Source organism: Mustela erminea, chromosome 1, assembly GCF_009829155.1.
Source record: "Mustela erminea isolate mMusErm1 chromosome 1, mMusErm1.Pri, whole genome shotgun sequence".
Lineage (NCBI taxonomy): Eukaryota > Metazoa > Chordata > Mammalia > Carnivora > Mustelidae > Mustela > Mustela erminea.
In genome coordinates this window covers 105,484,561-105,556,649 of record NC_045614.1, presented here as the reverse complement: position 1 = coordinate 105,556,649, position 72,089 = coordinate 105,484,561, and the positions used below count along the sequence as shown (strand labels likewise).

At 46.2% G+C, this 72,089-nt stretch overlaps 1 long non-coding RNA gene across 1 annotated transcript; it reads left to right on the top strand.

The window, feature by feature from the left end:
- The first annotated feature begins 12,394 nt into the window (after nt 1-12,394).
- Nucleotides 12,395-43,913, top strand: LOC116586990. Its single transcript, XR_004284254.1, has 5 exons — nt 12,395-12,489; nt 25,102-25,323; nt 35,022-35,207; nt 41,546-41,669; nt 42,547-43,913. It is a non-coding gene; the product is annotated as an uncharacterized LOC116586990 (long non-coding RNA).
- The last annotated feature ends 28,176 nt before the right edge of the window (nt 43,914-72,089 follow it).

The following is a 72,089-nucleotide window of genomic DNA, read 5'->3' as shown; positions in this document are numbered from 1 at the left end:
AACCCATGCACAATGGGACTTCACTTTGCCGGTGACTTTCCATGTCTGTGCTACCCATTTCCAGAGATTTCCACTTGCTGACATCCCTTAGCTCTCCTGTCTGTTCCATGTGCAGCTTTCTTCATGAGGCTGAAACCCAGAGAGAAAAGGTTGCATTCCCCAGGCCATTTAGTGAAAGTAGGAGTGCATCCATGCATTGATTCTTTCAGCACCAAACCCTTACTGGGTCTGGCAGTTCATTGTGCAAGGTGCTGGGGTGGGGGTGGGGGATGGGGGAACAGCACAATGGAGAACTTGGTCTTGAGCAATTCACACCATGGTAAAGGGTGATAGAACATGGCCCTAACGAGCTTTACTAAAAAAAACACAGACCCAATAAGAGAAGGACAGATGAAGTGAATTCAGAGGAGAGGAAACTCCTTCTGTTGGGAGAGGGTAGAACAGTCAGGGAAGCGTCCCTGAAGGTGGTGGCATTACAATCACGCCTAGAAGGATGGCTTCTGTTGTGCAGAGACTGCGGAGGTGGAGGAGGTGGGGTAGGGCACTCTCCGTGGGAAGAGGCAGGCAAGGAGGAAAGCGACGGTTTGCCAGTTTGTTGGGCAACGGGACAGGGTGAATATGGTTGGTGAGGTTGGTCCATCTGGGAAGATTACCGATGTTTGTGAAAGAGTTTGGGCAGCCTGCACGGTGGAGCTGTCGTGGCTTTCTCAGTGGACAAGCTATGTGGGCGTAGCCACCTTCGAGAAAGGTGCGCCAGCAGCCATGTGCGCGTGCGCGCACGTGACCCCGCCAACCTACGTGAACTTCCCGGAAGATCTCTGCAGTAACAACCTGTATTCCTAACTCCTGCTGGAGCGGCCCTTCACGGTTTGCCAGGAGCCTTCACGACCTTTACTCTTCCAATGCCCACAACACTGCTGTGAACAACTTGGCATTTCTATTTGCCGTCTCTTGAGACAGAGGACTAGCCCCAGGTCGAACTGTGAGGCCAAGTCACAGGCAGGATCCTGCTCCCACTTCTTCCCACCCCAGATCCTGGACTTTGCTCAGCACCACCCTGGCAAGCCAGGTAAGAAGGGAGGGTCTGTCCCAGAACACCAGCCTTGGGGGCTTTTTTCCCCTTCATTAAAGAGAGCGCCATGGGAACAACGTTAGTCCAATCAAAGGGACAGGACAGCATGTGTGTATGTTGTGTGAATGTGCGTGCTCATGGCCTGGGGTGCTTTATGTGAAGCTGAGATACTTGGCTCACAGGTTTTCCTGTTTCTCTTGCAGAAGTATAACCATGGCCCTTAACCCCAGGGAAGACGGTCCTACCGTGATGGCACCATAGTGTTCTCACCACTGCTGGGTTTGTGAGCAGCAGAGCTATTGTGCTAACAGGGTAGGAAAGCACAGGCTTTGTCACTGATGCTAGGATTAATAAGGAGAAGCCACGGTTCCAGTGGGTCCCTTGTGAGTCTAGCCTATGAGAGAGAAAGGAGAGCTTTCTGTCAAACACCTCCACCACCAATCACTAAAAGCATCTGTCATTTATTGTCCTTCATGTTCTTCTTCTTTCTTTTTAAAACATTTATTTATTTATTTTTGGTCGTGGGGGCAGGGGGAGAGGGAGAGAGAGAGCTAAGGAGACTGTGCTGAGCCGATGTGGGGCTCCATCTCACAACCCTCAGATCAGGACCTGAGCGGAAACCAAGAGTGGACCACTCAGCCAACTGTGTCACCCAGGTGCCTCTGTCCTTCATGTTCTTGATCACAACCTTTCACCCAGGCATTTAGGGGCCTAGACGTCTTCATTGGCAAGCTGGGCATAGGTGTTAGGGGTAACATTGAACCACTTGTTCTGAAAAACAAAACAAAACAAAACAAAAAACAAAAAACAACACTCCCAATTCTAAAAAGGGGAGGGGGGAGTGTAATGTCACTTGTGGTTCTGAAGTTGACCAGAGTGACTCAGGTGTAGTGATAGTGTTCCTCTATCCAAGGATAGAGGAACCTGGCCTAGGCAGGCCTGGGCCAGCAGGTGCTCATTAACAGCATGTGTTTGTGGTTCTAATGTGATGAGATATTTAAGCTCTGGGCCAGAGTCAAAGGCTAAGAATGACCCCTTGGGCCACTTGATTCAAGAAGATGGTGATGAGCTGTGATTCCAGAGGTTATTTGGGAAAAAGAGGTGCTCTGGCCCCTCAGCTGACAGAGGGCTCAACAAATGACTGGGTAGCCTTGAGAATGGGAAGGGAGGGAAGAAAGGGCATTCACCAGAAGGATATGTTTCTAAGCTGCTGAGGCCACCAAGTTAAGTATTTCCGTGTAACTGATGGGCGCCCCAGCTGGGGCTGTGACCTGCCTAGTACCACCCACCTAATTGGTGATAAAGCTGACTTTTAAGGGGCAGGGTGGACCCTTTGCAGGATGAAGGAGGTGTTAGGATGGAGGTGAAGAGAGGAGCTGGGTAAGGTGCCGAAGGGGGAGTGGTGGAGCCTCTCACAGTGAGGAGGACTGATGTACACTCGGATGAGGGTGAGCAGGAAAGGTCCTCTTTTGGAGCCTGCGGGCTTGTCTGCACAGTGAGGAGATGGTCCGAGAGAGGGCAAGTCTCTCCAAGCTGGGATGCTCAGTGGCCCCACTAGAACATTGCTGGGGATCTGGGGGGAGAACTGCCCCTGGGTAAAAGCTGTTAAAGGACAAGCATTCACATTCTTGGGCAGCAAGTGGCAGGATGAACTGTAGAGGAGCAAGATAGGCAAAGGGAAGTGCTCTAAGTGAGACATAAGACAGCTCAGGACTGGATGGGGCTGGTGGTGGAAAGGGAGAAAGAGACTGAGTCAGCTCATTCAGAAATGAGGGAGGAACAGTAGGAATCCATGACAGGCTGCCCTGTAGGGTACCATTCCAAGGTGTACCAAAGACCTGGGTTCAAGTTCTACCTCACTACCTGCTAGCTGTATGACCTGAAGAATTCACAGAACCTGAGATCTAGTTTCATTGGTTGTGAAAGGGGAAGACTACTCCCTACCTTGCAGTGCTCCTGAGAGAGTTAAATAACACAGAATATGTGAAAATGATTTAGTCGTATCAGTTGGTTAATTTATTCCTACATTCAGTAAGCATTTGCAGGTACCCACTGTGTGCCTGGAAAATAATTTAGGTACTCAATCAGAGTATTAAAAAAATAAAGTGGAGATAGAAAATAAATTCAACTTGTCTGGTTTTGAAGTCTAAAGTAATCACAAGTATTAAGGACACTGGCATATGGAACCATCCAAAATGTACATGAGCTCCTTGGTCTTCACCTTTTTGGGTGTAGTTGGTAGAGAGATCAGATCTGTTGAGTGAATATCCTGACTGGCAAGATCAAACAGAGGGGAAACATGGATAGATGTCATCTAGAGATAATAGTGGGTCTCCTTTAACACGAAAGAAAGACAGAGTTCTAGATTTCACACCCTGAGCTTGGCTATTTGAAAGAAACACTTTTTTTTTTTTTTTTTCCTACTGTAGGGACAATGGGTTCTCTTCTTGGCCTAAGCTTCAGAATGTTAGACATAGATGGCTTCTCTAAACACGCTTATTTCATCTTTTCCCTCTCTATTTGAGATCCTTAAGGTTTTTAGGGGTCTATGAGAATTGCAGTAAGGATTTGCAACCTATTTTCAAAATTTCAAACATCCTATAAAAAAACCACATGTCCTTACAATGAGGTTTTATTTGGCTAGAATAATATCAGCCAGCCCTGTTGATCAGAGCCTCTGGTGTGTGCTTTGATGAATAGAAAGGAGAAGTAAAATAAAGCCTGCTTAATAAGTTCAGTGTGTTTAGAAGTAAAAAATCTCTCCAACAAGGGGGCCTAGAGCAATAAGGATCTAATAAAAAGGATTGAAAATATAGTTGAGAATGTTGGTAACTATGACTTTGATTCAACTCTTCCACTCTCCAATTATGAACTCAAAAGCCAGAGAAGCAAAGAAATTTATCCAAGGTCAGAACTTCTCAGTGGCAAACTCAGACCCAGAACCCGGATGCTAGGTAACTGGGTTTTATTGGGCCTTCGTGTTCTTGAGCGTGATTTTGAAATCTACTTAAATTGGTGTGTGGGTATTAGTAAAAGCAAGTCACCTTCCTAAAAATCACTGCGTGGGTATCAAAGGGGAAAAGAATTCTACACAAAGCTTTTCCTTGGGCAACTCCTCATTGGAGTCCAGTAACCTGATGGGTCATTAGTCCAGCCCATGTTTGTCTGATGGAATTCCCCAAGGTTGGGGGAAGACTGACAGGCAGGAACACCCTGGGAGCTTCTTGGGGGAGATGGACATCCTCTCCTTATCTTCAAAGCAAGCGTTCAGGAAGGGAAATGGTAGCACTTCCCAGAATTCAGACTGAAGCAAAACACAGATGACATATCAGACTGACATCTCATCCATGAGAGGCAGATGCAGGATCACCAGGGGTTGCTGAGGAAATGGGTTGTTCATGAGGGGAGAGCAGGAGAGCTAGAAACCTCTCCAATCTGAAAAAGGGGCATCGGGGTCAATCTGGGTTTTCCAAACAAGGAATTGTGCGTAAGGCCCCAAAATTTTGAGCTGTTGAAGAAAGGTGTTTGGTTGAAATGTGTTCCCAAGCTTGTCGATTAACAGCAGGACACATTTCAACTTTTAAAAATAATTTTTTTTTAATTTTTAAAAATTTTTATTTATTTGACAGGCAGACTTCACAAATAGCCAGAGAGGCAGGCAGAGAGAGAAGAAGGGAAGCAGGCTCCCTGATGAGCAGAGAGCCCGATGTGGGGCTTGATCCTAGGACCCTGAGATCATGACCTGAGCTGAAGGCAGAGGCTTTAACCCACTGAGCCACTGAGGCACCCCACATTTCAACTCCTTATTAGGATGCAAGAACTCTGGGAAAATGAGGTAAGATGAATTTAGATTCATAATGGCCAAGTGGTCATATATTTCCATTTGGGAAGGCTAGAGATGCCTCATTTGAAAACACTTAATGATTACATTTGGAATATGCAATTAACTTTTCTGTTTAGGAGCTTCATAATTTGATAAAATATTCCATGTGGATATTCCGTTCAAGTTGGTGGTCTCTGTAATTTCCAGATTTGAGATTCCATCCTGGTTCTGCTTTCTCCAAATGAATTGACACACTCTGGCTCCAATAGGATGTAATTAATAGTCATGGAACTTGCATTCCCTTTTACCTTCTTCACATGAAAAACACCTGGATCTTTCAAGAAAGCAAATCTGATTATGCCATCACTCCCTGCTTAAAACCTCATGGTGGATTCCTGTTGTTATTAACAGTTAAAACCTCTTAATGAGCCCTATTGGGTCTTGTGAGCCTGGCGTCCCCCTACCTCTCTGGCCTCAACAGCTCTTGCTCTAGCCGTACTTCCTTTTCTTTCTTTTTAAAAAAATTCCTTGTAACTACCAGGGTCACTCCTATTATAGGCTCTTCATATATGCTTCTCCCTTCACCAAATACCTTGCCCCTCCCTCTTTATCTGATTACCCTTTAGATACAAACCTACTTGTCACTTACCCAGGAAAATTTCTTCTACACTTCTGTCTACATCAGATTCCCCATTTACATGTGCTCAGAACACCATGAACTCCTCCTTTAGAGCCCTGAAGACAGTTCCACTTTAATTTGTCTGTAGTTATTTGGTTAATGTCTAATTTCTCCATTAGACTATGAACTTGAACTCAGGAGGACTATTGCTATCACCACTGTGGTTGAGACAGAGCCTGCTACAGAGCAGATGTTCACGTGGGTTTGAGAGATTGAAGGGATCATCTCATCACTGGTCCACAGGAGGTGCTCGTTAGAGTAGCTGAAAGGAAGTGGGAAGAAGAGAAGCATTAGGAGCCAAGAGAGCGAGGTCCTCAGGCCTGTCCCTCCACTCAATTGTTCAGTGCCTTTGCTCTGGGCAGGCCTGTCCTTTTCTAGGCACCAGGGCCTCCTAGCAAGGCAGGAAATGGAATCACTGTACTGTGCCGTATGGAATTGGAAGGACCTGAGGTTGGATCCTGGCTCTACCAGCTTCTAGCTGTCCAATTTTGTCTGTTCCTTTACCTCCCTGAGACATTATTAAAATCTGCCCACATTCTCAAAGTTTAGAAATCTGGGAGTGCCCAAGTGGAGCTGTTGGCAGTGAGAATGGAGAAGAATGGAGAGAAGAGGTACTTTGGACAGTGGGGAGGTGAACCAGTAAGTCTCAGTGTGGTCCTAAGACTGACAGCAGCAGCAACACCTGGGAACTTGATAGGACCGTAGGCTCCAGTCCCACCCCACACCTACTGAGTTAGACACTATAGAGGTGGGTTCCGGGAAGCTGGGCTTGGCTTGCCCGTCTCTAATAAGAGTATCCCCCTGGCTTGTTAGGCTGTCCATGAGGCACACGGGGTGGAGGAGAGGAATTGAATTTGGGTCATCTACAGATAGAAAACCCACTTTCATGAGGGACATCAAAGAAGTTACAGTCAGGGAGAAACATCTTGATTTCATGAGCTGTCCCAGCATAGCTTGAAATAGGACAAGGCCCTGGGAAATGGGACCATCCCATGCACCTGTGGCCTGGAGCATCTGGCAACCCCAGACACAGGGAGAGTCAAACAACACTGAAGAGACTTAGGTATTTCCTTTCCCCGGAAACATCCTGGGCCTGAGTGATCCATTTGTGCCTGAGTGGTCTCTCTGTGAATGAGGGGTCCAACTAGGCGCCCTGCAGTTCATTCACAGGAATGTTGTCTATTCTTGCCAAATAATCAGAACATTTAATAGCTAGGACATTGAGGGATGGTGGCTACACACAGCCCCACCCATATCACCACAGGGTTTTGAACAATAAACCCAACATCTGGTTTCTTGTCTGTGACATTACCATTGGGATGTGTGGAGACCAGGGCGTCATTGTTGTAAATTCACAGCCCTTGGAATCCAATGAGCACTTTCTTCACTGATGTATTTTGCACATGCTTTGGCTATATTCTTTTTACGTGTGCTTGTTTTAATCAATATGCTCTACATATGTTGACAATCAATAGTTATCTCTGTTTTTTAATCCTCTTTTGTATATCACAAGGTTTTTCCAAGGAGTGCTTATTGTCTTCACTGTCCTTTGATCATTATCAGTATTATTTAACAACTGGTGTTCAAAGAGGAAAAATCTCTGGAAGATGAGGTTAGAGAAACATATTCATTTACTCACACATTTGATAAATATTTATTGAGCACCTATTACGTGCCAGGCACTGGGGACACAGCAGTGAATAAAATAAATGAAGTTCAGCCTTCACAGAACTTAAATTCTATTTGAGAATACAGACCATAAATAATAAGTGATTAGATAACCATATAGTACATCAGAAGGTTATATGAGCTCTGTTAAAAAAAAAAAAGAAAGAAAGAAAAAGAAAAGGCAGAAAAAGATAGAAAAGGTTGGAGAAGTCAGAGAAGAGGGTAGTCAGGGAAGACCTCAAAGTACCTAAAAGAAACAAGGTAGTGGGTCATGCAGACACGTTGGGGAACAGCTCTCTAGGCAGAAGGAATGCCAGGCACAGGGTTCTGAGATAAGAGTTTGCCTAGAATGTGGATGGGGCCAGTATGGCTGGAGTGGAGGAGGCACTGGAGAGAATACTAGAGATGGGTTTAGGAAGCTTATGAGGGACCAGATAGAGTAGGATTTTCTAGAACATTGTAATAGGTTTTGCTTTCACTCTGAGCAAGGTGGTAACTGCGGATTTTGCACAACTGGCTCTTGGGTCTGAACAGAAATACTCTGGCTGCTATTTGAAAATAATAATAGTGGGGTAAGGGAGAAGGCAGAGAGACCAGTAAGGAAGCTTTTGCAATAATCCCCGTGAGAGATCTGTGAGATTTAATTCAGGGTGATGAAATAGAGGTGGTGAGCTATAAGGATTCTGGATTTCTGTTGAAGATAAAGACGGCAGGGTTTGCTGACTAGATTAAATGCAAGGCAGAAAGGAAGGGCAGAGCCAGCTTTGACTCCAAGTTTTTGGCCTGTACAACTGGATGAATGGAGCTGTCTTTAATTAAGATGGGGGAGAGTATGAGGGAGAGGTTAGAGAAGGACATTGGGATTTCAGTTTGGAGAGATTAACTGAGAAATTAAATGCACTTACTGAAGCTAGAATTTAAGAAGACACAGTGATGAGTTTTTGATTTACAAAGCTAACAAAAGATTCAACTTCTAGTGATCCTGTGTAAGTTAGACTGGAGGCAGGGAATATGCCAGGAAACCATGGCCAGCCATAGAGCTGAGCGGGAAGTACCGAACGAGGACAGATGGGAATGAGGAGAGGAAGCAGAGTTGAGAGAGATACAGGAGGTAGGCTCAACTATACAAGCTAGCAATATTATGTATCAAAGGTTGAATGATGAAGCCCAGCCCAAGCCATATTCTCCAATGTGAAGGTTTACAACCCATTATAAGAGACACTGGGGGGGCACCTAGGTGGCTCAGTGGGTTAAGCCGCTGCCTTCGGCTCCGGTCATGATCTCAGGGTCCTGGGATCGAGTCCCGCATCGGGCTCTCTGCTCAGCAGGGAGCCTGCTTCCCTCTCTCTCTCTCTGCCTGCCTCTCTCTCCATCTACTTGTGATCTCTCTCTGTCAAATAAATAAATAAAATTTAAAAAAAAAAAAAAAAAGAGAGACACTGGGAAGAAAGTTCCCGGTTCCACCCAATGGCCTGCTTCTGAGCTCCTACCTAGGAAACCAGAACTATAGGGTCATCAACACACTGAGGCAGCTATTTCAAGTTCTGATAATAGGTAAAATATGAGACATGTTACTTATTTGAATATCAATGCATAGCACCCAAGCTTCAATTTAAAGCCTTGGCACCTCTGTGTAAGTAGGAACTGAGTAGAGTTTTGCTGTCCCTACGCCACCATTCTGCTGTCTTCTGGCAGTGGCTTGCACTCCTGCTAAAACTTTTCAGTATTCTTTCTGGGTGATATCTATGACCCAAAGCAATACATAATGGACTAGCCAGGATTATTGGCCCAAATGACAAAGCCAGATGTAATATGGAAGAGGTTTTTTTATTTTGGGACGTTTTGTTTTTGTTGTTGTTGTTTTTAGCTACATATATATCTTTCGCCTCACATAGCTGTTCCTTGTAAATAGGAAGATTCACACCAGGGTCTCCAAAATAGGCAATATGGAGTACAGAACAACCCATCAGTCCTCCAGGAGTCGGCAGTAATGAAGGAGGGTTCCTCAGGTTTCAGGTACTGTCCCCGGGAGCCTTAAACTGTTGCCTAAAGCATGTAATTATTGGACTCTGAAGGGGCTACTCCCTAGGAGACAGCGTAATGGGGAAAGAGTCTGGATTGGAAATGGGGGGCTACTTCTGCTATTTCCAAATCCTGAGATCTGGGGCAAGCTGTGTCATCACTCTGAGCCTCGGTGTTCTCACCCAAGGTGCAGGGATAATATTCATTTTCTTAAATGTCTTTCAGGTTTTTGTAGAAAGATTATGTTAGCCTCATAAAATGAATTAAGAAATGGAGCTTTCACATCTGTTTTTGTAAAAGAGTTTGTGTATAATTTGTACTATTGATTCCATGAATACTTGGTAGAACTCACCAGTGAAACCATTTGGGCCTGGAATGTTCTTTGTGGAAATGTTTTTGAGTAAGATTGTGTATTGAATATTTTTAATAGACATTGGGCTATTTAGATTTTCTCTTTCAACTTGAGTCAGCTTTAGTAAGTTATGTTTTCAAAGAATTTGTTCATTTCATCTATAAATTACTGACTTTATTAACATGAGGTTTATAATATTGCTTATTACCCTTTTAATATCTATATATAAAATATTCCCTCTTCCATCCTTGAAATTGGTCATTAGTGCCTGCTCTTTTTTCTCGATTAATTTTAATAAGGATTTATACATTTTATTAATTTTTTTCAAAGAACCAACTTCTGACTTTGTCAATTTTCTCTATTTAGGGTATGTGTTTCCTTTCATTGTCTTCTACTCTTATGTTTATTATTTCTTTTCTTCTAGACCAGATTTAATGTGCTCTTTTCAAGGTAGAAGTTTATACCATTGATTTTAAATGTTTCTTCCTTTATTTTTTAAAAAGATTTTATTTATTTATTTGTCAGAGAGAGAGAGCACTCACAAGCAGGGGGAACAGCAGGCAGAGGGAGAAGCAGGCTCCCTGCTGAGCAAGGAGCCAGATGCAGGGCTCGATCTCAGGACCCTGGGGTCATGACCTGAGCTGACGGCAGCTGCTTAAGAGGCTAAGCCACCCAGACATCTCTGTGTCTTCCTTTTTAATACAGGTGATTAAACTGTAAATTTCCCTCTAAGCTTTAGTTTAGTCCCTCAGTTTAGTCCATCAATTGCTTTAGTTGTATGCTACAAATTTTGATATATTGTATTTTCTTTATTAGTTCAAAATTGTCCAGTTTTCCTTATAGTTTCCCTCTGATTCATGTGCTATTTAGAAGTGTGTTATTTAATTTCTAAGTATTTGATGGAATTTTCTAGATAATATTATTCTGATTGATTTCCAATTTAGTTCCATTGGTTTAGAAAACATAGTCTACAGGATTTTAATTGCTTGAATGTACTGAGATTTATTTAGTGGCTCCATAAATGTTTGATCTTCGTCAGTATTCTATTTGTAGCTGAAAAGGATGTGTATTTTACAATTATTGGGTAGGAACTGTTCTATAAATATCAATTATGTGTTCTTTGGATCTATATCTTTACCGTTTGCTTTTTTGTATACTGACTGTATTAGTCACTGAGAAACAGGTTCAGAGCAATCTTTTTAAAGCATAAATCAGAATATGTCCCTCCCAATATAAAGTTCTCAAAGGTATTTTGATGTACTAAAATAAAATTCAAACTTTTTCGGATCTCTAAGAGATCACATGATATGGGCTATGCCCTACTCTCAGATCTTCTGCACTTGCAGGAGAGGAGGTTTCCTCTCTCCTAGCTACTCTCCAGTCACGCTAGCCTTTCTTCTGTTCTCTGAACCCACCAAACTAATCCTTACCTTATAGCATTTGCTATATCCCTTTGCCTGAGATTATTTACCCAATAATCACATGTCTGGCTCCTCCCTACCCCTTTGGCCTCAGCTCAGGTGTCTTTCCCTCAGAAAGGCCTTCCATAACCTCTTTCTCTGGGGCACTTTTTATCATATCACCCTGATTTATTCCCTCTGTAGAACTTTTCACTGTTAGAATTAACTCTGTTTATTAACATTCTTTTTTGTGGTCTGCATGCTGCTCTTGCTGAGTGTACAGCATCCCCAGGGGAGAGACTAGAGCTCATTTGTAATGGATATATTTCATAAATATTTGTTGGATGGAGTGGATGGAGGGCTGCTGGATGGAAAGACGAATAGGTGGACTCCCAGCCTTTATGTATTCAACATTATCTATCTTGTTTCATAGTCACCTCTCTCTAGGTGTCAGGACTGGACTATGAGTGTGTACAAACAAGAACTCATTCTACTTTACCTCTGTGTCTTTGACACTGCATGACATTGGTCAGTTAAGAGATTATTGGACAAAAGCAGAGGTTACCCTGGTATTTCCCAAATACTCTGTGCACACCTCTGTCAGCAGTCACCTTGTTGCCTCTCTCTCTTCTGAGTAAACTAGACCAGAGCTTGGCACAGGGCCTAGTACATAGATAGGCTCAATATATTTAACAGAAAGAAGAAAAGAAGAAAGGAAGGTAGAAAAGGATTTGTTATACCTCTGGTGAATGCGCTGATGGCCAGTTTCAAGGCCAAAATGTCAGAAAGGGTTTCCTTGCTCTTTGTTAGCCAGAGAAGTCAGAAGAACTTTCGTTCTCCAGTGGATGGCCCATTTCACCTCCAGTCACAGGCCCAGAAAGCAGGGGATGTGGAAATGAGTTTAGAGAGTCATGGTTCTTTCCCTATAGCCCTGTGGTATAGAACAAGTATCATTGCGTAGCCGGGAAAAATGGTGACCAAACACTTTCATGCACATCTGACTAGCCAGGGAGGCTTAACTGCTTCCTAAATGTTTGTTAGAAACAGATCCTCACTAGTGATAAAGGGGTGAGGAATATACCACACAGACCACGGAATTGTTCCTCGCCCTCCGACCAACTGTTGAACACCCACTGTTCTTTTCCTTTGAGATACTCAAATTATCATGAGAATGTAAAATTTTTATCATGGTTCTGTTGGATTCTGAGTTCTTTAGAACTCCTAGAACGTTCTTCCCACAGGACTCCAAGTTCTTTGCCTGTAACAGCTTATATATTCACCTTCCGCCATGCCTGGCCACATGCTTGACCCCAGTTTGCACTCAGGGAGTGGGCCTTGAGTTGAAAAGATACAGACTTAAGAGCTGCATTGTTCTCCTCCGAGGTGCAGAAATTCTGAGGTGGTCACTCGGCCCCTGTGTCTCCGCTGTTCCTCTGATCCGCACGCACCCGCTCTGGCTCTGCAGATCTCATGGTAGGGGCTGTCCACGTTGCTCCTGGACTTCTCTCTGTTCTCTTTGTCTAGAATGGGAGGGAGACCAGGGATTAGGTGGGGTTTCGACATATGGTATTTCTGTTTCCATACGGTAACCAGCCAAACCATTACAGAATATTAGGTATTTTAAAGAGTGGAAAGTCTACTGCAATTTGGCTTCCTTAGACAGGGAGATATAATTTTGGAGAGGTGTGAACATTAGGACTAACCTATTTTGGACTAAAAATTGGTACTATAGTCCAATAATAAAAATCAGTAAATGCTATATGTAGAAATAAAGGCTAGCCACTGCCCAAAAGCCAAGGTGCAAATTGACTATGATTACAGAGCTAAATCAGGATTCAAATGCATGCAATTTACCTATCAGATCCTAATGCAATATTGCTTTAGGTCGCATCAAATCAGAATCTCTGATGTTAGCATTGTCAAAGTGAAGTTTTAGAATAAAAATGTTTAAGAAAATGGAGACATTTCCTATCATATATGACTTTGTAAAAGACATGTATATCCATGGTGTATATGACAAGATTTGAACTCACTAGCTTATTTTGAAATTGAAGCAGAAGAATTCTCTACCAGAAAAGCCAAAGCTCGAAGGGACCTTCATGACCAGATTGCCAACACTGTCTATGAAATAAGCAGATTGGCCTACAGCAGTAGGGGCTTCTGAATGCTTGTTCTTGGCCTGGAGCCAGGCTCCTGCAGTGTGATGCATCACCTAGCGAGTTTATTAAACAGGCAGATGGCCAGGCCCCATCCCTGGAGGTTCTGAGTCAGCAAGCCAGGTGTGGGAACCATAGCATTCAAGGTACTCTGCCAGACATGACATTCAAGGAGTCGATGAAACCAGGCTTGACCCTGCCTTTCATTACCGGAGTGGTCAAAGTAAGGATGGAAGGGACGTGGGTTCCATTTGCGTGGGACAGGCCTCTGTGTTATCAAAGACTTTGGATGCCCAACCATTGCTCAAGCCCCTCAATTTATAGGTGACACTCTTCTGGTTGTCCACTGCAATCTCATAGCTCCAGCTGCAATGGTCTCATTTCATTCACTCATGTCACGGATAATCTGAGTGCCTGCCAGAAATGCAGCAGGCAATTAGTGCAGGTTCCTCGTGAGTCTAGGGAGGGTCACAGGCAAGTTCATGGAGAGTTACAACCTAGGGATCCCAGAGGAAGGCCAGGGTACTGGGTGAGCATCTGGTAAGACCACCTCTCCTAGATGCAGGGGAGTCAGCTTATGCTGAGAGATGCGTGAAAGTTAGTTAAAATAAGAGAAGACTTGTTGACTCCATCCTTTGAGGATGGACACATTTCCACTAAAATTTCAAGCTTAAAAAAATGGGGATAAAAAAGATTCTGAGGAAGCAAACTAAGTAACCAGGAGTATCTGTCACAGAAGCCAAAAAATCATTCGGTACACACTGTTAACTTCTCAGTTTTGATAACTGTACCGTGGATTTGCAAGATGCTAACATTAGGGAAGCCAGGTGGAGGGAATACAGGCACTCCCTGTAGTAGCCTTGCAACTCTTCCATAACTTTAAATTAGTTGAAAATAAAAACAATCATTTGAGATAGAGAGGACAGGGGACAGACCCCAGGTGCTGACTGTGGGAATGGCTGATGCAGGTATATTTGAGAGATATTTAGGAGGTAGAGTGAGGAAAATTTCACCGAATTTGACCACATCTGGGAGGATGAAGTAGAAGGGTGCTTCGGCCAACAAGGGGATATGGGGCACCACTCCCTGGGATGGAGAATAGAGAAAGGTAGGAGATCAGATGTGCACATGGTGACTGTGAGGTGTTGGTGGGAGCCTCAGGTGGAGTTGGTCACAGGAGCACTTGGTATCTAGGTCTGGGGCTCTGAAGAGGGGTTGACACTAAATGTAGAGATATGGAAATCAATAAGAAACAAATGAGCACAACATGACCAAGAAGGTAATTGAAATAATTGAAAGCAGATGAAATTTTCCTGAAGGTGGTATACAGCGTGATAAATAAGAAAGGAGGACAGGATGTTAAAGGAGTTAGAGAAAGAGTAAATTATAAAGAACATCCAAAGAGGGAGGAGGACCACTAGCCAAGTGTGATGTGGAAGGCAAGGGAAGAGGAACTTTCAAGAACAAGGTCAACTTTCAGAAAGCTCAAGCAAGATAACAGCAGTGACTGGGTTGTTGACATCCTTGGTGAGTTCAACCTTTTATCTCTTCACTAAATGTTTTGGATAGAGCAGAAACAACATGGAAAAACAAATGAATATTTTTAAGTGCCTACTTTGATGAAACAAGTCCTTAGTATCAACCAGCCTAGCATTACAGAGAAAATACATGTGATCTTGGATGTTGGACAGACCTAAGTTAAAGTCATGGCTCTGTGGCTTGTTCAGTGACCTTGAGCAAGCTACTTAATGTCTTGAAAACACAGTGGGAGCTCAACAAATGGCAGGCATCATCATGGGCCATGTGGTCCTATTCTGGGCTCTGACACATCCTGTGCATCCACGTACTAGGTCTCTAACTACAGTGTACTGAAACGACTTGGTCTTTATGACTCTTCCCCAAGCCCAGCCTCTGTCAGGATACCAGCTTCTTCAGCATGTCTTGTTCAACTTAGGTTCCCTATCAGCCAACACTGAGCAGCCATCCCAGATGCAGCCTTCATTTTGCAGGATCACAAGGAAGCCTGAGAGGTGGGCTCTGCCCTAGATATGCCATGGGAAGATTTGCTCGATTGGGATGGCATAGGAAGATAGTCATGTGCTCACATGGGTCTGCAGAGAGCCGGAGATCATTTTTCAAACTGTGCAAGCAACCTAATTCTGGAAATCTCAAGGAAATGTTGGTGAATCAGGAAACTGATGAGGACGCTTGGCACTACCAGGTTGGCTGACTCATGCAAACTCACATAGTATGATTCTAGAATTACTGAGAGTAAATCTTTCTGGAAAAGAAAAGAAAAAGAAGGGGGAAAAGATACAAAAATAAGGATATGTGGTCTATTCAGAATTGTAAGCAGGTATAAGAAGGAATCTTGAGGAGTAGTAGCTTGAACATCTGTGTATGAGAATCTTCAAGTCATTTGAAGAGTTCCTTGAGAAATATCTCTGAAACCAGGGGCATTCTAGGTAACCAACAAGTGAGAGTTCAGAGTAGCTCATATGCCCATTACATTAATTTCCTAGGGCTTCCAGAACAAATTACCACAAGCTGGGTGGCTTGAACAACAGAAACTCATTGGATTACAGTTCTGGAGGCCAGAAGTCTGACATTAAGGTGTCAACAGTATTGATTTCTTCTTGGAGGCTCAAAGAAAAAATCTGTTTCATGCTTCCCTCTTAATCTCTGGTAGCTAGTGGCAATCCTTGGCATCCCTTGGCTTTTAGAGGTATCGCTCCAATCTCTACCTGTCTTTACATTCACATATTTCCCTCTGTGTCTCTATGTCCAAATTTTCCTCTTCTTATAAGGACACCCCCCTAATGACCCCATCTTAACCTGATTACATCCACAAGGACCCTATGTCCAAATAAAGTCCCATTCACAAGTACCAGAGGTGAGGAATTCAATGTATCTTTTGGGGGGACACCATTCGCCCTGTAAAACTTCCAGCATCCTCTACTGCCCTTCCACCCTTGCACACTCTTCCCTAGCCTCTGAGACCTATTTGCAGTTCTTCACACACATTCCATATTCTCACACCTGTATGACTGCACATGTGCTGGGTCTTCAGCCAGGAATGTCCTTGTCCACCCCTTCTCTTCCACAGGAGCAACTCCCAGTGGCTTTCAAAACTCAAGGGACATTTTTTCCTCTCCTGTGAAGCTTTTCCTCCCTCTGAGCATTTCTCAGAATGAGCTGCTAGATTTTTGGTGCTCCCCTCGAACCCTTCTGTGGATCTCAAGTGTGACACTTAGCAAAGGTAGATTGTAAGCTTTTTTTGTAAGGTAGATTGCCTGCTTTTCCCACTAGACCACAAGATCTGTGAGAACAGGGGCCATACGCTTTTATCTCTGTATACACTATGGCTTTTACACAGTGGCTATCCAACTGTGTAAGGTCAGCACTTGATAGGAAGCTTTACCTGGTGCTCTGTGGCTTTCCATGGGTCTGACTGAATAGGATACCCTGGCCAAGCTAAATGGACCATTCCTTCTAGCCCCAAACCAGCACTTTCCATGGGGTCAAATGTAGGTTGCCAGTGAATTTCCAACCTGATTTCCTCTGTTTCCAGTCTCCCTGGGAGGTCTTCATGCTGGACCCAGCAGGCCAAGCCCAGTGAGAGCTGGCAAACTGGGCCAGTCACTCCCCCAGTTGCTCTAATGGGGACTGCAAACAGAGGCTGTTGGCTCATGGGTCCCAGTGCCACAATGCAGCATTCAGTGGCTGCTGTGGGTTGCCCGTGTGTATGTGTGGGCAGCTTGTGGTCCAAGGCTAGCAGAGTCCCATAAAAATGTCAGGCCTATGCAAAGGCCAGAGCTCTTTGGGCGTTTTTCTCTCCTTGCTAGTGGTTTTCTTCTTAGTCATCTGTCTCCTTAAAATAGACCCTTCCATTTCGCCCTCTGGGGCTCCTGCTCTCTAATGCTCTTAGTGACAGGCACAGCAAAGCAGAGGTCAGCAGAGAAACTGCACGGATATTAATGGCATTTCAGAGCCAAAGAGTTCTCTAGAAAGAGTGTGTGTCTAGTCTAATCCTTCTTGCCATTAGATGGGGAAACTGAGGCCTGAAATGAGAAAAGACTTGCCAAACGTCATGCAGAAAACTGTCGAGAGGGAAAAGGATACAGCCTGATTCTCTGACCCCAGACCAGGCCTCTTTCTCTTTGACCACACTATCTCAACCTGTGTCTTCCAGGAAAGAAGACAGTTAAGGTGTGATTGCCATTCTATGGCAGAGCATGCTCTGAAAAGAGTTCACTTGAACCCCTCCTCTGCCTCTGTGCCCTTGAAAGGGCACTAACTATTCAAAGAGGCACTGTCCCCATTCAAAGGGACTTCTGCCCAGGATCGAGACAGAGTGGAGACAGTGTTTGCTGTCCAGGGTGGTGGCCATCAAAACATCATGGGTACTGGAGACCACATCTCATGGAGAATTATAGAGGTAAAAATGGATTTGGATGCTGACTACAAATTCAAATTGAGCCAACTTAAACTTCTCACTAAAACAAAAACTGGCTCATTCTTCACCATTCATTTATAAGGCCCAAGTGTTCGCTTCAATTAGTGTCTTAAAAATAAAGGAGTGGGTAGGATACTTAGATTCCTTTGAAACGCAAGTCAACAAGGACCAAATTAAACACAAGCACCCTCAGTCTTGGGTGTCGATTCCATCACCACCATTCTTTAGCTGTTTCCCTCCCCACCATGCCCTACAGCCAGCCCCAGAGCTGTGATAAACAGAAGGTTCCATTCCTCAGTCTGGCCACAAAAGCCCCACCCTGGCCAGCCACCTGTCCTTATCTGCTTCTGCTCCCGTTCTTGCATCTTGCATTATTGACACCAATTCCTTCAGCAAGCTCTGCACCTGCACGGCCCTTTTTGTCTATGCTTGAAATTGCCTCTCCTTTCTTCCTCCCCCCTCTTCCATCCCCACTGCTTCTGCGTCCTCTTGCCTGAGTTCTAAATCCACTCTCAAGGTCATAAAACAGCACAGCACCTCCCCAGTCTAGTATTTCCTCCAATGAATGTCCAAGGCACTGGATTTGCCTGCCCCGTGGAATGCGCAGATTCCAGCTCCATGGTGGGCTCCCTGTCCACTCCTGTGTCCTTCTCTTCACTATGTGACCACCATTTACCGAAAGCATTCTATGTGCCAGCCACATGGAAGAACCCCCAGGAACTCACACCGATGTGGAAGACAGAAGACAGAATTACAGCAGAACAGCCACAGCCATGAGATTTAACATTTACTCTGAAGACAATGGGCGGGACCTGGAGGCTTTTAAAGTGGCAAAGGGATGACAGGAACAGATCCACATGGTAAGGACTGTTCTTGGAGTGATGTGGAGGACAGATTCGGTGAGGGCGGGAGTGTGGGTGTGAGGGTAGTGAGGGTGCCAAAGTGAAGGTTAAAAGGCTAATTAAAAGGTTATTGCAGTAATTTCAGCGAAATATTAAAGCGTGCCCCAAGGGAAGAGCAGAAGGCATACAGAGAAGGAGGAATGTGGGCTGGAGCTGCTAGCAAGTCGTGGTTGTAGTCCGGGACTCAGTACGTCTAAGATCCCAGGGTCTAGCTCTTGCGTGGAGGGTGATATCAGCCGCCGGTCCAGGAACTGTGGGAGTAGGTCCGGGTCTGCAGGAAGGGCTGAGATGCTCATTGGTGCACATACTGGGATTACGGAGACGGAGACGGTGACATATATGGATGTGGAACTGAGGTCCCCAGCAGGCTGTAGGTACTGACGGACAGATTTTCCCTTGTGACTCCTTGAAGCCAGGCACAGACACTGAGAATTATTCCTGTTTTCTTTCTTTCTCTCTTGAGCACAGTAGATTTTCATCTGTTCTGTGAGTCAGTGAAAGATTCGAACCCCTAAACAGATAACATTAATAGAGAGAAGGCAGACACATTTATGGGACAGAGTAACGAGCAGGAGTGTGTCCCGACTTGTCCCGACTGCCACCCACAGCAGCTCTCTTCCCCTGAGCTGGAGAGGTCAATACTCAGGATACAGGACCACACGATGTTAAGTGTTCCCATCACGCAGCGCCATGAGTCTGTGGAGTAAGAACCAGTGTCCGATTTGGGAGTCTGTGGTTGTGTTTCAGGCCTTTCCTTGACAAGATTTTGGTTTTCCCTACTGTGAACTGAGGGAAGATCGGATGGCAGTTGTCTTCAGGTTTAAGATACCTCATCCCAGAGATACTGTGAGAAAATACTCATGTAGAGAATGTAAAGAATTGTAATCAAGCCCGACACAGCTCCCAACTCACTAAATGAGGAAAGAATAGCCAGGTCTTGGGAGGATTAGTCACTGCAGTCTGCTCCTCCTAGCAAAACGGTGGTTAGCATTTGCTGTCCTCCACAAACAGACTGAGGGACGTCTTCCCCCTGGGGATGCCTGTGCCTGCAATGGTGACCCATGAACCATGTCTGCATTTCCTGTCACAACTCACTTGGGGTGGAAAATGCGGGAGCTTCTGTGACTGTTGATGCTGGAGGAAGGGGATGGAGATATGGAAAGACAGAAGCTTCGGACAGGGTGGGGCCATCGTGAGGATACCCAGTTGACTCCTGGATTCTGCCATGAGTGCCTGTGTCCTCACGGAGAGACCATGGCATTGAACCCCAGGCTTGATTTGTTTGTAACCCAGCTCTGCTGCCCACTCACAATAGGACCTGGGTTAGCAACTCAAGCCCTCTTCATGGGTATCTCCTTACCTGCGGAGTGAGGATAGTGACACCAAGGAGGGGAGTGATTAGAAGGATGAAAGGAGAGAATGTAGGACCTGGCACTAAGGATGAGGCCAAAATGTTCAGACGCCTCTAGAGTCTTAGAAACATTTTTTAATCACCTTTCTCTTTTTCAAACCAAGTCCAGGCTGCCAGTGGGTGGATGGGTGGGGGGTGCGTGGGCAGCTTGGGGTCCTGGGGCTATGGTAGAGGAGGGGGCACCCCCTTCCTCCACACCCAAGGGAGTAGGCTTGCTTCCTGCAGTCTTGGGGAGTCCTTTCATATGCCTAGGCTAGTGGATTAGGCAAATGCTGGCCACATTTTACAAAATAGCCTATGTGTCTGGGCTTGTTGAATGAAACTTTGTAGGAGTGCTTAGCTGGGGAGATGTCAGCGCTCGGATGTGCACCCTTTTCGATCACAGATCAATCTGTGGGCGAGAATTAATCCTTGCTGCCTTTTCCTTCTTAGACTCCCAGGGGTGGGGTTCTAGTTCAAATGACCTGGGGGTTGAAGGAAATCCAAGATTTGTTTTCTGATGTGGAGCATAGCAGGAGGAGTCTTTTTAAGTCACCCCCCACCCCCCGCATTACTTTACCCTTCCTCCAGTGCTACCAGCAGCCTACCGCGGTGGAGGTGTCAGAATGTGTGTTTGGTGGGGGGGGCGGAGGTGTGAGGGCAGGAGGGAACTTGGCGTGACTCCAGAGCATGAAAAGACAAGCTGCATCCGGGGTATTCAGGGCAGCGGTCATCCCCTTATCACCTACTTGGGGTGCTAGACACAGGCAGAACTGGGGGAGAGGCAATGCGGGTGCTGTGGGTTTGACTTCAAGACACAGAGGCCACCGAGGAAGAGGGGCTCTGAGTGGCTACACCACAGAGCAAAATACAAGCACCCAAAAGGAAGTCTGTCCTGCTAATACCAGCCTGCATTCCAGGACACCGACCCTCACTCTTCCAGCCTCTGGCTTTTAAAGACATTCTAGTTACATTCCATATGCGATGCACCTTCCTCTGGAAGGGAGGACAAAGGAAGAGAGATGCCTGAGAGATAAGCAGAACATACCAGTGCCCTTCTGCATTCTCTCAGAGGCAATTTAGGGGGCTTTGGCACCCCCGTAACTTGTTTCCTTTGATTTGTCCTTGGCTTTGTGGTGACCTGACATGGAGGACATCTCAGCTGGAGGCTGGCGAATGATGGCTGATGAATGGGTGAATGAATGAATGAATGAATGAATGAATGAATGAATGAGGGATCATAAAGATGAACACATCATGGCCCTGCTGCAGAGACACTGGGGGCAAAATTCAGAGTCCTCTGTCACACTGTCAGCCACCTGCCTGAGCAGTCAGCTCGATGTTCATGCTGCCGGGCACTGTATTAGTCCTACTCAGAGTGAGTCCCTTACTAGGGAAGAAGTCTGGCATCCTACGGATGGAAAATGGAACCCCAGTTCTTGAGCCTGCACTTATGTGGTGGCAAAAATTACCAACAGCACAAACATATCTGCCTTGTAGTTCTCACTGAAGGGTCCAGCTGAGGCTTGGATGTGAAGACCAGAATGGCCATCTGAACTGTTTACCACAGCATTGAAGACCACAGCCTGACTCCTGTCCTCTCCGCTTGTTTTTCTTTTTCTCTTTCCATCATGAGAAGTGCTCTCTTTACTCCCCATAACCTATTTTCCTCCTCTCCTCTCCTGCCCGGTAGCCATCAGCTTGTTCTCTGTAGTTAAGAGTCTGTTTCCTGGTTTGCCCCCCTCTCTCTGCTACTTTCCTTTGCTTATTTGTTTTGTTTCTTAAATTCCACATATGAAATCACATGGTATTTGTCTTTCTTTGACTGGCTTATTTCACTTAGCATTTATATCCTCTAGCTCCATCCACACCACTGCAAAAAGCAAGACCTCTTTCTTTTTGGGGGCTGAATAGTATTCCACCACATGTCTGTATCACATCTTTTTTATGCATTCATCTATCAGTGAACACTTGGGCTGCTTCCATATCTTGGTTATTGTAAATAATGCTACAGTAAACATAAGGGTGCCTGCATCCCCTTGAATTAATGTTTTTGTATTTTGGGTGTAAATACCCAGTAGTGTGATTACTGAATCATAACGTGGCTCTATTTTTAATTTTCTGAGGAACCTCCATACTGTTTCCCACAATGGCTGCACCAGTTTGCCTTCCCATCAACAGGGCATGCAGATTCCCCTTTCTCCACACGCTCGCCAGCGCTTGCTTTTTCTTGTGCTTTTGATCTGAACCATTCTGACAGGTGTGCAGCGCCTTCCCTGCTTCTGGCTCCATGCTCACCTTGCTCACCTCCTACCTGATGTCATCACACTCTTCCCAGCCTCCCACCGATCCCCACCTCCTTGACGTGGCTCACGGATCTCTGCCTGTTCAAACTTCGGCCTCCTACAGAAGTCCTCGCCAGTGAGGTTGTCCCCAGTCCCTCCACTTGAGATTAATCTGCCCGTACGGTGTTATGGATGGTGGTGAGGGCACGTCAGTGAAGGAGAACTTTGATGTGGGGTAGCGCCTGCGAGCCCACGTTGAGACGGTGTCTGGCACGGTGGAGAAAACAGACATCTGCGGGGAGCAGCTGGTTTGCTGGAGGGCAAGGGGTCTGGGCAGTTACTGAGATGGAGACAAGGTGGTGTTAATTGAGAAGACTGCTCACTCTGGAGGGAAGCTGCAGACCAGGATGACAGGAGAGAGCTGAGTGGGACCATGTCTTACTGCGGCCTTCCTGCGTGCTCGTCCCCAATTTGTTCCTCACACCGAGGGTGAGCTAGGGTTGATTTCTTCCACAACAGCCAGTGAAGGCTCTGCAGGGTTTGTACAGTACAAGGGGGGGAGTGAGGGACGGAGCCCAGGCCGCTCTTTTCTTCCTTCCCCCAGCAACAGCTGCAAGGCGATCTGTGCCCAAATCTTGACACCCTGGCCCCCATGTGCAAGTTTGGCTGCAGTGGTTCCTTGGCTGGGCCTGGGCCTAGAGGTGGGCACCCTGGCAGTGTATCCCTTGGTGACTCAAAGGAATGCACACCCTCGGGGCATGACCTGTGCTGGAAAGGACAGACCTGGGGGAAGACCTGTATGGGCCCTGGAAGTGCCTAGTGGGGTTTTGGTGGGGAATTACAGACTTGAATAGGGAATGCAGGTTCTCTGTAGCCATGGCTCTTGACCTGCTGGACGCCTGCCCTAGCACATGGGGGTGACGCTGTAAAGTGTAGCACTCTTTGTATAGGCCCAAGAGTGGAATTGCTAGATGATAGCAGCCTAGGGTGCTAAGTTCCATGGCCGGGCAGGTGAGGCTGCTGAGCCAGGATTATGGGCCTCCACCTGACACTACGTCATCTGCCCAAGGGCAGACGGTGACATCCAGGTAGCACACGTCTCCCCCTGCATGTGGTTCTTTAATAACAGGTGTCTGTGCTTGTCATTTTTACTCTCACTGGCAACTCGTACTGTCCTTCAAGGCCTAAGTGTTCAAGGGGTACCTTTAAAATTTACTTTTGTAAATGCTCTGAAAACAACCCTGGACTTGGACTAGGACCCTCGGGTTCTCTCCCGGCTCTGCCATGACCCACTCTGCAGGCTAGACTTATCAGTCCCTCCTCAGGGACTGATAAGGCCTCCCCAGCTATAAAATAAGGGGTTGGTCCGAACCATTCTCAACCTCCCATTCTGATCAGAAGGTCTGGGGTTTCTGACTTCCTACAGCTCTATCTTTCCTTATCTGACAGTCCTTCTCAACCCTGGGTTCTCATAAAAATCACCTAGGAAGCTTTACCACAAAAAAAACAAAAACAAAAACAACAAAAAAACAAACCCAGGGCCCAAGTCCTACCCCTAGAGGTTCTGATTCAGTTGTTCTGGGGTGGGGCCCGGGCCAAAGCTCCCCAGAAGCTTCGGATGTGCAGCCAAGGTTGCAAACTGCTGTTGGAGTTGCTTGGAGTCTCCCCCGCCCACCACCCACACACAGACAAGGAAGAATGTGGCAGGACAGATGCCGGACACAAAGGCAGAGCAGCTGTGAGCAAGGCTAGACGTCCAAGCCCAGGGCTGGGAGGCTCTCCTGGTCATTCCCCCAGGAAAACGTGCATAAATCGAGCCCGTGTCCTGGCCTCGCACTCCTCACCTCCCAGCCGTCTTCCCCTCCTCCAGCTGAGAACCGAGGGGGAGGAGGCGAAGGAGCAGGCAGCTGCCTAATCTAGGGAGATTTTCTCATGGGTTGGGGGAGGTAGCCTCTTGGCTCTAGCCTTGGTCCTTGCTCGCAGCTGGAGCTGGAGCTGGAGCAGCCCGAGTGTGAGCCAGGGCTGCGGTCCCAGCTGCTGGCAGTTGTTCCCAGGCTGCGTCCCCGACAGCTGCGCACCTCCTGACGTGTTGCGTGTGCGCCCCTCCACGTGTGAGCGTGTACTCTCCAACAGGAAAAACAAGAGGAAGAGGTGGAATGTAGACCCAGGAGATTACTAGTCTTGCTAAACCTCAGCATACCCTGTAAGCCTTTCCTGACCCTCACCCACCTCCTGTCTGTGTGCTATCCCCTCCTCGTGGCCCCCCTAAGCAGGGGGGCGGGCTCCCCCTCATTGAGATGCTGTGCCAGACGCAGCTTCAGAAATTACAAAAGCTATCGTTTATTAACGGGGTGTTGTCCCGGGGCACCTGGGTGGCTCAGTCAGTGAAGCATCTGCCTTAGGCTCAGGTCATGATCCCAGGGTCCTGGAATCGAGTCCTGCATCAGGCCTGCTGCTCAGCGGGGAATCTGCTTCTCCCTCTGCCTGCAGTTCCCCCTGGTTGTGTGCTTTCTCTCTGCAAATAAATAAATAAGATCTTTAAAAAAAAAAAAAAAAAAAGAGTGGCATTGTCCTAAGTGTCTTAGGCCAATGATTCTATTTAATCCTGAGAACAACCCTATGAAGCAAGCAGTTACTATTCCCATTATATAGATGAGCAAACCAAGAACTGGAGAAGTTAATATTTACTGCATGATCACACAGCTGCTGAGATTTAAAGTTCAGAAGTCTGATGCCAAAACTTGAGCTCTTTGCCAAGTGGCCATTTTTGCTTCTGGTTGGAAATTGATGGTGGATGAAGGTCTATTTGGATACATGAGTCTCTTTCAGCTCTGATGCTCTACCCATGATATTGCCCACAGTGACATACACTCTATATTTTGATGTTTTTGTTTAGTGTGGGGTTCTTCCTAGGCTACATTGGCTGAACTTATAAGACACAGACTCAGAAGCACCTGTCATGGCTCCAGGAGACCTCTGCTTCTAGTAGGACTGTAGGAGAAGTGCCTTGACAGGAGAATGGTCCAGAGCAGCTCAGCTCAAACTGGGGCTTGAGAGACAGACCAAAACATTGTCGGGAACGGCCCAGAAGAGAGAACTTCTGAGGATGGCGCAGAAGGTAAGGACCTGGACTCTCCCAGTTGCAAACATTTCTGCTCCCTGGAAGCCTGTGTGCACTGACTGGGTCGCTTTCCCCACAGCGGGGTTTGGTTGTACTGTAGTCCCCACGCTGTTGATCTCAGTCATGATTCATGGTACGCATTTCCAAGATGGCAGGTCAGGACCTGAATGCAGCTTGGGACCTGCTGCCTGCAAAGCCTTTTGTTTGGGGTGTGGTTTTTGCTGAGTTTACTTACCTAGTATATATGTATGACTGTGGGGAGGGAGTGAATCCTGAGAGGGGAGGGACGATGAGAACAGCCAAGATCTTCACCTCATCAGTCCCTGCTCCAAAGCAGGGAGTTAACAGTCCGATGACAAAGGGTGCACCGGTCACGGCAGAGTTGCGCAGGGTCCTCTCCAGCAAGCTTATCTCATGTTTTTAATGAACTGAAGTCCCTTCTCCTCTTTCTTTAATCAGATTTTATTCCCATCTGGTTAATTACTGGTTGCATGGACAAGTCTTTCCATTTTCTCTTATGAGATTTTAAATGTTCATTTATTGATATACACACACACACAATTAAAGTTCTTTACCAGAGAGAGTTGAATCCTGCTTCAGGAAAGCGTTTTTTATGGTATAACATGGTGCTTCTCAGCCTTTGATGGATATAAACATCTCCTGGATGTCTTGTTAAAAAATGCAGATTCTGGCTCCAGAGGTCTGGGTTGGGGTCTGGGATTTGCCATTTGCCAGATGATGTTAATGCTGCTGGTTCCCAGACCACGGTTTTGTTTTTCTTAGAGAGAGAGAGAAAGGGGGAGGGGCAAAGGGAGGGAGAACCCTCAGCAGGCTCCACTCTCAGCCCAGAGCCTGACCCAGGGCTCCTCCATCTCACGACCCTGAGATCACGACTTGAACTGAAACCAAGAGTCAGATGCTTAACCAACTGAGTCACCCAAGCACCCCACTTTTGGGGCACTTTTAAAAATATATATATATATATTAAATATTATATATATATTTAATATAATATATAGGGGCACCTGAGTGGCTCAGTGGGTGAAGCCTCTGCCTTCGCCTCAGGTCATGATTTCAGGGTCCTGGGATCGAGCCCCGCATCGGGCTCTCTGCTCGGCAGGAAGCCTGCTTCCTCCTCTCTCTCTCTGCCTGCCTCTCTGTCTACTTGTGATCGCTCTCTGTCAAATAAATAAATAAAATCTTAAAAAAAAATCATATATATAAAGTACTTCTTTCTTCCAGTTTTATTGATTTAAAGTTGACATATGACATTGGATAAGTTTAAGGTGTACAATGTGAGGATTTGCTGTATGTATGCATTGTGAAATGATTGCCACAATAAGGTTAGTTAGCTTACCCTTCACCTCACATAGTTAGCTTTTTGTTTTATTATTTTGTGTGTGTGGCGGGAGCCTTGATGGTCTACTTAGTTAGCAACTTTCAAGTGTACAATATGATATCGTTAACTGTACTTACCATGCTGTCCATTAGATTCTCAGAACACCTTCACCTTCTAATGGAAGTCTGTACCCTTTGACCACTTTCACCCATTCCCCATCCACTCCACCCCTGCCATCATCAGTCTCTTGTCTGTACCTATGAGTTTGTTTTTTGTAGATTCCACATGTAAGACAAACAGTACAGTATTTGTATCTCTCTGACTTATTTCACATAGCCTAATGCCATGAAGTTTTTGCTCATGTTGTAGAAAATGTCAGGATCTCTATCTTTTTTTAATGACTGGATAATTTCCCATCATCTCTTTTTCTCTCTACATAGATGGATAGATAGGGAGATCTCACCTTTTCTTTATCCATACATCTGTTGAGGGAAAGTTAAGTTGTTTTGCATTATTGACTATTGTAAATAATGCTGCAGGGAACACGGAGGTGCAGATCTCCTCGAGACAGTGATTTCCTTTCCTTTGGATATATATCCAGAAATGGGATTGCTGGATCATACACAGACCACACTTTGAGACCCAAAATTGTGTGTCTATGAATCCCATGGGGATCTCGTTAAAATGCAGACTCCAATATAGCAGATCTAAGGTGAAGCCTGAGATTCCACATTTCTAACAAGCTCTCTGGTGTGACCCGCGTTTGAGTAGGAACAATGGGACGTCTCAGGCACAGCAGGAAGAGGAGTGTACTAGAGCACAGTGAGGAAGGGGAGGCTGGTGGGAGATGAGGCCAGAGAAGGGGATGGAGCCATGTTACACAAAGCTTCAAAAGACATGGTATAGGGGTGTCACTTCTATTGGCCAGAAGTGGTTGGAAAGTTTTGAGCAGAGAAGTAACGTAATCTGATTTTGACTGTAAAAAGGGAATACATGGGAGAGAGGGAGGAAGGCGAGTAAAAATAGGAAGGAGAAGGAAGTGGTTGTTGAAGAATCTAGGTGAGAGGCAGGGGAGGCTGGGTTTGGTAGAAGCATCAGACGGAGAGACATGGATATACAGACCTCCCCTGTTTACCTGTTGGGGACCCCTTGAGACTAGGGACTGGTTCCTAACATTCTCTGTCCTTCCTGTTTCATTCAGACTTCATGAAAGGTAATACCCCTGCTGTTCTATCGAAACGGACCTCCCAGAGGCCACTGGTGACCTTTGTTGAGTAAAATAATTCCATTTTCAAACTCACTTCCCACCCCTATTCAACACTGTACTGGAGGTCCTAACCAGTTCAATAAGGTATGAAAAGGCAGGGAGGGGAGGAAGGCATACATATTGGAAAGAAAGAAGTAAAACTATCTTTTTGTGAACAAGGTAAACATGTATGTAGAAAATTCTAAAGAGTCTTCAAAAGAGCTATTAGAACCAGTAAGTGAATTTAGCAAGGTCATAGAACAGGAGATTAATATACAGAAATCAATTGTATTCCTATATGCTTGCAAAAAAAAAAATAAGACTCCAAATATCCATTCATAGTGGTATATACATACTCAGGAATAATTTTATTAAAGATCTTTAAGGCCTGCACATTGAAAACTATGAAGCGGTGCTAAGAAATTAAAGACCTCACTAAACAGAGAAATATGCCAGGTTCATGATTTGGAAGTCTCAGTATTGCTGATTAGAAAGAACAATTCTCCCTCAATGAATCTATAGATTTGGTGAAATCCCAGCAAACATCCCAGCAGACTCTCTTGTTGAAATTGATAAAGTGATCCTAAAATTTATTTGGAATACAAATGACCTAGATGAAACAAAATGTTTTTAGAAATTTTTTAATTGTGGCAGAATACCTGTAACAATAATGGAATCATTATTGGAAATAAAGGAAATCACCGTCTTAATGATTTCCTAAGTGTCCAGTTCAGTGGTGTTAAGTATACTCACATTGTTATGTAACCAGTCTCCATAACTCTTCATCTTGTAAGGCTAAAACCCTATGCCCATCAGACTACGACTCCCCATTCTCCTTCTCCCCCCAGCTTCTGGAATACACCATTCTACTTTCTATCACTATGAATTTAACTTCTCTCTGTACCTCATCTAAGTGGAATCACACAGTGTTTGTCTTTTTGTGACTGGCTTATTTCACTTAATAGAATGTCCTGAAGATTGTGTTAGAATCTCCTTCCTTTTTAAGGCTGAGTAACATTCCATTATATGTATAGACCACATTTTCTTTACCCATTCATCCATCAAGAGGCATATAGTTTGATAACCTTTAAGCTATTGTGAGTAATGTTGCTATGAACACAGGTGTACAAATGTGTATGTAGCCAGAAACCTAAGTGCTGGGCCATAACTATTTTTAATTTTTTGAGGAAAAGTCATTCTGTTTTCCCTAGCATGTGCACCATTTTACATTCCTGCTAACGTGGACAAGGGTTTTCAGGTTCCCTACATTCTGGCCAACACATCATTTTCTGTTCTGTTTTGTTTTGTTTTCATAGTAGTCATCTTAATGAGAGTGGGGGTGATATCTCATTGTGGTTTTGATTTATATTTCTCTGATGTTGAGCACCTTTTCACGTTTATTGGTCATTGTATAGCTTCTTTGGAGAAATGTCTATTCAAGTCCTTTGTGACAACCCAATTTTTTAAAAGAACAACAAAAAAACCCCCTTATACTACACAACTTTAATACTTACTATAAAGTTACAGTAACACAGAGTGGTATCAGATAGCATCTCACATAGAGGTACATGGAACAGAAATAGGCCCTCATTTAAAAGGTCAATTGATTTTGATAAAGGAATCAGAGTAATTCGACAGGAAAAAAATGAGTCTATAAACACTTTTAAAATAAGTGGATAGGGACCCCTGGGTGGCTCAGTTGGTTAAGCAGCTGCCTTCGGCTCGGGTCATGATCCCAGGCCCTCGATCCTGGGATTGAGTCCCACATCGGGCTCCTTGCTCGGCAGGGAGCCTGCTTCTCCCTCTGCTTCTGCCTGCCTCTCTGTCTGCATGTGCTCGCTCGCTCTCTCTCCGTCTCTGACAAATAAATAAAATCTTAAAAAAAAAATAAATAAAATAAGTGGATAGTCCTTAAAAAAAAAAAAAGATACTAACCTTGATCTTTCCTCATACCATACATGAAAATTAATTCAAAGTAGATCACAGACCCAAATGTGAGAGCTAAAACCATAAAACTTCTAGAAGGGAAGACAGAAGAAAATCTTTGTGACCTTGGTTAAGCAAAAACTTCATAGATGGGACGTAGGAGTACAAATCACAAAGGGTATTCATTCATTGGACTTCATCAAAATTTTAAAATTTGCTTGCAAGAGAAAAATGTAAAGATAGACTACAGATTAGGAGAAAATATTTGCAAACTGATGTATATATTCTGATGTATTCAGAATATATAAAGAATTATCACTCAATTAGAAGAAGATAAATAACCCATGTAAAAAATTGGCAAAATATTTGAATAATTATTTCAGCAAGGAAGATGTGTGAATTGTCTAGGAGTACATGAAAAATGTTCAACATCACTGGTCATCAAATATAAATTAAAATCACAATGAGATACCACCTTATGCCCACCAGAATAGTTTAAAATGTTCAACAATGGTAAGTGTTGATAAGGATGTAGAGAAAATGGAATCTTCATAAGTTGTTGGTGGAAGTGGTATAGCCTCTTGACAAAATAATTTGACTATTTCTTTTAGAAGTAAGCACACATTTACCATGCAAGCCAGCAATTCCGCCCCTATGTGTTTACTCAGGAGAAATGGAAATACATGTCCTCCTAAAGAGTACACGTCCACTGTAGTGTAATTCATAATAATCAGTGCAAATGTCTGTCAACTGGTGAAGGGAACAGAATGCAGTGTATTCGCAGTGTGTGTGTGTGAGTCCCTTCTCCCACATTCCCACCAGCACTCGGTGTGGTCAGTCATTTTGAAGATAGCCATTCTAGAGAGCTTGAAGTGTTCTCTCATTGGAGTTCCATGGTAAACATTGGAGTTTTAATTGGCATTTCCCTGATAACTGACGGTGTCTTTCATCTGCTTAGCGGGCATTCGTGGGTCTTCCTTTGCAAAATGACTGTTCAAGTCTTTTGCTCATTGTTTTATTGGATTACTTGTGTTTGTGGCTTTCATTGGTTGGATGGCCTTGTTGATTTTTAAATTTTAAAATCTCTCCTTTTGGTCCCCTCCTTTCCATCCTACTACAGCTACACTGGTTCAGGCCCTTCCCACGGCTCACTGAACCATTAGAGGAGAATTGTAACTAGTGTTTCTGACATGGTTCTGCCCACCCCCCACCCCCATATTACGTCTTTGAGGAAAGGCAGAAAAATCCCTATAAAGTAGGTCCATGTTGCACCTGTGTTCCCATAACCCATAGGAAAACATCAGGCACCTTAGCATGTGTCCAGGCTGACTCATCCCCACCCCTCCCCACCAGTCTCCTAATTTGCAGACTAGTAGTGCTAATCCCTTGTAATGGCTGCCATGCAGCTTCTACTGGGCCTTAACTAGAATACCCTTCCCACTCCTTCTTCTTGCACCTGCTCTTTTCTCCTTGAAGAGCCAGGTCAAATGGCAGCTCTCCTGGGAAGCCTGCTGTAAACCCTGGACTGAGGTCCCTCCTCTGTGCTCCCATAGCAACAGGGTGCACACCCACCGGAGTGCTGTCCTCGATGGTTTGGAGGCTGAGACTGTTATCTCTGAACTTGCAACCCCAACCTGTGACAGGAGCTCAGCAAATGCCTGCTGACTGGGGGAATCAGTGGCAATTCATTTACTTCTTAGACAGTGATATCAGGAAAAAGATACACTTTCAACTAAAAAAAGAAAGAGCAAGAAGTGTGTGTGGGGAAGGGTAGGCTGGAATGAGGGGGACATGCATGGTAGGCACGCCCTCTGCTGAGAAAAGGGGTGTGTGTGAAGAGGGCAGAGAGGCTGTGCCTACCTCGGGACTGGTGCCGCCTGCTTTGTGCTGGAGGGACTCAAGGTGGTCTGCTGCCCATGTGTGCCACTCTCTGCCCTCTGCCTGTCGCCTCTGAAAGAAACCACAGACTCTCCACCCCAGGCCGAAGTGTGGCTGTCAGCCCCAGAGGCTAGGAGGCATTGCATGGAGCAAAATGGAGGATCAGAGGGTAAGCTCTGGGTCTGCAGAATGTTCTGTTTTCTTCCTTTTCCTCTCATCCCTATGGGCCTTTGTTACTCCCTGCCCCAGCTGGGGGGCCAGGTCCACTGGCCCACTGGCACCTGGGCCTGTTCCAACAGGAACTTAGCTTCTGGCTTTATCAGCTCATTGAATTGTAGTGGGAAGAGGAGCCGCTAAGGCTTTCAGGCCAGAGTGAAGGTTAGAGGGTCCCTCCCTTTGATTTCTCAGTTTATCTCTTCAGCAACTCGTTCTGAGAGCTTTCTGTCCTGGACCGCAGGTCCTCCAATGGTGGATCCCTGCCTCCCAGCACATCCCTATCACCTGGCGCAACCCTGACTAGGGAGGACCCTCCATTTGGAAGCCCAGTCACTTCTCCTGGACTCATCCCCAATCGCAGTGCACCCTGGGTCTTCCCCACCACACACTCCCAGGTATGGGAAGCCAGCTCAGCTCAGCTCAGTTCCCCAAGTCTTTTCTTCTCCAGGCCAAAGTCTTCCACTCCCACAAATCTCCTCCATGTGACATGATTTCAGGTTCCCTCAGCAACTGCCCTATGGTTACCATGCCATCATAGGCATTTCTTGGTGTCCAAGGGATCAGGGCTCAGACACTGTCCTCACCCTCCCAAGTCCAGCCGTCTCACCGAATCAGATTCTCTGGTTTGGTTTGGTTTTGTTTTCGTTTAGTTGGCCCTGATCTTGGCAAATAGACACAGGCTATGAGCTTGCTCAGCTGTGGCAGCAACAGGAAAGACCATGTCTCATTCAGTGCTGTCTCCCCTGAGGAACCTACGACAGTCCTTGGGAATGGGTGGGTGCTGAAGAAATGTTTGTGAAAGTGCACTGAACTGAGAGAGTTGGATGGAAACTTGGAAGAGACGATCATCACATAGACTATGGTCTACGCAACTGACTTGGAGGGTTTTTTGTTAGGTCCCAGCTCTTGTCACCAACACAGTCACCCCCGAGGTGGTGGAAGGAAGTTGGAAAAGGCAAGTCCCCTTCAGCTGAGGCGGGTCTATGGAGTGCCTGCCATGGGCCACTTTCTGTGCCAGATTCTACCCTGAAACATAACTTTTCACCTTGTTTTCCTTAAGGACACCTCGGAACCTACATTTTGTCTTCTTCTTTTTTTTTTTTTAAGATTTATTTGCGAGAGCATATGCGTACATGTTGGGGGAGGGGCAGAAGGAGAGAGAGAGAGAGAGAGAATCCCATGCAGACTCCACACCGAAGTGTGGAGCTCAGCTCGGGGCTCTATCTCACAACTCTGAGATTACAGCCTGAGCCAAAACCAGGACTCGGATGCTCAACCGACTGCACCACCCAGGTGCCTCATATCTTGCCTTCCTTATCTCCCTCTTGAAACATGTCTCAGGAAAGAAAAAAAAATTAAGTACATCACTTTGGAGAACCCATTCCTGGATTGAGGATTCATGTGAACGGCCCCTGAGAAGGGCGAGGGGTGGGCATCTGCCTCCATTAGAGGACAAATGCTTTCCCAAGAGACCTGTGGCTTGTCTGATGCGGTCTACAAGGCCACCAGTCCAGCACCCCATGCTCAGGGCTCCAGACCTTGACTTTCTCTTCAAAATAAACTACCAGGAACACTAGCCATCCGTGGCAGGCCCTCACAACTCGTGGAGGGGAGGAGAGGCTATCCATCCCAGCACAAGTCCTGAGTCTGAACTCAGCCTCGGAGACCGGGCTTCCGGCATTGACCATCAGTCTCCCTGGAGATCTCAGGCCTGGCTATCCAGAAGGATCCACATGGCAGTACCCCAATAATGGTTAAGGGCGCTAGGGTTTCTGGAAGCACTCGAGAGCTGAAGAAAGGGGGGGAAAAAAAACAATCAAAACCTCAATGCCAGGACAAAAACTTCAGAACCAAAAATACTTCTTTACGCCTTTACTTTGTAGCCTTAAAAGTTTTGTGGCAAACGTAAGATTCTACTTCTGGAAGAGTAGCATGTTAGAGATCGTTGTCTCAAGGAATTTTTTTTCTCTTCTTTTCATTTTTTTTTTTTCTTTTAGCTTTATGGGGCCTTGGGGGAAATTACTGGATTTGTGTACTCTAGGGAAAGGAGGAAAAGCTCTCCAGAAACCTCACTAAAATATAACCCAGTTGTAAGACAAAAATCCCATGCGATTTCATGCAGGCCTTCGATGTTAAGGTTTGATTCCAATCTATTCCTTCACCAGAAAGGCGTCTTCCTCAGTTTCACAGATCTGGGGGAGTGAGGGACCCCGGGGTCTGCACCGACCAGAATCACTCAGCAGAGAAAAATGCCCTTTGTGACATTCAGGTTACATTCGTCTGGGGTTCCCACACATGTCCATGGAATCGGGAAGATTAACAGTGAAAAATGACCTATTTTAACAGGTGCACACTTGTGTGTAAGTGGAATTTAGCCGAGCGTGGAATTATTTTAACATGGAAATAAGTTGTGGACATCCCTCTTCTGACCACACAGGAATCAGACACATGGTCAACATTTGAGAGTTTCTCAGGACTGGAAACGGATGTATTGCTTGGATTTTTCCAGAGGAAGCTACAATATCACAGGGAAATAAACACTAATGTCTACAAAACATGACTGTTCAGACTCAAATTCCTTCTGTAAAGCATGTCTGTTTTCTCAGAGGAGCAGAGAGCAAAACTTGAACTTACTGAATCTGTTTAGGGAAGATCATTTCAATGATGGCAAACAACAGGGGACAGAGATAGACACTGGTCAGCAGTGTGCTTTTTAAAAGGTGTGGTGATCAGAAAAAAAGCCCTCTTTGGGTCCAAAGCCGTGGTTTCACACTTGTGAGAGGCCTGACCGGAGGCCAGACACAGGACCGCTCTGTGCTTTGACTCTTTCTCCTGGAGAATGGGGTGGGGAGCCTGCCTGCAACCCACCTCACCAGTCTGTGGACAGAACAAATTAGTTGACGAATGTGGAGACTCTGTGAGTGTCAAGCACTGCCCACGTGAGTCAAGGCTGTCCTGGTCACTGGGTCCATCATGGCTGTGAACGTGACTTGAGGCTGCACAGGAAGGAGGCAGAGCAGCACAGAAGAAATCCTTGAGTTCCAGTGGTGTCTCCAGGAGACAATAAATTTTCTTTTTTTTTTTTTTCAGGGTGACAGCTGTTCTCTTCTGCGACTTGACTTTCCCAAGAATCTGTTCAGGGAATAGGATATGGGACTCATCAGAGTCATCACGGCGTGGGTGGAAGCACATTTCCTTAATGGGTAAAAAATCGAAACCTGCCTTTTCAAGATATCTAAATGATACCTTTGAAAAGGAACCGGAATCAGCCTAAAGGTATGATTTCAATGTTCCCATCTTGCAAAGGAGGAGAATGGAACCATGCCCCGTCTGCTGCACAGGGCTGTGTGTATGGACAAGTTCGTGCGCACACACACACATATATATACACATACATATACACATTTTCTAGGAGAGGGGAAATGTGGTCACCATGTGTCCAGTTTTCTTTTGTCTCTCCTGGTCTCTCTCTCACACATGCATATGCACATGCACACTCCCACACCCCGTCTGAGGCTATGCATAAGGTGAAATCATTCAGAGAGAGGGCTGAGTATATATATGGAAAGTAGGTATGTGAGGGGAGGCTTTGAAAAGGTTGGAGTGAGCCACATTTGATCAGGGATAAGAATTCTATTTATTTAATGCTTGCTATGGGCTAGGCATATGATAAACCAGGTCATCATTGAACCTTTACAACAAGGCATGTCTCCCTTTGCAAATGAGAAAGCCGAGACTCAGGCCCACCGAGGTGTCCAAGGTCACACAGCCAGAAGTAGCGGCATTGGTAGAAGGCTCTGTTCTGTGTCCTGCAGAATCTGGCCTCTCCCTGGCTGGCCCCAGGAGACAGAGAGAGCGGGGGTGGGGGACAGTGCGTGAGTCAGGGGTCCCCAGCTATTCAGAAAGCATGGCAAACTGGTTTCTGAACCCTTATGCCTTTTGGCTTTGCTCGGAGCCTGTGTTGTCTTCATGTGTCTCTTTTCCCAGGATTACTGAATTGGTTGTCTCTCCCAGTCTGTGTTCCGGTTCTCAGGACAACTCAGCCTCCAAGGGCTGCACTAGGAACGTGCCAGCATCTCTGCCTTCTCCCCGCCCTGTTATGCCAGCTTCCCAGGCTGTGTGCAGGACCCACAGCAGGAGAATGGCAACAGGGGCTTCACTCAGGAGGGAAGCCTGTCAGACCCTCAGTCCTTGCAGCAGGGGGCTCCTGGGGTCCTGGCTCTGCCCAACCCCCACCCCCAGCCCGGGGAGACAGGGTCTGTCTGGGCAGGGCAGGCGGCTGTGGGAGGTCCTCTGGTGGCCTTGTTTACGTTGCCCAGACTCCCAGACTCCCAACCCTGGCCCTGTCAGCCTGGGCCTGCCCGTAGCCCTGAGAAGTGACAGAGAGGGGGTGGTTTCAGTCACTGATTAAAGCCACAAAACCAGAACGCAGCACACATGAAAAGGAGGAGAGAAGAAGAGGCACAGGCTGACTGCCGGTGGCAGGCGTGATCAGGCTTGTTGCTTCCTTGGGGAGACGGAGACTAAGAGGGCCTCACCCCCCAGAATGAGTGAGTACGCTTCTGCAGGGCTGCTTGGGACCGGAGCTCCCAGGCCAGAGGTCTGTAAGAAGGATGCCTTTGGCCGTCTGGGCTCCCAGCAATGTCCCTGGGTAGAGCGGGCTGTTCACATCAGCACTCAGGAGTCCCGGGCGCAGAGGAACCTTGAACACCGGGAGCGGAGAGGTAGCTTCATCAATTCCTGTCTAGACTAGAGTTCTGGAATCCAGGTTCCCAAGATGAAAGGGGACATTATGAGGACAGGGGATAAATCTACTATGCCAACAAGACCCACATTCACCTCAGATTACTTACAGCTTTTGGCCTGCCTCAGCTCGTTGCCTGGCCCACAGCAGGGCACTTCCAGGTTTTGGCAGATTCACTTAACACCTCATCCCCACAAGAAGTCCATCACATATATTTCCATTTTTGTGGTGGTCCCTCACCCCAGGCTGATGTAAACTCCCAACTCCTTGCAGAAATTTTCCTTCTTTACTTGGGACCTTAATGACACCTAGAATGCCAAGTAAGAGGTGGGGTTAGTCATCAGCAAGCAGTGAAACCTGGCTGGGGTGACGGGGTCACCACGTGTGCTTTACTAACTCCGTCTCCGCCACACCCTTGGTCCCGAGCCCGGCACCTTTGTGTGGCAGTTACTCAAGGATGTGGGAAGCCACCCAAGCAAGGCTACCGACGCGGCCCTTCTCAAAACTGCCAGGCCGGGCTCCTTGGCAACCATAGCTCACCATCTGCCCAGTCACCCAGGGAGAGCACAGAGGTCAGTGAACTTCTGCCAAGGCGGACAGTTCTGGCGCTGAAAACCAGCCATGGGGTTTCAGTCAATCCCGGGGATCCGGTTCTGCCTCTGGCCTGGTCTTGGTCTCATGTTCCCGACTGTCCGTGGGGTCCCTTGATGCTTACAGCCTGAGAGCAAGAGGCTGGCGTGAGCCATGTTATCTTTTAAGGACCACCCCCCATCTTTATCCTAATGAAGATTGGACTGGAAGGATCTTCCAAGATCCCTTCCGGCACAGTCCAGTGGAAAAATAGGATATGTGGGCTTTGAAATCAGAAATGTCCATGTCCTGACCGCAGTCAGGCTTCTGAGTCTTTTCCCACCCTCGGTTCTCCAGCTGTGAATTAGAGATGAATGACGCCTATGGGCCCATTGGGATTGTTATTCCTGGTCTGCAGCAATGCTCAGAGCAGCTAACATTTACTGCCTGCTTCCTAAGATCCAGGCTCTTCTGTCAGTGCTTTGTAAATACTGACTCAGCTACTATGTAAGCAAACCTCTACAGACATTAGGCTGAGGGGGTTGCTTCTTCCCCAAGGCCAGTGATCAGGTACGACGCCTAGGATTCGAACCCAACAGTACAGACCTTCATTATTACTCTGTCTCCAAGAGGAACCTCATAAATGTCAGTGTCTTCTCCTTTTCCTTTCCTCCTTTAGCTCTGTAAATTCTTCTGTTTGGGTCCAAAAGTAATATTCACCAATTCTTCATGTTTTCCCTACCAGCCTCATCCCACACAATTGCATATGGCTCTGGCCATTCCTCCCAACTCTGTTTACTTCCACGTCTAGTAGTGTTCCACGGAGAGGGAACAGCTTGTGCAAATGTCCTGGGGCAGGAGAGAGTAGGGAGGGAAGACTAAAAGAGGGAAGAAGCCAGTGGCTTCCTCAGATACTCTGAGCTGTGAGGATTACATGAAGGAATTTTTTCTGTATGTTATGAGAAATGAGAAACTTCTGAAGCATTTAAAAGCCAGGAGTGACATGATCCAGGCTATTTTTTTGAAATGCAATTTTCATCCTACCAGAAACCTATCCAAGAGCCATCAGTGCCTTCCTATGCCTCCAAGCCCAAGTTTCTCTATCTCCCATTCCAGACCTCTGCCCAGCATCCAATGGGCATGTGTCTGGGTTGTGGTGAGGTGAGGGACTTCCTGGATGGGTGGAAGGTCGTGGTGGTCTGTAAGAGCCTTCCATCTGAGCAAGTCCACAAGTCAGAAGCCACCTCTAGTTCCTTTCACCTCTAGTGCTCAGCCCCTTGCCTGCTCTCCACTCTCAAGTTCTCTTCCCTGTCCTCCCACAAATCACCAAACTTTCTTTTTTTCCGCTTCATCTTTGAAAGTGCTTTCCATCGGGGTGCCTGGGTGGCTCAGTGGGTTACAGCCTCTGCCTTCGGCTCAGGTCATGATCCCAGGGTCCTGGGATGAAGCCCCACATCGGGCTCTCTGCTCAGCGGGGAACCTCTTCCTCCTCTCTCTCTCTGCCTGCCTCTCTACCTACTTGTGATCTCGGTCTGTCAAATAAATAAATAAAATCTTCAAAAAAAAAAAAAAAAGAAAGAAAGTGCTTTCAATCCATTCTGATTAACTCTGGCCTCCACATCCTCAGAGATCTGTACGTCCAACCACCAAGGCTAACAAAGATGTTTACTGAATACCTGCTAAGTGCTGGGCACAGTGTTAGACTCTAGGACACATAAGGTGTCCTAGACTTGAAGGTGTGCCCAGTCTGGCCTTGGGGGGTGGGTAGGGGAGGTGCCAGCTTTCCACCTGGCAGAGGAATGCAGATCAGCATAGTTGGTCATATTGATGTGGGGGTGGGGAGGCATCTGAATGGGCCTCACAGGCATATCGGGACACTCACATATGAGAGGAAGGACACTCCAGATGCAGGGAACAGCAGGGAAAGGCCAGGAGGAAGGGCAAGTGCTGGTCAGGTACGGGTGAGCCGGGAAGGTGCCTGCAAGAGGCCTGAGGACACTGGGCAGAGCGTTGCAGGAGACGGCACCACTGCTGCTTCATGCGGAGCTGCCCCCTTGGGTCTAAGCTTCTGAGCCCCTACAAGACAGGGGCAAGCGACCCCCACCCCCACCTCTTATAAACAGGATCAGCACCCGGAGCTGTGATCTGAATAGCATGGGTGCTCAGAGACACTAAGAGAATCTCATGGGCTCTGCCTTGTGGGCCCCGTGAGAGGAGAAAGGACAGGGACCAAGAAGTGGTGGCTGGGCCCTTCGAGGTTCATCCTCTCTGCCTTTGCCCAGGCCATCCCTACCATCCATGGTTCTTCACATCTACCCCTTCCAAATTCCACGGTCAAGTTCCGGGGGCTACCTTGCCCTTCACCTTCTCAGGCTTCCCACCAGGAAGGCACTGCCTCCTCTTTGGAACTTGGGAACTTCTTTGGAACGGTCCCTGCCTCTCCTGCACCCCTGAACCACCCCCCACACACACACACACACCACACACACACACAAACACACACACACAGTTGTCTATGTATGGCCATTCCTGGCCTTGAGAGTGGAAGGTGCTTGAGGCATCCCTCATGCCTCTGCCCTCCTGTCACCCTCCAAGGCCCGAACACCTCAGTTCTCATAAATCTCTTGCCCAAGACGTGTGTGCTGCTGAGACAGTGGCTTTAACCAGAGGCCTGACCCCTCCCAGAGCCCGGGAGGTGCATGTCAGGGGTGGTGAAGTCCTGGGAGGGGCCTGGGACAGCCTCTGGCATTACCTGGAGCTGCACTCACCTGACTCTGGGCCTGCTTGGCCGCTGACACCTCTGCCCTCCAGAAGCATCTGTGACTTGATAGCTAAGAGCTGATAAGGGTGGATGGGGAGGCTCAGGTCACCTAACTCCTCCCGCAATCAAACCTCCAAACCCTCCTCTGAGTCACTCAGGGAGGCAACCCTTTTGCCTTGTGGGTTTTTTTTTTTTTTTTTTTTAACCTCTCCCCACGTGCAGTAAAAGCAACAGGAGCCAAAATACATAGCAGCCAGGGAGCTGGGAGCACTTAGTGGGATCGCGGGAACAGGGCAAGTGTTTCTCTATAGGATGTGGGGGGTATTTGCTTTTTTCTCTTTGGGGCAGAATCTTCTCGCTCCCAATGTGGTGACAGAGTCTTATAAACCCTCCTCTTTCTGCTGATTTACAAGCACCTCAGCTCCTTCTTTCCTTCTTGAAATCAAGGTAAGTTCTCAGGGCTTTACGAGGCATTTATTGCCCATCTCCATGCCCAGTGGTGTTTTAGGGTTTACAAAAGAATTATGGCTCCAACCTACTGTGTGACTCCAATCCCAAGTGTTCAGTGCTCCAGCGAGCCAGCAGCAGCAACATGGGGCTCCCATGTCTTTCTTTGCTCTGCAGACCCATTCCCACCACCCACCAGGGTTCCGCTCAAGCTGTGCCCTCCACCTGGAATCCCTCCCACCCCCATTTGTTTAGGCATTTCTACCTACCTTTTAAGTCCTAGCTCTAGGCGGGCACTTCCCAGGAAACAGTGGCTGCTTCTCCCAGCCAGAGCCCCTACCCTGCCCCCACCCCAGCGCCTCGCTCTCATCACGGACCTCTGTGCCCTCCCTCACCAAGATACAGGTGGCTTTAGCCAGTGGTGGTGGCCGTCAAGGGCTCTCGCCCACACAGAGAACGTGTCAGTGCTGCGCACACAGAGACAAATATCCGGACACCAGGGGTCCCGGGTCTGTTCTAGATGGAACCTGGAGAAGCTTCGGTGACCTTGGGCCCAGGGTCTTCCTCCAAAGTCTTTCTGCAGGATGAAGAGCTTGCCCAGAACAGGGCTCCCCTTCCCCAACTCCTGGGGCACCTGTCCAAAACACACGCTGCTGGGTTCCTTCCCCAGACAGATGAAATTAGACTCCCAGAGAGTGCAGCCGAGAATCTATATTTTTAGAAAGCTTCCCAGGCAGCTCGTACACAGCCCGTCTCGTACCTATCTCCGGACTGGGGTGGGAACCACTGCCCCCAGAGGATTCCTGACCTGTGTTTTCTTCAATGATTAATTTTTTTTTTTTTTAATTTCGTGTTCCCTGGATTAAACTACAGCAAAACCACCACCAGGAAAACACGTCTGGTGCTTAATGGGAGAACTCTGGGTCGTGACTCTGCTTTCATGTCTCTCGAGGGGCTGCTAGTTTTGGTAGAAATCCCAGGTATTTGAAAACACATAACTTCCACCAACTCCTCTGTCTGAGGTGGTGCAGGCTGCCATGACGAAATGCCACAGACTGGCTGGCTTACACACCACGCCTTTATTTCTCACAGTTCCGGAGCCCGGGAAGTCTGAGATCCGGGTACCTGAAGATTCACTTCCCGATGAGTACCCTCTTCTGGCTTGCAGATGGCCGCCTTCTGGCTGTGTTCTCACATGTGGAGAGAGAGCATTCTGGTGTCTCTTTCTCTTATAAGTCCCAAGTCTGATCAGAGTAGGACCCACCCTGATAAACTAACTTAAACTTGATGACTTCTAGGGGTGCCTGGGTGGCTTAGTCTGTCTCAGGGTCCTGGGATCAGGACCCATCAGCCCCATGTGGGGCTCCCTGCTCAGCAGGGAGTCTGCTTTACCCTCTCCTGCCCCTCAGCCCCGCTTGGGCTCTCGCTCTCTCTCTTGCTCTGCTCTCACTCAAATAAATAAAATCTTAAAAAAAAATAAATAAATAAGTTTTATCACCTCCTCCCAGGCCCTTTCTCCACACAAAGTCACATTGGGGTTAGGGCTTTAACAGATGAATGGAGGCGGGGGAGGGTACGAACATCGTGTACACAGTATCATCTCTGGCTGATGCTTTAGAGAAAGCTGAGCTGACTGTATGGGGCAAATTTGTGCTAGATAAATTCTACGACATATCTTGTCCAAAGAGTTCTCTAGAAATAGCTGCTGCTCCCTCCATTTCCTGGGTAATTCAGCACGCACAATTTGAAAGACCACGGTTGCTTCCCCCCTTGTGGGGGTGTGGGTACCACTTCACACCAGGGTGCCCCCAGCCCAGGATGCTTCTGGACACGTGTCAGGGTGCTTCCAGCTGTCTGAACATCCCTTGTCCCACCCGCTTTTCAAGGAGGATTTCCATCTTTTCTGCCAATTCTGCGAACACCTTCATTTCCTCTTAATGACAATGTCTTTTCTACAGCAGTCAGCTAACATGGGTTTTTGCTGCTTGTGGTTTAGATTTCGATGGCTACGTCTATCACATAAGGAACCATTAAGGGGTTGTGAGTATTCGGTCTGAAGCAGGGAAGCCTCAGGAGGTGCTGTTTATCTACAGATATCTGAAGGGCTGTCATGTGGAGGAGAAACAGACTGCTTCTGTGTGGCTCCAGAAGGCAAAACGAGACGGATGAAGAAAGCTTGGAGGAGAAATACTTTAGCTCAGCACAAGGCAGAACCTTCTGAACTAGTCCTCAGGAAGATGACGCTGAGCAACAGAGTGGGCTTGCTCCCAGTCACAGGGGCGGTTTGTGGAGGCTGAACCCTTTTGTCAAGGGTGCAGTATAGAAAGGATCTATTTACTAGATAAGGCGCCCCTGCTTCTAAGATAGTCTCCATTTTTAATTGCATTTCTGTACAACTCAGGTGCCACTTTAGTAATCAATCAGCCACAGGAGGAAAGGAAAGGGAAAGGAAAGACAGGGAGAGAACCACCCAGCCGCATTCTTATTAATTTTTTATAATCTTAATTTTCATGATGATAAGAAGAAAAAGTAAACCGTGTGCTATGACCAAAATTTGGTTACTATAGAAAAGTCTGAAGTAGAAAATATCTATCACCTATCTCCCACCACACATTTTGGGTATCTATTTTTACTTTTCTTTTATCAATATATACATAATTTGGTAACAGTTTTATTGAAATAGAATTCACATACCCCACAATTCAGCCATTTCAAACGTACAGTTGAATGGTTTTTAGCATGTTCTCAGAGTTGTACAACCACCACCACAACCCAATTTAGAATATTTTCCTAAACCCATTCCCCAAACCCTCTACCCTATAGCAGTGACCCCATTATTTCCTCCACTTCCTCACACCCCTTCAGCTCAGGGAAACCACTGATCTATTTTCTAACTCTATAGACTTTCTTATTCTGGAATTTCCTGTAAATAGAATATTATATAACCATAATATGTGGCCTTTTGTGGTCAGCTTCTTTCACTTACCATAGTATGTTCACAGTTCATCCATATTGTAATCTGTGTCATTACTGTAATCATCTCTGTTGCTGAAAAATACTCCAGTGTAGGAGAATGCCACATTTTCTACCCATAACTTCAGGCCGATGGATTTTTGGATTGTTTCCATTTTTGCCTATGATGTATAAGGCTGCATGGATATTTGCATACACATTTTTGTATGAGCATATGTTTTCATTTCTCTTGGGTACATACCTAGAAATAGAATTTTTTAGGTCCTATGGTAGCTATCTTTAAACCTTTTGAGGAATTTCCAGACTGTTTCCCAAGACGTTTATACCATTTACATTTCTACCAGCAGTGGTGAGAATTCTCTCCACATCCTCACCAACACTTGCTATTATCAGTCCTTTTTATTCAAGCCATCCTAGTGGCTATAAAGATGCATCTCATGGGGCACCTAGCTGACTCAATCAGCAGAACCTGTGACTCTTGATCTTGGGGTCATAGGTTTGTGCCCTATGTTGGGTGTAGAGATGACTTAAAAAAATTTTTTAAGAGCATCTCATTGTGGTTTTATTTGCATTTCCTGATGGCTAATTATCCACATTTTTATGTGCTTATTGGCCATTGTATATAGTCTTTGGAGAAATATGCAGATCTTTTATCCATTTCTTAATTATGTCATTTGTCTTTTTTATTATTGAGCTTTAAGAGTTCTTTATATTTTCTAGATAAAAATCCCATATCAGATATACTAACTGTAAAAATGTTCTCACATTCTTTTTGGGTGTTTTTTACTTTTTTGATGGTGCCCTTAGAAGTACAAAATATTTTTAATGTTGTTGAAGTCCAACTTGATCTATTTTTTTCTTTTGTTGTGAGTTCTTTTGGTGTCCTATCTGAGAAACCATTGCCTAATCCAAGCTCATGAGGATTTATCCCTATGTTTTCTTCTCAGAGTTTTGTAGTTTTCACTTGTATATTCAAGTTTTTAATCCATTTGGAGTGAATTTTTGTGTGTGGTATGAGAAATGGGTTCAATTCTCCATTTATATGTGGATATCCAGTTGTTCCAGCACCATTTGTTGAAAATATTTTTTTTTTCTCACTGAATTATTTGGCACCTGTGTCAAAAATCAATTGACCATAAATGTGAGGGTTTATTTCTGGACTCTCAATTCTGTTCCTTTGATCTCTAAGTCTGCCCTTATACTGTCTTGAATGCAATGTCCCTGACAATGTCCCTGGCTGCAGCCTAATGGTCGATGCTGTTTACAACCTCTTTTTGCAAATAAAGTTTTATTGGAACACAGCCATCCCCTTCATTCACATATTGTTCCTGGCTGCCTTTTCACTATGTGGTAATCTTCGAAATCAGAAGATGTGGGTCCTCTAATATCTTTCTTTTTCAAGATTTTTGTGACTACTCTAACTCCCTCAAATTTCCCTGTGAATTTTAGGATCAGCTTACCAATTTCTGCCAAGAATCCAGCTTGGATTTAGAGAGAGTTTGAGTAATCTGTAGATCATTCAGGGGAGTATGGTCATCTCAACAGTAGTAAGTCTTCTGATCCATGAACATAGGATATCTTTCCATTTATTTACTCTTAGCTTCTTTCAACAATTTTAAAAAATAATTTCAGAGTACAAGTTTTGCATTTCTTTTACTAAATCTATTCCTATGTATATTATTTTTTATGATTTTGTAATTATATTGTTTTTTAAATTTCAATGTGCCAACTTGCTTATGGAGTTCTAATAGTTTTTTAGTGATTTCTTAAAATTTTTCATATGCAAAATCATGTCATCTGCAAATATCTCCAATCTCAGTGCCTTTTATTTTGTTTTCTTGCCTAACTGCCCTGGCTAGAACCTCTAGTGAGATGCTGAATAACTTTGTAAGATAACTAGTAAGATGCTGGATATCTTACCTGATCTTAGAGTAAAACTTTCATTCTTTTACCCTTAAATATAATGTTAACTGTGAGTTTTGTTTTGTCTGTTTGTTTTGTTTTATAGATACCCTCTATGAAGTTTGGAAGCCCCCTTCTATTCCTGTATTGTTGGGTGTTTGATCATGAGTGGTGGGGTGTTGGATTTTGCTGAATGTTTTTTTCTGCATCTACTGAGATGATTATGTATTTTTTTAAAATCTATTTACAGGGTACATTATATTAATTGTTTTTTGGACTCTAAATGAACCTTGCATTCCTGGGATAAGGTAAGTCCCATTTAGTCATGGCATACAATACTTTTTATATTTGCTGAATTTGATCTGCTGGTATTATATCGAAGATTTCTATGTCATAAGAGATACTGGTCTGTAGTTTTCTTTTCTTGTAATTTCATCATCTGGGTTTGTATCAGAGTAATTCTGACCTCACAAAATTAGTTGGGAAGTTTTCCCTCCTTGTGTTTTCTAGGGCTGCCATAACAAATTACCACAAACTAATCACTTAAAACAACATAAAGTTATTCATGCACAGTTAAGGAGGCCAGAAGTCTGAAATCAAAATGTCAACAGAGTTGGCTCCTTCTGGATGCTCTGAGAGAAAATCTGTCCCATGTCTTTCTCACAGCTTCTGACAATTCTTATCTTATATGTATCATTCCAACCTCAGCCTCCGTCTTTAAATGGCCTTCTCCTCCATACATCTCGGTGTCTTCTTTTTTTCCTATCTTTTCTAAGAATCTAGGAAATACTCTAAATCCAGGGTGATCTCAACCTCTTTAACTTAATTGTATCTTCAAAGACCCTCCTTCCAACTAAAGTCACAGCCTCCATACTTTACGGGCATCCACTGTTCACCTGTCCCACTGACTACCAGGTCATGTACTCACTCATCTGCTTACTCCTTCAACAGTTAGACTAAAGATCACAGGAGGAAATGGGGATATGGTGATAAATTAGATAGAGTCCTTGCCCTAAAGAATAGTACTGTCTAGCAGGGCATTGTGGGGGCACAAATAACCAAAATATAAAGAAGGGGATGCTAAGAGCCACATGACTTGGAGGCTAAAGGACTAATAGGAACAACCCAGAAAATGCAAGAGCTTACCAAACAGAGGGTGGCATAGTCAGCAAAGGCAGGTACTAAAAAGCGAGGGCCAGTAGGGGATTGCTGCATTTGAGTTTGACAGAAATACGGGGTGTGGATGGCAATAAAGCCAAAGAAGCAGTCACCCAGAGAACTCAGATTCCAATAGCATAGTTCATCTTAGGGTGTGTGAGAGAGGGCTGGGGCTTCAGGCTGTATGCAAGACTCTGTATTCACACCTTCCATAGGCTCCAAAGCCAGTTTGAAGGTCTATGACTCCAGGTGGGGATCATCTTGAGCTGCTCCTACAGCTAGAATATGTGAGCTGACCATGAATTTCATATACGTCCCTGGGGGAGGCCTCTGTGGATGACAGCCTCAAGCCAGTCCAGTCCCTAATCCAGGCTCATGCAAAAGCCAATTCTGAAAATCTCACTTCCTCACCTGACAAGAAAGCCCCGATATCGGGGTTTTATTTCTTTCATACAAATTTGCCAATGACAACAAAGAGAATGGGGCTGCTCCTTGGGGCTCAGTGAATGTGGACCAGGTGCATTGTGTCACTTTTAGAAGTCACAGGAGTGGCTGTTGTGATGGGGATGTACAGTTGCTCCAGAACCCTGTGACCAGGATCCTGGGGGGGCGGGAGGCATGCAGGGCGTGGAGAGTACAGTGTGGGAAAAAGGATCACCCCGGTGTGTGAAAGATTGATATTCCAAGTGAAAGAAGTGTCACTTTACCCTACTGGACCTCACCCACGGTCTTACCCCTCTGCAGGGCAAAGGCGGACGGAGGGGGGTAGGTGAGGGGGCAAAGAGGAAAACAGATTAATATCATAAAACCTTCTGGGTCTTCAGCCAAGGAACAGCAAGTCCCAAACAAATTGACTCGAGGTTGTTTGAAAGGAAGCATGTCGCAGAAGCGTAACAATAAACAGCCGCGTCTAGCTGGCCACACCACTTCTGCCATAGAAGAACGGGCTCAGGAGCCAATCTCCTGGGAGGAGCCCCCTTTGGTGGAACATTCAGACACACAGGAAGAACACACACTGGTGGGGCCTTCCTCTTGCGGCACCATCTGGGTGAAAAGGAGGTCAGCATGTGCAGATCGGAAGCTTGAGGTTATGACATGGAGTATGGAGGGACTTGCCTATCCTGAGCCACAGTTCTCCCAGATTCACAATGAACAGAGTAATATCCCCTGCCAGCTTGCCCCACCCTTTCTTGTAGTGTCCCTTATCTCATCTAATTCAGTCTGGGGCTGTCAGCCAGCCAGAGAGCCCGCCTAAAACCGGCCACGAGAGCACTCCTCCCTCTCCCTGCCCCGCTCCCTCCCACCCCTACCTTAGCCCTGGGAGACCTCAGGGCTACAATGGAGAGGAGCCAGGAGACTTGACTTCCAGCTCCATTTCCACTGCCAACATACTTGGTGGCTGGAGGACCGTCTTTCAGCATCTCTGAGCCTGATTTTCTCTCTGTAAAATAACACAGGGTTAAACGATCCTTGTGCATGCAAAACTCCTCAGAGCTCTAGCTCATGAGTCCCTGGCTGCAGCCTAATGGTCGATGCTGTTTACAACCTCTTTTTGCAAATAAAGTTTTATTGGAACACAGCCATCCCCTTCATTCACATATTGTTCCTGGCTGCCTTTTCACTATGTGGTAGAGTGGAATAGTTGAGACAGATGCCAACCTTGTGACCCAGAAGCCTAAAATACTCACTATTCAACCCTTTATAGAAAAAGTTTGCCAACCACTGCTTTGGGCCAACACTGTCATTTTCACAGCAAGGGAACTGGAGGCATGGATGGGGCAAGCAGTTTGTCAAAACTCATGCAAGTCAGGGCAGAGCCCGGGACAGCCCAGGTTTCCTGATTCATAGCAGCCAAAAAAGTTATCATCTGGCCCCAAGCTCTTTGTTCAGTTCTAAATACTGGTGGGAGCGGTGTTGGCATAGAGAGTCTGTGGCCACAAGAGGCAAGTTCCCAGGAAAGGAGTCAGAGGAGTTGGGGCAGAACCTGGGAACTTCCATGGCGGGGCAGATCTGGGGACTCCCGTGTGGCGGGGCACAATGCGGGTCGGTGTGGGGCACCCACACCTCAGGGCCCCCTAACTGAAGTGCAGAGCCTGATGGCTCTCCAGAAAGGCAGCTGCATTTCAGGTGGGAAGCAGATGGCCGCCAGCCTCGGAGGACATTTTAACCACAGGTCATGGATCTTGGTCAACTTCAATTGGCTTTTGAACCCCAGGGAGACATTTTTTCTTGCCTCTTTACTCCCTGGCTACTTCCTCCTTCTAGCATTTATTAATCTAGCTGGTTAAACATTGACCCCAAATGCAGACAACTCTTGTTTTAAGTCCTGTTCTCCCTGTTGGTTTCAGAAGAGAGCTCCCACTAAATAAACCTACTTTTCCTCTCTTTCTTTTCACAGCCAGGGTCAAGTGATAAAGGGGAGGGGGGTCAGGGGTGCTGTGTTGCTATAAAAGACACACCCCAAAACCTGGGCCCCACAGGGCAGGAGGCCCTTTGACCGCAGACTAGCCATGCTCAGAAAGAAACTCATCAGCTATAATACACACAAGGCAAAAGACACTTAATTGGTGTAAAGGCACATTGTAGAGAGGAGATTTATAAAATGTTAATTTTTCTGACGTTTCTGTCACTGCACAAAGTATCCTATTCCCTGCTTCTAAAGACAAATGCTGTTTTGCTTTAATTCTCCCTAGTTAAAAAGGAATGGCTTGGGGAAAGAACCATGAAAATGGAGGAGGAAACAGAGACAGTTGCTGTGGGAGGGGAGTGGAGAGAGGGTCTGTGGCAGGGGAGGGAAAGAGCCTTCTAAACAGAAGGGCCTCGGAGCCTGGCGTTGGTCCTGTTGCCACTTTCCTTTGAATTGTTAGAATTCTCTGGAATGTGAGCCCCATGGAGGTAGGGATTTTACTTGTCCACTACTGAGTTCCCAGCACCTAGAATAGTGTCTGGCAGGGGGCAGGTCCTCAAATATTTGTTGAATGAATGAATGAATGAATGAATGAAAGATTGGTGGTCTGATCACTGCTCAGTGGGTGACAGAGGCTCACAGTGGTTCACTCAGAAGCTATTCCCCGGGCTGGGACTGCAGCCACCATGTCAAACTTCATGCAGGACAAGAAGAAGGACTTTCTCCAGAACCATTAAGACAAGCTCCAGAGTAACATCACTCCCAAGGGCAACCTTTCCACCAAACACCCAGTGACACCTACACGGTGAAAGGTTAGTGAATTTGCCCAAGATCCCATAGCAGAGTTTGGATCAATCCTTAGCTTGTCTGACCCCACAGTGTCCTTTTCCACCAACCACACCTGTTCTAACAAGCTCTGTGACCTCAGGCAAGTCACTTCTCTCTGGGCCTCTGAGTCTATATCCTCTAACCCACAGAGCTGAAGAATATTATTGAGAAAAGTTTTCCCAGGGGCACCTGAGTGGCTCAAGCCCCATATTGGGCTCCCCGCTCAGCGGAGAGTCTGCTTCTCCCTCTGACTCTCCCGGCTCTTGTCTTTCATTTTCTCATCTATAAAATGGGGTAAAAATACCTACCTAACAAGGTTATCATGAGGGCTAAGTGAGAAAAAAATATATAAAATACCAACACAAATAGGCACTCACTAGTTAGTGGGTATTGTTATATTGAATGTAGCTGTCTCTCATTCTCTCTCAAATAAATAAAATCTTAAAAAAAAAAAAGTTTTCCACATGTGGGTCTGTGAACAGAAGACATTATTGCTTTGGGGGGGCCACAACATAGTTTTACCATTAGAAGTTGAAATAGTCACATGTTTTATGAAGGGCAGCTCAAAATGTTTCTTGCCCACTTGGCCCGGGGACAGTCCGGGCTCCCATGCTAAGTCCTGGTCCTGCTTCCTTTTTTGAGGCAAAGAAGATACCAGCTGTGTTCCCAGGACCAGCCTCACTCTTCCGGTGGCTGCATGTTTTCACAATGGCCCTATCTTCTTTCCCCGGTGTTCTGCGCCCTGGTGAGAGTCAGCAGACCCCTTCAGGGGAGCCGGACGCAGGGCTGCATGCTGACACAGGCCTCCCCGTGTTCTGTGAGCACTTGTCTTGCGGCAGCAGCCTTGTGGGCCGCCTGCAGACGCGATTCCTTCTGAAGCTGAGTTGCTGGGGTGAGAAGACAAAAGAGGGGCACCTGGGTGGCTCAGTGGGTTAAAGCCTCTGCCTTCGGCTCAGGTCATGACCCAGGGTCTTGGGATCGAGCCCCACATCGGGCTCTCTGCTCAGCAGGGAGCCTGCTTCCTCCTCTCTCTCTCTGCCTGCCTCTCTGCCTACTTGTAATCTCTGTCTGTCAAATAAAATAAATAAAATCTTAAAAAAAAAAAAAAAAAAAGAGGGGAGGCTTCTGAAGGGTAATACCCTGGGGAGCCAGCTGCATTCCTAGCAGGGCTGGGAGTCTTCATTCACTTGTTGCCCAACTGGGAGACGAGGAAGTTCACACTCTTAGCACCCAAAGGAAGCTGAACAATAATTAAATGCATGGTTTTCAAGCTCTTATTGACTGCAAAATCCAGTGTGTTAAACAAAAGGCTATCCTTCTGGTTAAATCCAGACTAGTGGGGCCAATAGCGCTCTTTTCCCTTCTCCCCAGCCTGCCCTGCTTACAGGTGGACTGTAGGGGTCTCCACAGAGCCCTGCTGGAAATTGTTTTAATCTGACCAGAACTCCTGAATTTTCCACCCAGAGTCCTGGGAGGTGAGTCATTTACCAGGCTTGACCACGTGGCTGGTGGCCACTCCACAGCACACACTGAGGACTGACTGACCCGCCGCTGGTGAGGCAGTTAGGAAAAGGGTCAAAGCTGGTGCTGCAGGGAACACTCCAGACCCCACATGGGGCAGGGCCAGGCTGTTCCCCTGGGCAGCCTTGAGAGCAGCCCACCCCAAGAGAAGCCCACACCAAGAGCAGGCCAGTAGGGGTGCTTTTCATGTCCTTGATGTCTTGAATGTCCAAACCTGTTGTCTTACCATAATTTCCTTCCTATCCTCACTCGTTTACCCTCACTACACCTGCTTTGGAACTTTATCCAGATGCCCATGTGCTCAGTTCCCCCATTTTCTTTAAGTCTACAGCTCTCTCCTGGATGGTTTCTTCGCATACCCATCACAGACCCTGGGATCCAGCACTCTGAGCAATCTCTAACCAAGGCCCAAGGCCTCAACTCCTTCACTCTTGGGCTGTGCTGATCTACAGGTGATGACTCTGCGCTCCAATTGCCAGTCCTGGCCTCTCTCCTCGGCTCCCAACACGTAACCAGGTGCTGAGCGGGATTGGCCCATGGGTCCTGGGCCTGAGCCTACGCGTCTAAAGAAGGAGGCCAAAAATTGGGCGCATGTGTTCTTCAAGCTTGACCTCACATTAGAATCCCCTGGACAACTTTGACACCATTAAGGTGCCTGAGTTCTACCGTAGACCAATGAAATCAGGGTCCCTGAGAATGGAAGCCAAGCAGTGGTATTTTCCTTTAAATGTAGCTATAATATAGGGGTGCCTGGGGGGCTCAGTCTTTAAGCGTCTGCCTTCAGCTCAGGTCTTGATCCCGGGGTCCTGGGATTGAGCCCCGTGTTGGGCTCCCTGCTCAGCGGGAAGCCTGCTTCTCCCTCTCTCACTCTCCCTGCTATGTTCCCTCTCTTGCTGTCTCTCTCTGTCAAATGAATAAATATATTCTTTAAAAAAATAAATATAGTTATAATATACAACATATAATTACATAAAAAGTCCTGCTCATTTTCACCAAGTGAATAGCACCCGTCACTACCACCTGCCTCCAGGAATAAAAGCAACCCCAGCCACCCAACCCCCTGGCGTGTTCCTTTAGCTTCTCCTCCCCAGGGCAGTCATACTCCTCTGATTTCTAATCAGATATTAGTTTTGCTTGTTGCTGATACTTCTGGAAATGGAATTGTGGAAGGTGCCCTCTTCGTGTCTGACTCCTTTGGTTCAACATTTCATTTGTAAGATTCATGCATGTTTTGGGGGAGCTGTTGCTTATTTATTTTCATTGCTGTAGAATATTCCATGGTCTGACTGTCCTCATAATATATGTAACTCTTCTCTGCTTGGTGAACGTGTAAATTGTTTGCAGGATGATGGCAAATGCTTTCTGAAGTAATTGCACCATGCTGGAGTTGGCAAAAAGCTTCTCAGGTGATTCTAGTGGGTGGCTAGGGTCGACAACCCTGTCTAAGGCTGACGAAGGGGTGGCCAAACCAACTCTGCTGACCGCCATGACCCTGAAGTCCCTCCTTCAACAGAAGGCTGATGAGGGGAGGTGGGGAGGGCGTCATTGTTCCAAGTGAGAGGCTTAAAGGAAGGTGCTACATCCAACTCCGAGGCCAGGTGAGGTGGGATCTTCCTTAGAGGTTGGTGTGTCTTCAGGTAAGGAGGATGGACACCTCAGTCCCTGAGAGTTCAACCAGAGGCCCACGCTGACACCACCAACCAAATGGCAAGAGAATTCTTAGGACCGCTTAACACATAGCCCCTGAAGGAAAGGGCTCTTTGGGAGCACAGAGACAGTGCCCACTTCTTGTCTGGCCTTGCGGGACTGGCTGCTAACTATAGGGAATAGGAAGGACTGTGAGTCTTTGCCTGCCAAGAGAAGGACAGACGCCTTGCCCCAGTTTCCGGCAGCCTTCTGAGTATGAGCGTCGGCCATTCCCGCTGCTCCCAGTGAGCAAGGACAAGAGCCACAGGGCTGCCCAGCAGTGGCCAAGGGAGCTGGGGGTGTAGACTGCCAGCGTCTGAGGGGTGCTTGGTAACAGGAGAGACAGACGTAAGGCTGAGTAACATATTCACATTTCTAGAGAGATGGTCATATTGGTGGAGGCCACCGGAAACTCAAAGAATCAGAGTGAGGTCAGGGACAACTCCCTAAGATAAGGCCAGAAGCACAAAGTAACCTTCACCACCCTTGGCCCTCCTTCCTCCTCCATTTCATAAAGACAGGGAAGCCCAGAACAGGAAGAGGAGGACATCGAGAACTGCTTTGCACCTTCCCCAGAGAAATCCCTCAGTGGGGGAGGACAGCCTGCACCCGGCGGGTGGGGAGGGAGATGAGGGGTGGGCAGGCGAGCTCTGAACCAGACAGGAGACTGAGGAGTTAAAGAAAGTTCAACTGCAATTTTTTTTTTTAAGATAAAAGTCATACAATGCAAAATTCACCATTTTAAGCATTTTAAAGTGTACGATTCGGTGGCCTTTAGTACATTCACTCGACTGAGATTTAATTAACTGAAAATGATGCAGTCTGTCCAAGACGCCATTAAGGGCTAGGAGGAGAAGCAGGGATTTTCCCCTGACTGATTCGAAGGAATGAAGAACAATTTTATGACAGTTCTGTGAACTTTTATTAACACTGAACCTCTCCATTCCTATATCCCACAGGCCACTCAAACTCACGCCCCAGCGTGAACGCTTCGCTCGCTCCTCTACTCATGCCTCTTGGGAGAAAAGAAAAGAAACCAGCATTCTTTCCATGCCCCAGGTCTGCAAATCTCCCAGATTCCTTCACCCGGACTCCTGTCAGTCACAAAGTCTGCACACAGTACTGCCTGCTTACCTCGAAGCTACATCCTGCCCCCTCAGCTCCCCTCTACAGCAGCCTTTGCTTGGAGTGTGGCTGTCCCCACCCCGGACTGTGGTGGTAGCCTCCTCTCCGGCTGGCCCCCTTCTGCAACACCCACCAGATCTTCACACGCTCTGCCCCCAAAGCCCTACACACCTGGCGCCACCTGGTCACCCAGGTGTCACAATAAGCCTCCCTTCCATGGCAAGTCCTTGCCTGACCGCAGGCACTCATCAGCATGGCTTAATGCTTTCATTCTACGTGTTCATTCTTTTTGACACTGCTTCTCTCTGTCTCAAACAACGCTGGTTTACTTTCTTACTGGCTTCCTCTCAAGCTCCACCCTTCCCCGCTAGAATATAAGCTACCTGAGAGCAGAGACCTCGCCTGCTTTACCCTCCACTGTGGCCCCTGCATCTCGAGCTGCCCCGCCCCGTACAATAGCCACAAGCCACATGTGTGTGGTGAGCTTTTGAGATGTAGCTAGTCCAAGGTCAGATGTGCTAAGAGTAAAATACTCACCAAGTTCAAAGTCTTAGAATGAAATAATGTAAAATAGGCCAGTAACTTCTTAGATTGATTACCTGTTGAAATGACCATACTTTGGAACTATTGGGTTCAGTAAAATAGATCATTATAAAATTAACTCATCTGTTACTTTTTCCATTTTTAAATATTACTATGAGAAAATCTGAAATCACATACATAGCTCACATTGCATTTCTTTTGGACATGGCGTCTCTACAGCATGATGGGGTCAATGACTAGGCAGAACCTCAGGGAACATCTGTTGCTCAGGGAACATTTGTTGAATGAAAGAAGGAAGCCAACATGATCTAAGAGCAAATCTCATCATGTAACTCACCTGCTGAAAATCCTTTATTGGCTCTCCATTTTTGGGAGGAGCAGATTTCTGTTTTATGACCTGGCATATGAGGCTGTTGTGTCAGGACCTGCTTCTCCCACTAGTTTTTATTGCCTGTCTTCTCCACCCAGGATATACTATCTTTTTGCACACGAGCCTCCCTCTGGTGGGCCACACCTCTTCCACCACGTCAACTGGTAAGCTCCAAGGCACTTTTCAAAGTACAAATCAATGAATGTCATCCTTTCAGAAAATCCTTCCCTACTCTATAAGCAAAATCCACTCATCTCCCGGCAGGGCAACCTGTCCACTGTGGGGCTTATTCTTCCTGTGCTGGATCCCATCAGGTCACAGCCTAATGCCTGTGTCCTCCCAGTAGATGGGGCTTTCTGAAGGTGAGAAGGTTTGTGTCCTAATTGTCTTTTATTCTTCAAACTTAGCGTAGTCTCTGGGTTGACTGGGTTCAGCTGCTGTGTGGCTCTCACTTGAGGTCTGATTAGAGTCAGTTGGAAGCCAGGACTGGGACCAGCTGAAGACTCGTCTGGGCTGGGTGTCCAAGATGGCTTCTTCTCCCCCAACCCCTGCTTGGTGCCTCACCAGGGGTGGCTGAAAGAACTGGGGCCTGGTTAGGCAATCCTCTCCAGGTGTCTAGTTCAGGAGCCCTCACAGCATGATGATATCAGGACAACTGGCCTTCTTGCATGCCGAGGCTTTCTTCAGAGTGAGTATTCCCAGAGACCCAGGCCACAGCTGCAAGGCTTCTTCTAACCGGCAGCAAAAATCAAGCAACATCATCTCTGCTGCAGCCTATTGTCCACAGGTGAGCCACAGGGCAGTGGCGACTCAAGAGGAAACTTCTCCAGGACTTGAACGTGTGAGGTTCATTTGGAGACCATCTCTGGGGACAAACTGCCACAAGTCTAATCTGAAAGTTAAACCAGGAAAGACAAATGAAACTCAGATCCCTTAAGAATCTCTGGGAATGACACAGGACAAAAATAAATACTTAATGAAATACATATATGTTTAAGCAAAGTCCTTTCAGAAGGACTCTGGGCCTCCACTGTTTATCACATTCTACCCCATAGACCGCACAAGTCATCAGGGTAAACCTTTCACACTTGGAGCAAACATGTGTGAGTCTCTATGAAAGCCAGGACACTTAAGAGTGTCAGAGAGTGGCTGAAATCATCTGGAGAAATCTCTGGGAAACTTTTGCTTAATGGTGAGGCAGCCCTTTGCAGCGTTTGGTACAGAGTATAAGAATGTTCAACTCTATTATTTATACCAAAAAATTGGTATCCAATGTAACCAGTCGGTGGGCCATTATACAAGCCTGAAACACTGCTTAATGAATATTCATAGCAAAGTGCATAACAAACAGAGAGAAAAAACTAATAGGCAACACGTTGCATAAGATATTCCAATTATGTTTAAATATGTACCTGCATAGAAAAAAGACTAGAACGGTAGTCATCAAAATTTCAGCCCTGAGTATAACCACCCAGTCGAATCATGGGAATTGTTTTAAAGCTTTCTTCTTTTGACTTTTCCTACTCTGCAAGTGTCATACGGTGAGCACGTACTATTTTTATAAGCAGAAAAAACAAAGGAAGAGTAAAATGAAAGTCAGCTCGGAAGGTGGGGCCGGCATCATGGTTCGGTTGTAACCCAAGTGACTTTCCCGCAGCACTTCCAGGAATCAGCATCGTCATTCCTGGGGATGATATCGGTATGATCCCTGAGACCTTATCAGCTCCTATCTTAGAGCCTCATGGTCGCATGTGTTTCTTAGGGGGTTAGACGGTAAGATGAAACCTGTGGAATTGCAGAATTTACAAGCACTTTCCTGTATCCTCTCTGAGCCTTGCAGAAGCCTAAAGACAGAAGCAAGCCCAAGCTCTTGATCACCCTTTGACCCACAAGAAAACAGGGGGGTCAGTAGGGTAAGGTCACAGCCCAGCTTAGGGTCACACAGTCAGGATCCAGAACCAGGTCTTTAGGCTTTATGCCTGGACCCTCGCTGCCAAATTGGGGTTCCCTTCCTAGGTGAAACATACATTCCCATCCTTTGATAAAATTCCAGCTGCAGTTTCAGCCTTCTGAGGCCACATATGCTAAGCTGAATCTCTCTTCCTCGTTTCTATATTCAAAGGATCATAAAGGCAGCTCTGATGTCCCCTCTGAGTCACACATAGCTTCAGTTCTGTCTGTTCTCCCTCAAGTGGCACTGTTTGGGGACCACACACCGTTTCCACATCTTAGAATTTCAGAACTGGAAAAGATCCTTAAAGGTCATCTGGCCTAAGCAGCTTTTGCCAGCCTTTTACAGACATCATCTCATCTGAAAGCTATGTGCCTCCACAGTACTCCCAAGGGGGTGCATGGGGGCTGAAACAGGGCGAGAAAGGTGTACTCTCCCCTACTGAGCCACCAGACATTCGCCAGCTACCTGCATTCAGAGGGCAATGTCGAGCCTGCAGAGGGCAAGACAGAGTGACTCAGCCTTCTAACAGGGACATGGCACACAATGGAAAGATCCGAGGGTTCCAGAAGGAAAGAAAACCAAAGGCCAAGACAAGTCACACACAGAGAAAGCCAGCTTAGAATAAATCCCACGGGCCAAGAAGAAACCCATGGGAAAAAAAAAAAAAAAATCTCCCTCCTGAGAGAGCTCTATTGTGTGTGCTCTGGGTCAAAAGAGCCTCACTGTGCTAAGGGGCTCCCCACCTGCTGGGACTCTCCAGAATGACTTCTTTTTCTTCTGTCTGGGTTCAGCAAACTTCCTGCTTCCTCTCTCACCAGGCCAGGGAGCCCCTTCTGCACCGGTCAGTGAGGGCAACAGGGCTTGGCAGCCACGGTGGCCGCTCGCCGGGCACTGGCACCGAGTTCCTTGGTAAATACCACAGCTTTGATAATTTCTTGCTTCACTAGTCTCTTGGGATTCTTTCCATCTGCATTGAGAAAAAGAAGCTGCACTTCCCTCTGCCCACAAAATCAGATGCTTTTATTCTGTGGGACACCAGCATAGATGGCCGCCTATTTCTAACACTGATCCTCTGAGGTAATATATTTTAAATGGGTAGCAAGCAAAATTTTTAAAAAGGAAAGCCCTTCCCCACCCACCTCCTACTGTCCACGAAACCTTTGTTAATATAGACATTGAAAAAGTAAAACTTCCTTCAGATTGAAATGAAAAGACTTTATTTTGGAATCCCTTTTGACCCAAATGGCTTATACATGTGAAAAACTATGAAGCACAAAAATCCTACAATTGTTTTCTCCTCCAGATAAAATCCTTTTCTGTTAATAAATGCTCCTTCATCCTGTCCAATATTAGGAACTCACAAAGAGATCCACTGAGGCCATATTCCCTTGTTTCTTGGATTCCCTGAAATCACGTCATGCATAGAAAGCGACTATCATGAGATATGCCTATCAAAACCTGCAAACCTCAGTCCTCAGTCCATGCCGCTGATGTCACAGCCCCTCTCAGGCTGTCTCGAATCCACTACGTGCCAGGTTGGTGCATGCTAAGAATTTGCATGACATTCTCATGTAATTGCCCCAACAGCTGCGTGAGAGATACGTAATCTCCATGTTCAACTAATGAAGCCAAGTGAAGAGAGGTCAAGAAATCTGTCCAAGGTCACGGAGCCAGTTGATAGGAAAGCAAGACAGAAAGGCTCCTGGGTCCTTCTCAGTCAGGTGGTGGTCACTCAGCACTGCTCCAACTCCGCACTGGTCAGAAACTCATCGCCTCAGGCAACCCATTCCAGTTTGAGGCCACTGCAGTCATTCTAGAGAGTTCTCCCTTGTAGTGAGCTAAAGCCTGCCTCCTTGTAACAACAGAAGAGTGATTCCGCACCTGGGTCAGGAGCCGGAGCTGTCATGGAGGACATTACCGGAGGGGCATTCTAGGAGATATAAGCTGGTGACCCACTTAACCAGGAAGTATGGTTTCCAAACTCCGAGTCAGGAGAAGTTGAGGGTGGCATATGAGGAAGTGTTATCCCAGGGCAGTGTCGTGCCAAGACCACAGCTTCTGCACTGCCAGGGAGAAGGAACTGCTGGGGGATGGGTAGTATAGGAGGGGAAGCACAGAGTGGACCATGACCCCCCACACCACAGGCGCCTTCCTAGGAAGACTTGACTCAAGAGGAAGACACACATTGTGACTAGCTGTGAGCTCATTACCCCACTCCACATCTGTTTGCAACCATTTCCAGGTTCTTGGGGGCCAGTGGCCTGGAAATACAGACCCAGAGGTCCTGATTCTAGAAAGGCTGTGCGAAGGCCTCACCAAGCTCCCCAGCCACATATGCACTCTGCCTGCACAGCTCTTTGTATTTATCTCTTTACCACATTGTCTCAAAGCGAGCTATTTGCTTTTGTCTCTCCTCTAGCCCATGGACTGTGGTACAGGGGTGAGGAAACCAGGACTCTAGGGTGAAATCTGTCCACCATCTGCTCTTGCCAATAAAGTTTCATCGAAACACAGTCACACTTGTTTACGTGTGTGTTGGCTGTAGCCACTTTCTCTACAGTTGCAGAGTTGAACAGTTGTTACAGGGACTGTGTGGACCACAAGGCCTAAAATAGTCACTGGCTGTCCCTTTCCAGAAAAAGTTTGCCAACTGTTCTGGAGAGCAAGGGTGGGGTCTCGTTCATCTCCATGTCCCCAGTGTTATAACTGTCATTTCTTTATATGCAACATAGCAACGATCCCTTTGTCATAGAGATGTAGTGAAATAGAAGGGAGATATCCCATTTAGGGGCAACATATGCAAAACACCTGGTACAGAGTCTGGTATAGGACAGGTACTCAAGAAGTATGTAGTGGGTAAGTGAAGGAAGTAGAAGGTCCATCCACCCAAAATAAAAAGATGGATATGAAAACACTTCACAAACCATGAAATGCCCTCTAAGAGCCTGGTGGGTTATCACCATTGTTGTCAAATACAGAAATGTTCTGGAGGGAAACCTGGCCTCCCCCCTGGCTTTCCGGATCCTGATTTTATGAGTAACCTCTCACAAACGGTCTTAGCCAGATTCATGTTGTTATGTAGGGCCTCTCCAGCCCCCTCTCTTGACATCTCCCTCTAAGCACTGATCCTTGGGTTAGATAAGGAGGTTCTTAAATTACAGTTACCAAATCTTGACAGCTGGGGTGATATTGTATTGGACCAGACTAGCTACATTCTGGCAACATTTCCTAGATTTCCCTTCTTCTTAAGACCCAGCAACTAGAATAAGAGAAACAGGCATGAGGTTTGGAAGGCAGAGTGAGGGACGATCATTCCAGTTACAGGTCTGTGTGACACGTCCAGTGCCACCAGGGCTCATGAGCACTGACCTGCCCGCTCACCCCCTTATCGTGGAGAAGGAGCCCATTATGGAGCCCCACCAGCTCCTGCTGAGTCCTGGATCAGGCATGTGTGCAGTTCCGTGGCGGGTGGGATGAGCTTCTTCCTTGCCCCCACCACCATCATCAGGATTAGATGTGGTAAGAAACGGTCGTGAGTCTCAGGGTGTCCTTGCTCGGCCCCGGTTCAGATCCAACTTGTCTTCCTGATGGGCCACCCTTCACTGACTTCAGAAACAACCAGGAGATGCAGAGGCAAGAGTCTCCTCCAAAGTTCTTCAACAGTTGCCTTTTGCCATCCTTGATTAGTAACATTTTGTTTCCAGACCTTACCTTCCACAGCTTCTCTCACAAATCTAAGGGTGCCTGGGTGGCTCAGGTAGTTAAGCATCTCCCCTTGGCTCTAGTCATGATCCCAGGGGTCCTGGGATCAAGCCCCAGATGGGGCTTCCTGCTCAGTGGGAGCCTGTTTTCTCCCCCTCCCTCTGCCTGCTGCTCTCCATACTTGTGCTCTCTCTCTCTCTCTGTCAAATAAATAAATAAATAAAATCTCAAAAAAAAAAACCTCAAAACAATGATATAAAGTCAATCCCTATAAGAAATCCTTCATTTTGTATCATTGAGAACAGCCCTACTTCTCCAGTCAAGACATGAGGAAGGGAATCTAAAAGAGGGTTTCTTTGAATTGGTTCTGAAATTGTTTTTCTAGAATGTTCTCTAAAATCTCTGGTCTGATTATAGTTAAAGGCAGTAATGATCCTGACGCCAGGGATAAAGGGGACACTGGCAGTCCATGGTATGCAGTGGCAAAACATGTACTTAAATTATCACCTATAATACCTATATGTGCCTTTAAAAAAAATCTATAAGTGCCTATAGAAAGCAAGTGTTTGGATGACCAAGTCATTGCTGCCATAGAACATTTTAGTGACAATAAGAAGGAAAAAGGGATTTGTAGGTACCTTCTAGGTGTGCTGGAGAACTTTGAGAAAGAAAATTATGATCTTAAGACTGTAAGTCTCCAGCTCAAGGTCTGGCTAAGGAAAACCCAGAGCTCTAATGGCTACAGGGCCAAGATAATTCAAAATCAAATTCACAGTCTGCTCTGGGGCTGAATAAAGCACATTGAAATCATGACCTCACGGGATCTCTTTTGTTACAGTTAGCATATTGACTGGGAAGAAATAGGATCCTGAAGACTGGGATATGGGGAGATTCAGAGGAAACTGAGGGGCTGGAACTCAGAATTTTGCTGAATCTTCTTTGCTAAGAGTAGCAGTATCTCCTCCCTGAATGAAGAGCTCAGTCTCCCCTCTTCTGAAGAAACTCACTGGATCCAAACCAGGATCAAGGACCTCAGATGCCTGCCAGGAAACTACCAATTCTCCTCAGAACCTGTCCCCCCAACTCTCCCCACTTCTAGACTTAAAACTAAGGTTTTAGAAGGCCCCAAGGGTATGAATTAAAGTGTGATCCATGTGAAAATGTCATAGACAAAAGAATTGTCAAGTTTTGCCAATTTATATTCGTAGAAACCTGAGGAACATGTTTAGAAATGGATCTTATTGATGTTGAATCAGGGTGGAAGGAATGTAATGTTGGATCAGGCAACATAGATACACTGAGCAGAGATTCTGAATTCAGTGTGTTACTTCGAGTAGCTTAGAGTGGCCCTAACAGTTTGCTTTGCTTATTGAAATAAAACCTACAACCAATGGTGGCTGACACCTAGTGCAATTAAAATTCTAGAACATTCTTGCTATAATACAAAGGAAGGTAGCCAAAGGCTTACAGAAATCAGAACTCTGAAGTAGATGTATTATGTGAGACCTGCTTATGCACCTTCTAATCATGTCCCCAGGACGGTCCAGAGGACACTCCCTTTACCAAGGCCTTATAATATGGTACGCATACTGCAAGAAGGGAGATACCCAGTACCTTTGAAAAACCCATGGTAGCTAATAACTGTAGACCAGTGGTATTGCAGTCATTGAAGTAGGCTCCACAAATTCATGGAAATGACAGGATGCCCAGGTGGCCAAGACCAAGGGTTAGACACTTAATCACCAGAGACAATGAGGTTACCATCATGCACATAGAGCTACAACGTTGATCAGAACAGTGTGACCAGCACTCTGGTATTGACTAATTGATCATGGTGTCCTCAAAATTGAAACTGATGGGTGGTCTAGTCAAGTCTTACTTGATTTATATAAATTGGAAATTCTAGATCTGGTGAATAGATGACTTGATCACAGTAGAGAATCATGGTCCCCTCAGTCAATACCCACACTTGAGCCAGTTCTCGGTCCCATGGCCATTTGAATGAAACAGAAAGGGGATCTCATAAGAAAAGAGCTAGGTGCTCAGCCCCAAATTTATATAGTCAATATTTTTTCGAGCTTTCTCCAAAAGTCCCTGAGGGCATTCACCAGTGTGAGTTTGTACTGGGGAAAAGGAAATTATCACACTTTTCAGGAATTACTGGGCATTGTCTTTGAGCTGACACTAATTTCAGGAGACTGAAAATGCCATTGTGGTCCACAACTGGAAGAGGGGCTTATGAATGTCAAGTGATGCATGGGGTTTAGGCTTGGGTCCATCTCATGGTGGGCTTAGTGTGTGGATATACCCCATGGTTATTCCCCCATCTCCAGAACTGATCATTCGGGAATAGTCATCCTCAGAATCTGGTAAAGTTTTCACATTGCTTTCCTTTTTTATGGAGTAAGGGCTGTTACAGTAGGAAAAATCAAGTGCAACCCTGTAGAATCATCTCTAGCAGTAAGAGTTTCAATTAAAAAAAAAAAAATTCCTGGAAATATAGCAGAGATGAGTGCCACCATCACCACGGACTTGAAAGATGCAGAGAGGGTGAATCCCATTTAACTTGCTTATTTGGCCTGAGGAGTGGATCTTGGCAAATCAAACTGGATTATTATAAACTTCATAGGTGGTAAGTCCGACTGGAGCTCCTTTTCCAGATGTGGCTTTTTGCTGAAGAAAATCAAAACAACCTCTGGTCGCTATTGATCCAACAAATGTTTGGGTTTCTCTCCTCTCTCTCTCTCTCTCTCTCTCTCTACCTCTTAATAAAGACCAGCAGGAATGGTTTGCTTTCAGCTAGCAGGCCTAGAAACACACCTTTGCTGTCCTGCCAAAGGGCTGTATTCACCCCCCAGGCTACAGTCAGAATCCAATTCAGGGACCCTGCTGGCCTCTCCGTCCCACAGGACGTCAGGCGGGCCGACTCTTCTGAGGACATCATACTAATCGGTCCTGGTGGGCCGGAAGTAGCAGCCACTCTGAATACCTTGGTAAGCAAAATGCAAGCAGATGCAGGAAAATGAGTCTCACCAAAAAAAAAATCAGGAGCCAGCTTTTTTGGCAGAATTTCTCAGAACCCACTGAGCAGGACACGTTGAGGCTCTCTGTCCAAAGTGAAGGAGAAGTTGCAGCATCTGGTCTCCCTTACCACTGAGGAAATGGCAGAATGCCCAGTGAACCTCTGGCCTGGGAGGCAAGTGTGCTTTATTTGGGCATGCTACTTCAACTCATTTATTGAGTAACCTGAAAGGCTGCCACTTTTGAGCAGGATCCAGAAAATGAGAAGACTTTGCAACAGATTCAGCCTGCCAAGCAAGCTGCTCTGCCACCTGAATGGAACGTATATGACTCAGCAGATCCATTTATGCTAGAAGTATCTAGGGTACGTATGTAAGGGAGCTCTATGGGACCTTTAGCAGGTCCTCATAGGTAAGTCATCAAAGAGAGCATCAGGATTTGAATGCAAAACCATGTCACATTCTGCAGATAATTATTCTCCCTTTAAGAAAGCTGCTGCCTTTCTCTTGGACCTCCTAGAAACAGAATGTCTTCCACCATGAGACCTGAGCTGACCATTATGAAGTGAGTTTTGACCTTGTGATTTCCTTTGTCCTCGCTTTCTTCTGCTTTCTGTACAGCCATTCTTCCCAACTGCCTTTCCTGCTGACCTACAGCAACTTCAGACCCCCGTCAAATGCCAAACCTTACAGAGACTTCCTGGCCAGGGTCACACTACAGTCCCTGGATGGGTGACTTTTCTCTGATCCTCCTTCTGTCCCCTTTCAGACTGTCACTGCTCCAGCTTCCAGCATAATTGTGATGGTCAAATTCCTGTAACAGATCCTTTATTCTGTATCACTTATCCTGATTCTGTTTTCCTCATCAAACCCAAACTGGTATGACTGCCCATTATGTACATGATTGTGTTTACTTTTATAACCGCTCCACCTGACAGATGTAATTTCCTGAGTTTTCCCAGTGAAGAGCCTGAGAACTGAACAGTTGGCCAAGGTCTCATTGCATGAGCACTAGAAGCAGATCCCACTCATGTCCTCAGCTCATTCCAGAACTGTACCACATTGCCGCCTTTGGTGCCTGGGAGGAGTGTGAGGTCTCTGCCAAGCTGTACCGGGTCTCACCAGCTTCAGATTCCTGGTCTAAGTTGTTTTCATAGGCTCTTTGGTCAATCCAGTCAACAAAACCTTGGGATCTGCCCATTCAAGTGATCCCTTCTCTTTGTTAATATCGAATATTAAACCACGTTTAAATTAGAAGTATTTCAAACACCTGAAAATGTCCAGAAAATAATAGAGCAGACATTTTTGTACTCCACATCCCAAATTGCCATCTTTGCTTCAGCTCAGCTTTATTTCATATCTTAAAAAATATATAAACTGAAAAAATGGTTGATTCCAGCATTGTTTATGAATATCCACCAATATAGAAATGGATAAGTAAATGTGATGTTCAACTGCAAATTAATGCATACCATAAATATAGATGGTAATTCCAATTAAGAAGCTAGGTCATTATTTCGAGGGGGAAAAAGCAAATTGCAGGTGAAAAAAACCAACATAAGAGTATTTATGTACATTTTTAGAACCCATGGCCCCATACTGATACATGGTTCTGAGATCTTAAATGCTTTCCCAGAGCTGCTCCTCTAGGGCCACTACTCTGCCTCAGTTTACCCTTGATACTCTCTATCCTCACTTCCATGTCCATCTCAAAGTCTTTCCTGAAATACCATTTTATCTGCCGACCTTTCCACCTCTGTGGCACTAGCAGCCCCCCTCCCATCAGCCTGCTTCTGTAATTCCATTCATAGATTTAGAATAATCGTTTGCATGTTAAAGCATGATTATGGGTCTTCCCTGAAAAAGTCACTTGTACTTATTTACAAGTATTACAGCTCTTTAGACCTGAAATTGATCAGGTAACACACCAACCTCCTGTTATTTGTTTGGATGCCCTTTAAACCTCCTTTAGTTACCAAAAAAAACCCAAAAAACAAAAAACAAAACCCAAAAACAAAAACAACAAAACAAAACAACCTGAAAAAGATGGGCAAAACGAGGTTTGGATGAGTATGGAGCAAGATGGGAAGTCTGGGGCCCTGCTGGTGAACGCGCAGACTGGTGGAACTACTCTGGGAGACTGTTCACTGAACATGAAGCTACGCCTACTTTTTAGGACAGAGCAATTCAACTATCAGGAAAATCCCAATGGAAATATACACACATGGATTAGAATGTTCCCAGCAGTACCATTCAGAATAGCCCCCCAAAAGAACAGCACAAACCCTCATCAGAAGTCAAATGGAGGGTGTATGGGTGGCTCAATTGGTTAAACCTCTGCCTTCAGCTCAAGTCATGTTCCCAGGATCCTGGGATTGAGACCCACGCCCGGCTCCTTACTCAGTGGGGAGCCTGCTTTTCCCTCTCCCTCTGCCCCTTCCCTAGCTTGTGCTCTGCTCTCACTCACTCGCTCCCTCAAATAAATAAATAAAATCTTTTAAAAAAAGTCAAATGGATAAGTAAATTATGGTGTATGTTTATAGAGTGGTGGTGAAAATATGCAAACTATAGGCTTATAACCTGCAGGGTGGTGGTGTTCCCAATGCTGAGAAAAGGAAGCCAGACATGAAAGAGTTACTTCCCTATGATTCCACTGTATGGGGGTTAAAGACCATCAAAAGAAAACCTTGGTGTTCAGGGACTAGAAATGCAAACTTGGGCGGTAGGAGGAGAGAAGCACAGGGAGGTGGCTGCCATAGAGGTCAGTACCAAAGTTATTTTTGGTGGAAAAGGTGTAACAGGAAGGGGTGCTGGGGTGCTGACAGTGATCTGTTACTTGACCTGAGTGGTAGTTATGCAAATACTCATTTTACAATGGTTTCCTTTGCTGGTACGTTTCATGAACTTTTTCTGTATGTACGTTGTTAAGTCGTTTTAGAGCCCTACATATCGTAACACTCTTGTAGTTATATAGTCAGAATATAAAAGATGATTTGCAAGAATTTTTTGGTGAAACCTCAAATTCTTCAATGCCTTTCTGGCAGTGATTCCCCCATAAAACTTCCATTTTTCTGCCCAAGAAACAACACTTTCTCAGACCTCTTCATTTTCAAGATTTTATCACTTAACAGAATCGTCATACGTACGTATGTGGAGAGAAGAAATGGGCAGGGAGCCCCACCCTCGTCAGCAAAGTGAGGCACCAAGAACACCATCTTCACAGTGTACCCTGCTTAAATTCCAAGTCAAAGACCCTTGAGGACCCTGGGGAAATATTGATACCAAAAAGTGCTAGGCCTGTCAGTGATAACCCCCAAGTTTACCGTGTGACTTGTCCATTCCCTTTTACAGAGGAGGAAACTGAGGCACAGAGAAATTGGTCAATTTCCTATCTAGGAAACTGAAAACCCAGACATTGGACAGAGGCCTTTTGACTTGAGATCCTGTGCTAGTAACCACCCACCACCCTCCGTCCCCCAACCATTGTCTGAATTGGGGATCTGCACATATTTGGGAACCTTTAAATTCTTCCTCTCCCCGTGGCCAAAAAAAATGCATTTTTTTTTTCTTTTCCAAAATACCTGTTGATTCTGTCCTTGATTTTTCAATCCCTCAGACTAACATTGGCTGACCTCGTTCCTCGCCTGGTTTGTGGCAGGAAACTTTTACCTGTTTTCTCTCTCTCCAGATCCTGCAGATCCTCTGCTGGTTGTCCACTGCCTGCCTTGCCGAGTCCAGCCTCTCACCTTGACTTAGAGCGCCCCGCACGGCCTGGTCCCTGCCTTTTCTTCAAGTCTCATCTCCTACTCATCTCTTTTCATATCTATCCACTAGTGAGCCCAGGTTTACGAAACCCCCATGCACGAGGACGTTCCAACCACAGTGCTCAGCTCTGGCAGCCTCTCCCCTCCCCCTCTACCTTCTCTCTAGTCTCATTCATCTTCCCAGACACCGGGAAAGTGCCAGCTCCTCTGGGAAGCCTTCCTTGATGGTGTCCAGCCAGAACCTGTCTCCCCCATCTCTCTGAATCCCTCTTGTCATCTTTCTCAGCCGCTGCCCTGACTGACATTTGCACAGCTGTCACCCCGACTAGACTGTCAACTCTGGGGAACTGGGACTGTGTCTTATTTACCTTCTGACTCCCAAAGTCTGGCATCGAGCCTGACATATACTAGCTATTCAATTAGTGTAAATGGATCTGTGTCACTCAGTGAAGTCCATTTCCAGTGGTGAGGACTTCCATGGTGCTCTGACATTCCCTTGTCCCATTCTGGGACATTCTGGCATGGTTCCTCCCAGAGGAAAAACGGCTAAAGCAGAAGGTGAACGGAGTCTTTCCCCTGCCAAAAGGAGACAACTGATACTGGAACGGCACAGAGGACTATTCATGTGGGGTGCTAGTCTGGCAGGGTGCCCCCCGAAATAGACTCTCCCAGTCCCAGTCTGGGACTCCAAAGACTCCGCCAAGGTGAATCAGGACAAGGAGAAGTGGAAAAGTCCTCATTCACATTTCATGGAGAAACTTGAACCAGAAATCAATGTTTCAGACTAAGTCTGTCTTGTTTTTGCAGACAGGGCTCCCTGATCTCCAGTCTGCCCTGAAAGAAGCTGTAGAAGGAAGAGCGCGAGGCTGCCGTGAAGACTTTCATGTGGCTTTCACTGCTCGAAAAACACCCTTCCCCCCTGGATGCCTGCAGAACACAGATTCATTGAGAATCTGGCTTTTCTTCCAGGCGGGGCATAGGGACTATTTTTCAAGGGAAAGCACATGCATAATTGCTGGGGAAATATACATGTTTAATTTCCTTTAAGCCCTTGAAGCTTTCTTCCTTAAATAAATCATCCTGCGTGTTCCTGTGACCTGAGACCTGGAAGTGGTTTTGTCCTGGCCTCAAGCCACAGCCTCCACAGAGAGGGACTCTGTCCCATTTGGACGCCCACATGGGACGATGCTGCCTTGTTCTTATCCAGATGGGGTGGCCAGATGGAGTTGCTAGAGTCTATTATCTCTAGGACTTTTCAAGAGCTGAACAGGACCCGTCAACCTGCCTGCTTCGTAAATTAAAAGACACAGGAAACAACTATGTTGAAGGAGATGACAAGGTCTGCAAGCTTGGCAAAGGAATGATGTGTCCGCCTTTGAGAAGCCCAGCACCAGAGTTGGCAGGGATGGTATGAATTGTCTTTGACAAACCTCTCCATTTACAGGGCAAGTCACAGACATCCACGCAGGAAAATCCTGTCCCCAAAGTTTCCCAAGGACTGCCTGTGTCAAATCACCAGAGGAACTGTTCCTAAATGCCACTCCTGACCCATCCCAGACTCAGAGTCTTGGGGATTCCCCCAGGAACCAGGGCTTCAAGCAGCTTGCCATGTGATTCCCATGTGCCCCACGATTTAGGAAGCTGTGATGAGCACTCTGGCCTTTCTGCTCCAACACAGGTGGGATCTCACAGGCCTCAGCTTCTCTCTTCATCTGGCTCTGTTTGTCTGCCTCCATCTCCTTCCTGGCCTTTGTTGCCTCCAGACCACCTTTCTCTTCCACTCCTCAACTCTTTCCTCCCACCCTGGTCTCCTGGCATCCCAAGCTGCCAATGTTCCCCCATCTAACACCAGGAGTTTGCCAGCTGAATGGAGCCCCCAGAGAGGATCTAATGCTGTTTCCTCCTCCCCTGTCCCCCAGACAGATAGGATCCTTCCTCTGGTCCCCCTTGTGATGACATTATTCATGGAAGTGATAGCAACTGCTGCTTCCAGAAGCTGGAAGCATGGTGTGGTCTCCGGTGGTGGGGAGGGGGAGAGGTTGTAAGATGATAAATTTTTTTGCATTTGGGGGCTCATTCAAGGCTTCTTATAAATCGAGTCCTTGTATTAGATAAAAAGAAATAACCACTTGCCAAATGTCCCAATAGACTTCTGGTGTGCATAGTTTAGAACTTCACTAAATTTATGCAGTGAAATGTTTGTTGTTACAATCTGTTCCGTCCACCCACCCATTCCAGCCATCAGACATTAATTTAAGGAAAGGACACTCTGAAATTCCTCCATGAATGAATGATACTTACTTAAAGGCAGACCTTCTAGCCTTAAAGGAAACACAGAGAAGGGATGGAAGCATTCGCTGTCGTCCCCGGACCACGTTCCTTCTTCCCCTCTTACAGCTGTTGGGCCTGGAGAACTTTGCCTGGAGCTTTGATTTTCTCATCTGAAAGGAAACCACCATACCCACTTCCCGGATTAGGTGTTCTAAAGTCTAAACCACCACGCCTGATGCGGATGCATAGTCCATGCCCCTCTCTTGGTCCTTAACTTCAGAAACTGCTATTTTAGATCAACTCCTTCTGGTAACAAGAGGACCTTTTTGAAACAAACAAACAAACAAACAAAACAAAACCAAAAAACCAACCCCCTTGCCCCCCCAAAAAACCCTTAGGTTGTTAAAGAGAGAAGAGGAGTTTCTGAGCCATTGTCATTGAGATGGCCGTATTTCAAATACATACTTAGGATATAGCCCTTCACAGTGCCTCCTTAAGAGGATAGGCACCCAATTACCTGATTGGGACTAGATAACATCCAAGGTCCTTCCCTTTCTCAGGATGCTGTGATAACACGTTTGAGTCGGCATGCAACGCCCCTCAGAATCACAATCAAACCTGTCTTACCGACTCATCTAATATTATTTCTTTCAACCCCGTAATATTTCCAAGCCATGTTGCTTGCCACGTGCCATAAACATCCTGCCCCTTCCTGCCACCAGACTGCTGATTCATGTACTTTCCATTTCTCCTTCTTTCCGATACGAAATCCCACCCATCCTCGAAGGCACCGGGCATCGTGTCTCTTCCGCTTCAGCCTTCCCTCCATCCTCCATCTACACTTCTCCCAGGGTGCTAATCTTAAACTCCCTTATGTTCTAGGAGTGTGGGAACACACTCTTCCAGACTGGGGTTTCTTTGAGGGAAGGGAGGGTGTCTCAGTTTTTCTCAGAAGGCCCCCAGCACCTGTTGCATGGAAGTTGTTTATTGGATGGAGACAAAGAACTCCTAGGATTAATTCACATATACGAAGTCTTGGATCTGAGTGTGTTTCTTACTTTGGGCATATTGACAATGAGGATCAGGTCCCCTGTCAAATAATTTCACCTGACAAGAGAGATTTCTGAAAGGATACAGGAAACTGTCACTGAGTAGCACTGGCCGGCTCACAAGGGAAGAGAAAAGTCTCCTCTCTGTGTCCTTCAAGGGTTACAGGATCTCTTGTCTCTAACTCCTAATGCATATTAACTCTATTCCCCTCTTGGTAGACTGGACCGCTTTGTAAGACTTATTTTTCTCTCTTGCATAATTTAGGCTTATCTATGACTTCCGCTTTGTCACACACAGTACTAGCTACTGTCCTGATATCTCAGGGTCTCTCAGTTCAAGTGTATTCTTAACTTAAGTCTCTATGTCTCTTACCTCAAATTCTTTCAAAACAGAAGCTACTTAGCTTGGCCCCGACTGTCGCCCAATGTCACATGTCCATCCCTGGATCAATGAGCTGGTGAAGAGCATTGGTTCATGATACCAATATGACTTCCCAGGTCCCACCCTTTCAGCAAGGAAGGAGTTCGGTAGAAGGCAGCATTGTTTCCTGATGACTAACCATGGGTTAAACTGTCATCCCTAAATGAATCTAATACAACAGTGTCTATAAAAATCAGTGAATGTTATAATAACTACACTATATATCTTCAGTTTTAGAACTACAAGTCAACGTGTTGGCTGTTCCCCAGTGGGTTCCTGAGGGGCCCTTGGATGCTGCAAATATGGGTCTCTGGAGCCTGGGGGGGGGGTAAGGGCTACTTTCAGGATGGTTCAGTCTTCCTTAGAACCTTCTACTTGTACTTGTGTTTCTTTTCCAAGAGACACATGGATGGAGTGAGCAGACCTGACTACGTGGATATTTCTGGTCTGCTCTCCCAGTAGCCAATCAGCCAAAGTGATGCTGGGGTTGACAAGATGAAGGACCAGGGAAAGGGAAGAGAGTGGAGATGCAGGGTGAGGACCCAAAGAGCCAGGGGCATACTCATTGGGTCATAAAAAGGACACTGGAAGAGGACTGAGTGTCATTTAAAGCAGATTCAGGCTGATGCCTCTAACTGATGCTTGGGCACTGTTTTTGCATTCCTCTCAGATCACCCCCTGCTGCATAAGCCACGCCATAGTATCTCCCGTCCTAAGACATTCTTCCACTGACCCTTTTCATCCCTCTCCAGCTTCTACCCCAGTTTCCTTTCGAACTGGTGATAGTTCCCCAATTCACACTCCCTCTGCCCACATTGCCTATAGAATACAAGGGTCACTTCTTTGCCACAGAGACGGAGGAGGCCCAGAGGGTGGTGCTCCAAAGGAACGTCTGAGATCCTCAGATTTACAAACTGCTGCTTCCGCTCTTACCGTCCTCTG